We start from the raw sequence: 72,089 nt of genomic DNA on the forward strand, positions 1-72,089 counted from the left end.
GGCAAATGCTTTACCCCTACTTCTTTAAAGCGGTCAGTAAAATCAAGGTTGCTAAGATAACGATCTAGCCTTCTTTTAACATTATTTCTTTGCCAAGTAAAAGGAGGCCCCAAAAAATTTAAATCGTTTAAACCACAATTATTTATACAATTTAAAAATCTAGTAGTATCTATAGAAAGGTTAGAAGAATCCCTTGAATCCTCAAGAGAAAGAATAGAGTTGAAATCTCCTCCTAAGCACCAAGGTCCATTTGTATTTGCTACAATATCTTCAATCATCTCCCAAAGCACTCTCCTATTTGCTGTTTGTGGACTTCCATAAACAGCAGTGAAAAACCAAGGATCTTCATTTTCCCACTGTACTTCTAGGTGGACCAATTGCTTATGGGTCAGGATTGGTTTAACTTTCCAGAATGCCGATTTCCATAGGCACCAAATTCCTCCTGAGAAGCCTTCAGCTTCACTAATGCACCAGGCGTCAAAGCCAAGATTTTTAATAACATTTTCAGCCTTTTTGCCTGATATGTGGGTCTCCTGAAGAATGCAGAAGTTAGATTTATATCTAGAATTTAAATCCGAAAAAATAATGTGAAACCCCTTTGCAGAGGCCCCTCTACAATTCCAACTAATTATATTCATCATAAAAGAGATTATATAAAGAAGTTGCAGAAAGCAAGAATTCATCATGAGAGAAGAAAAACTCCCTGTTCCAAGATATAGAGGAGGCTATCAAGCTTCCATATCTTGTGCAGAGTTAACCTCTGTATCAGCTCCATTAGGAGGGTTGTCAGTTTGCATCGGCATCTCTGTGGTCATATCGATTGGCATATTGGTAGTTCCTTCTTGTTCAGGTGGTTTGTCCTTGTAGTAGCTGACTTGATCCCCTTCTGTTGCCCCGCCCATAGTCCTTGATATGAGGTAGGCTGAGTTAGAGTCCAAATTGCCATTAGTGAAGGTAACCTGTCCTTCTAGATGTCTGTTGTAATTCTCTTTGCCGGACCTTTTGAACTGCTGCCAATGGTCTTGATGATTATCATCCTTTCTTGCAATAGCAATTTGATTTTGTTGATTTGCTTCTTGGCTGATTGGTTGAAAGTATTGCTTTTCTTTATTATTGCTGCCTGTGGCGTGGCTTGTCTGGTTTTTCAAAAGCACATTCTTTCACTCTCACTTGCAAGGAATTTTACAATATTGAGCTGAAAATGCATTTACAACATCAGGTAGAATATCCAAACCATGTAACTTTTTTAAAATTATTCTTTCTGAGAATTAGCATTAATTTTCTCATGCAATATTAATTTCCCATTTCTTTCGTCTTTCATTTCCAATTATTCAATCCCCATAAGATTGGCCTCTTCGCGTTTTTGCTCCTCCATTGATGAGGTTACCATTAATCATGAGAAAGTAAATCCCTATTTAATTATTTTTTGTTGAAAAAACTGCCTTAATGACATCAGTAACCGCCATATATGACAACCTTTTGTTCCCTTCATGGGTGTTTTGATCCACCTTGTAGTAATATTGTTGGGGCTAATTTGTCCTGGTGTATTATATAATCCTTTTCCAATTTGTTTCCGGTTTCCATTTTATAGAAAAAGTGGAATATGAAAATCAACACAGAATACAAAGAAAAATTATATGGAAAGAAAAGTGAATCTAGGATTATATTATAATTTTCTATCGTGAGATTTAGCTCATGTTTATGGGGGTGGGACTTCTTTTTTAGCCCTCATCCTAATTCATTTGTGGGGTGCGGGTCTTCTCTCTTTGGAGACTCGATGAATTTTTATTTTGATCTCATGTCATGACAGATAATTCTGGTAAATACTTATTTTAGTGGGTTTTTTTTGTCATTTCTAATTAAAAAATCTCATTTTTTAGTTTCTACTCATGGTTTAAGTAGTCATAACTTATTCATATCAACGAATATTTTTCTTTGATAAAAAAAGAAAAAGATAATATTGTTGTAATAAGGATGAAAGATGAGGTGGATGACCATTCTTAATATGGGCGGTTCATTTTTATTTTTAATACTGAATGAAGTTGAGAATGCAAACTTCACACACCTATAAATAGAGAAACAATCTGAGAAATATTACACACAACAATAAAATCTTCAGTCTCTCTTTTATATTACTAATACAACTCTCTTTTTTTCTTTATTTTACAAGTATTTTTGAATACTCTTCTCTCTCACTCTTTATATATAACTAGAATGAGACCCGCGCAATGCGCGAGACGGTAAATTAATGATAGTATATAATAAATATTAAAAATTGTTATGTTTCGTAGAAATAAATTAAATATGTGTAAATTGAAGTTAAATTTAAAAGGTGTTTTATTTTAAATAATTTGTAGTATAAAATATTTGGATGTTGGAGTTATATAAAGTAACATTTTTATTTGGTGGTTTAATTTTTGCATTTGTTTTAGTTGATGGACTTAGTCATCTTATGTGGGCTCGTCCTCCTTTTTTTGTTTGTTGTTAGAGTTGCTACTTTCTTCTTTTTGTCGTAGATTCTTGTGAAGACATGTTCTTTATGAATTGTTGAGTTTGATGCACTTTCTATTGTGTTATTTGGTTTCATTTTTGTATGTATGTTCTTCTTTCGAAGATGTGTCTTGAATTTGTATGGTTTTATTTCTCCTTAATCTCTTGATGGGGTGGTGCTTCAATGTCATTATTTTTCTGAAATGTCATTAGATTTGAAGCAGTTGTGCCTAATAAATTTTTTGCGTCGCCATCAAATAGTACAAAAGTTGTTGTAACACTTTGATCTGAAACCTTTAATTGAATTCTAAAGCTAAAATAAGTATTGGGTTAGCAACTAATAATTTGACAGATGAGATTATGAAAAGTATATAGAGTTACCTTATTATTGGATATTGTGGTGTTTGATTACATGTGCCACAAATGTAGTTATTTCTTTTTTTATATGCTTTCTTCTGACACTTTTTACATTTAACATAGTTCCATCCTAATTTGTCATCAATTTCGTTTATAGTTGCTAAAATTGTGAAGATTTTTTCCTATTCCAATATTCAATTTATGTTATCATTAGGTATATGATATTTGAGTAAGTTGAATGTATGATGCATGTTGTGAATGTATGATGCATGTTGTGATTTTTTTTGTCATACCTGATCATCAGATTCTCATTGCATGGCCATTAGATTTTGGATAGTTATTTGATTTCTAATTATTCTGCTCTAAAAGAATGATGCTCTATTGAATTCTGAACCTAAAATAAGTATTGAGTTAGCAACTAATAATTTGACAGATGAGATTATGAAAAGTATATAGAGTTACCTTATTGTTGGATATTGTGGTGTTTGATTACATGTGCCACAAATATAGTTGTTTCTTTTTTTATATGCTTTCTTCTGATACTTTTTACATTTAACATAGTTCCATCCTAATTTGTCATCAGTTTCGTTTATAGTTGCTAAAATTGTGAAGATCTTTTCCTATTTCAATATTCAATTTATGTTATCATTAGGTATATGATATTTGAGTAAGTTAAATGTATGATGCATGTTGTGAATGTATGATGCATGTTGTGATTTTTTTGTCATACCTGATCATCAGATTCTCATTGCCATTAAATTTTGGATAGTTATTCGATTTCTAATTGTTCTGCTCTGAAAGAATGATGCTCTATTGAGTAAATTTGAAATGTGCAATTTGGAAATAAATTTTTTTGTGCTAAATTTGATGTTATGTGAAGGAATAGTAATAAGAAACTTATATATGTAGTTTAAATGGTATGAAATTTAAATATTTATAACGTAAAATTTATTATGATTAATAATATTATTATGACATTTGTAATATGGATATTTATTACCAGTTATTTATAAAAATTAATAAATTAATTGTTGCAGTTATAAATTTATTGTATTGTTTATAACGGTAAGATATAATAAATATAGGAATATAAATTCAATGTATTTGTAGGTTACAAATTTATTGGATTCTATTTTTTAGTTTTTTATTTGTATATTTTAATTTTTGCTGATTTAGAAATAATAGTTGATTTGGCAAGAATTGAGTGGTTGATTCTAAAATTGTGCCAAGTAAGCAATATTGCTGACATGGCATTAGTAGGAGAAAAGAAATGTCTCAAAAGTAATGTGGTGCATGCTTATGTATCTACTTTTATATATTAAGAATAGATATTAATAGATATATATAAATTATTTTTATTATATTGAGTTAATTATATTGGCTAATATTAATACTAAAGTCTTCTATTTCTTATTTTATCTTATTTATTTATTTATTTTACAACACGTTATCAGCATGAGACTCTGATCAAATTTTTAGGAAGACTCAGGTAACAAATTTTCATTACGTCGAACCCCTCTCATCTTGAATTCAATGCTCTTAATATATCTGGAAACAATTATTTATCATGGATACTAGATGTTGAAATCCATCTTGATTCAATAGATCTTGGAGATATCATTAAGGCTGAAATAATACATCCCAGAAGGATAAAACCAAAGCCATGATTTTTCTTCATCGTCATCTTGATGAAGGATTGAAAAATGAATATCTCACATTAAAAGATCCTGCAAATCTTTGAAAAGACCTTGAAGAAAGGTATAGTCATCAAAAGACGGTGATACTTCCTCAAGCCCGATATGAATGGACGCACTTGTGTCTACATGATTTTAAATCCATAAATGAATATAATTCGGCAATGTTTCGAATCACCTCACGAATGAAATTATGTGCGGAAAAGATATCTGATAATGATATGTTAGAGAAAACTTTCTCGACCTTCCATGCCTCGAATGTGCTCCTGCAGCAGCAATATCAAGAAAAATAATTTAAAAAATATTCTGAGTTAATTTCTTGACTTCTTGTTGCTGAACGCAACAATGAGTTGCTCTTAAAGAATCACGAAGCGCGTCCAATTGGCGCCACCCCATTTCCTGAAGTAAATGCGGCAAATCATTACCCCAGAAGAGGTAAATGGCAAGGTTTTGGCAACAAGAAAAATTATGAAAGGAAAAGGAATTATGTTCAAAAGAGAGGATCTCTCCAGAAGTGGGATAAAGAAAGAAATATTGGGCAAAATAAATCAATTAGAGGATAAGTGTTTCCGTTGTGGTAGAAAGGGCCATTGGTCGCGTACCTGTCGTACACCAAGGCACCTAGTCAATCTTTATCAAGCATCTTTAAAAAATGACGACAAAGGAAAGGAAATAAATTTTGTTTCAAATGATGCTAAAAATTTCACCACTCATTATGATGTATCTGATTTCTTTGAGGATCCTGAAGGAAATATTGGTCATTTGATCAATGATGGAATAGTTTAATATGTGGGATTGTTAAGTATCCATGTAAATAAATAATGTAAAGAACTTATTGTTAAGTTTTATTTTCTATGTATTTAAGTTTCAAATGTGATGTATATAAATAATAAAATATTAATGTTTATGAATTTTGAAATCATTAAATGTGTCAAGTTTTAAAATAAAATTTTAGTATATGACATTATTTTTATGTACAGTATTTCTTAGAAAAATAATTCTGATCAAGTATTCAATTTAACTGTGCATACTACTCATTTTATTATTATTATTATTATTATTTGTTTTTGAAGAAAATGGCACGGATATATAATGAAGATGTATGCCTTGTGGATAGTGCAAGTTCACATACCATTCTCAAAAGTGATATATATTTTACCCATCTTGTGCAAAAAGAAGAATATGTTAATACTATTATTGGCTTAGGCAATGTGATTAAAGGCTCCGGAAGAGCTATAATTTTGTTTACCGGAGGAACAAAATTCATAATAAATAATGCATTATTGTCTACCAAGTCTCTAAGAAACTTGTTGAGTTTCAAAGATATTCGCCGAAATGGATATCATGTTGAGACAATGAATGAGAGAAATCATGAGTATTTATATATCACAACTCATGATTCAAATAAGAAAGTTATATTAGAAAAATTACCCTCACTTTCATCTGGGTTATATTATACCAAGATTAGTACAATTGAATCACATGCCACTGTAAACCAGAAGTTTACTAGTCCAAATGAAGTCATAACTTGGCACGACTGATTGGGTCATCTGGGAACAACCATGATGCAAAAAATTATTGAAAACTCCCATAGACATTCACTAAAGAACCAGAAGATTCTTAAATCTAGTGAATTTTGTTGTGCTGCATGTTCTCAAGGGAAGTTAATTTTAAGGCCATCACCAGTAAAGATTAGATTTGAGTCCCCAAATTTCTAAAAAGGATTCAAGGCGATATATGTGAACCTATTCATTCACCAAGTGGATCTTTTAGATATTTTAAGGTCCTAATAGACGCATCTTCGAGATGGTCACATGTGTGCTTATTGTCTTCTCGCAACCTGGCGTTTGCGAGATTACTGGCTCAAATTATTCGATTAAAAGCAAAATTTCCAAAAAATCTAATCAAAGCAATTCATCTTGATAATGCTGGTGAATTTACTTTCCAAACTTTTGATGCTTATTGTATGGCTAATGGAATAAGTGTTGAACATCCAGTAGCTTATGTTCACACACAAAATGAGTTAGCAGAATCACTTATTAAACGCCTCCAATTAATTACTAGACCCTTTCTTATGAGAACAAATCTCCCAACCTCGGTTTGGGGGCATGCTATTTTACATGCCGCAGCACTTATTCGTTTGAGGCCAACGAGTTACCATGAGTTCTCTCTTATGCAATTAGCTTTTGGCCAGCAGGCAAATGTCTCCCATTTAAGAATATTTGGGTGTGCGATATATGTTCCCATTGCACCACCTAATCGCACCAAAATGGGACCCCAAAAAAAAAAAATTAAGGATATATGTTGGATATGATTCTCCCTCTATTATAAGGTATCTTGAGATAAAAACTGGGGATGTATTTAAAGCCTGATTTACGGATTGTCATTTTAATGAATCAAAATTTTCAACATTAGGGAGAGAGAATAAGCTTCCTGAAAAGGAACTTAATTAGAATGCGTTATCCTTGATGCATTTAAATCCTCGATCAGGGTAATATGAACTAGAAGTTCAAAAGATTATACATTTGCAAAGAATAGCAAATGAATTGCTGATGCATTTTCGATACAAAGAGGATAACCAAATCTTATATACCAGCAAAAAATGCCCCATTTCGAATTGATATCCGAGTCGAACAAATAGCCACTGAAGCAAATTCACGCCAGAAGCATGACAGGCCTGTCGGTTCCAAAGACAAAAATCCCTGAAAAAGAAAAGAGGTAAATACTATTCCTGTTGAAAAAGACATAGTAAAGACACCTGCAGTTGTCCAAAATTCTGATATAATTTTAACACCAGAAGACGTTCAGGTACCTGAAAATTGTGAAAATGATGAGATCTCGATAAATTATGTCTTTACAGGAGAAAAATGGGACCGAAATAAGACAATTGTCAATGAAATATTTGCATATAATGTAGCAGCGAATATCATGCATGAAAATAAGGATCTTGAGCCAAGATCAGTCGAAGAATATCGACAAAGAAATGATTGGCCAAAATGGGAAAAAACCATGAAGGCTGAATTAGATTCACTTGCAAAACGTGAAGTCTTTGGACCTATAGTCCGTACACCTGAAGATGTAAAATTTATTGGATACCGATGGGTATTTGTGAGAAAACGAAATGAGAAACGTATTCCCCTGTAGTAGATGTGATAACATTGCATTATTTGGTCAGTTTATCTGCATATCATAAACTGCATATGCATTTAATGGATGTGGTAACAACCTACTTATACGGCTCATTAGATCGGGATATCTATATGAAAGTCCTTGAAGGACTAAAGTTGTCTAAACCATCCAATGAATATTCACAGGTGTTATACTCAGTCAAATTGTAAAGATCTTTATATGGTTTAAAACAATCTGGACGAATGTGGTATAATCGTCTTACTGAGTATCTGGCTAAAAACAGATTTAAGAATGATGATATATGTCCCTGTGTTTTCATAAAGAAATCTGCATCTGGATTCATTATAATTGCTGTGTACGTTGATGATTTAAATATCATTAGAACTCCTAAAGAGATTCTAACAATTATAAAAACTCTAAAAGAAGAGTTTGAGATGAAAGATCTTGGAAGAACTAAATTTTGTCTCGGCCTGCAGATCGAGCATACTAAAAATAGGATCTTTATTTATCAAATGACATACACAGAAAAGATCTTGAAGAGATTTTATATGGATAAGTCACATCCCTTGATTACCCCAATGATTGTAAGATCTTTGGATGTGGAAAATGATCAATTCCGTCCTAAAGGAGAAAATGAAGATATCCTTGGTCCTAAAGTACCATATCTTAGTGCCATTGGAGCACTAATGTATCTTGCTAATAATACACGACCCGATATATTATTTGCTGTGAATTTACTAGCAAGATATAGTTCCTCTCCAACCAGAAGACATTGGAATGGAATCAAACAAAATTTTCGATATCTTCATAGAACGGTTGATATGAGATTGTTTTATCCATATGGATCCAAGTCATAACTAGTTGGCTATGCAGATGCTGGATACTTGTCTGATCCACATAAAGGAAGATCTCAAACAGGATAATCTGTTCACATATGGTGGTATAGCTATATCATGGAGGTCCACAAAACGGACGATACCAGCAACTTCCTCTAATCATGCTGAAATACTAACGATACATGAAGCTAGTCGTGAGTGTTTTTGGCTCAGGAGTTTGATATAATATATTCTGTCATCATGTGGACTGATTGATTATAAGATAGCTCCAACTGTTCTGTTTGAAGAAAATACAGCATGCATTGCTCAACTTAAAGGCGGATACATCAAAGGCGATATAACAAAGCATACTTCTCACAAATTCTTCTTCACTCATGATCTTCAAAATCAAGGGATAATTGATGTCCAACAAATCCGCTCAAATGACAATCTGGCAGATTTATTTACAAAGTCACTCCGAAAATCCTCCTTTGAAAGATTGGTACATGAGATTGGGATGTGCCGATTTCGAGACATTAAATGATGTCGGCAAGAGGGGGAGATTGTACTCTTTTTTCTTGGTCAGATTTTTTTTCCATTGAGTTTTTCTTGACAAGGTTTTTAATGAGGCAATCACCATCATAAAGGATTTTGTACTCTTTTCATTCACTAAAGTTTTTTTTCCATTGGGTTTTTCTTTAGTAAGGTTTTAACGAGGCATAATCCTAAATGGTCATCCAAGAGGGTGTTGTGATAAGGATGAAAGATGAGGTGGATGACCATCATTAATATGGGCAGTTGATTTTTATTTTCAATACTGAATGAAATTGAAAATGCAAACTTCACACGCCTATAAATAGAGAAGCAATCTGAGGAATATTACACACAGCAATAAAATCTTCTATCTCTCTTTTATATTACTAAGACAACTCTCTCTCTTTCTTTATTTTACAAATATTTTTGAATACTCTTCTCTCTCACTCTTTATATATAATATTAGTAGATATATATAAATTATCTTTATTATATTGAGTTAATTATATTGGCTATTATTAATAATAGAGTCTTCTATTTCTTATTTTATCTTCTTTATTTATTTATTTTACAACAAATATTGTCATAAAACTACATTTTAACAACTTAAGTTGAAAGGTTTAAATTTGTGAGATTTTTCTTTTTATTTACTTTTTGCTATTTTTTTCTCTTTGGTGATTTACCAAGAATCGAATTCTAAATTTTTCGGACATAGAACTCTCATACCATACAATGAAATTACTCATCCCAAAATCTTAAGCTAATAGGTAAAGGTAACATGAATGGTTATATCTCTAACAAATATTTTAAAAATTGATTTATACATTAATAGTATAAAAAAGTTTTATATTTTTATTTAGTTAAATGTTTAACCTTGAACCACTTTCCCTAAAAAAAAAAGATAAATACCATTTTCAGCCCTTGACCTTTTTTTCGTAAGACATAACACACCCTAATCATCCTTAAATCTCATCCAGACCCTCATCTACTAACAAAATAGACAAGATGACCCTGCAACCGGATGACAACCGGTTAACAGTTTGGCATGTTAAATTGATGCCAAGGTGTCAAAATATTAGTGCCAGAGGAACTAAAACCTCCCTCCTTAACATCTTCCTCTTCTTCTTCATCCTCCTCTATTAAGATAATAGTATGCCTAAGATCCAATCCATCATGATTGGCTCTCGTGCAAGTGGGAGATTGTTGGGAATAAATAGTATGACCACAATCCAATCAATTATGTGTCAAATAATTTATTATTATTCTTATATTAAAATGTTAATATAATAAAGTCATTAGTTAAATTTAGAGATTTATCATTGTGATAGTGATTATAATATTAAAAGATGAATCTTTTATAATTTAATCTAAATTATTCTTGGGTATAGAATTATTAAAAAGGACATTATAATCCAGAAAGATCAATATATATACAATGGTGTTCATTAGATGAAGATTAATATATCTCTTTTATTAGATTATATATATAAATGGTGCATATAGAGATATGACCCTTGAACTTATAATAATATATAAATAAGATTATTTAGTAAGATAAATATAGTAAGATAAATATGAAATATAAAAATAAATATGGAAATAATATATATATATATATATATATATATATATATATATATATATATTAAGATATAAGGGTATATAGAATACTATAAATAGAACTAAAAAAATATTTTTATTAAATTAAGAATGCCCTATGATCTTCAACCAATTATGTGCTTCAATATAATTACCGGGGGTAAGGGCTATAGCTTGTTTCCAATATTCAACGGCTTGATCAAACCAAGCCTCAGCAATTTCGGAATCTCCCTGTCGAATGGCCTGTTCTCCGCGGTCGGAATAGGTGAGTAAATTCCTTCCCTTAGAACCGTACTTGAGAATTTCCTGTCCTGCCTCATACGGCTCAGCAGTCAATTGTTCCATTTTTTTGGAATTAATTGTTTTATTTTTTTTCCTCTCATTTTATGATATCTTGATTTTATTTCGATTCTTTCTATTGCTCCTTTACTTTTTTTTATACTCACTTTGAGAATTCCTAATGGTTATAATTACCACATATTTGTCAATAGGATATTCTCAAGATGAACATGGTAATAGAGTTTCTTTTGACCTGCGACTGTCATAGTAATTAACAATGTATTTATTATACTTTGATTCATGACACCTAATACCCTAGGGTGCTAGTTGAATGGATATTTGGTATGATTTAAATACTTGTAGAATTAATTATTAGTCAATAAGGAATCCATCAACTCTCGGTAAAGAGTTTGAGCTCTATGATTATAATGACTGAGATGAATAAAACCTTGGTCAAGGGAATTGAATAAATGAAGAAATGAGTTCGTAAGTCATTCACAATTCATTATAATAATACTAACAAGTTAGAGTTTGACAATTAAACCATACTCTAAGGTTAACTAAGAGCTGGAAAGATGAAAGGAATTATATTTTGTTCTTCTCAGGTTCTTAGTAAAAATATATTACTTCATACTATCGAGATGCTAAGGAGTGTTACTAGACGCCAACCTTGATTAGTAAATTTAGTATGACTAATTTACTACCTGCTTAGTATTGAACCTATGGGTCACACACTAACGAGTGTTCTAATCTTTGTTGTAGAATTATTTAATTATTATTTTTTAATATTTAATTATTATTTTGGTCACAATAAAAAGAATAAGATGCAAACTATTTTTTGTTTGTTATATAAGTGTATATATAAAGGAGAATTTTGATTTGATAGTTTTATAAGGCTAAATATTAGTCTATTAAAAATCAAAATTTGTTTTCATTGATATTTTTTGAACACAATAATTTTAGAAATTAGTTTTTCTAATGTTCTTGATTATAAAGAGCAGCCTAACAACTAGGAGTTTTATTTTCAAGATAATAATCAGTATATACATTTGATGTATTAAGGATTTAATTTTATATTTTTATCTAGACAACTTAGGAGTATAAAATTTAATCTATGAATATTGGTAGAAATTTTCTAATAATGGAGATAAGTCCTTAAAGTTAGAAGATTGTCAAAAATAAATTTATCTCTTTTTTATAAGAAGCGACCTAGTCATATACTTTCTCTTCTGGCCTTGCCTTCTTCCGGAACGGGTAGATACTGTGTCTGGGACAGAGGTGGCGCCCTAGTAAGGAGAGGGGCTACCGCTAGCACATGAGATTCTCATATCTTTTTTCAATTGAAAGCTGGTCACCTTTTTAGGGAAGGCTTCCCTTATGCAATTAACAGAAAGGTCAGTTCCGCTAAGGGGTTCTTGCTTGATCTAGCATCTTTAGATTATTTAGCTATTAGCTATACTCAGCGCCTTCTATAATCAGGAGACTTGTACTCATGGATAAAATTTATTCATGCATATGATGATGCATAAGGAGAATTAATTTTATATTTGAATTTAGACAACTTAAGGGTATAAAATAAATTCAGTTAAATAATTGTCTGACAACCAGATAATTATTTGGAATTATAATTGTATGTGATATAATTTAATCATATTTATTTGGAATAAGAATGAGTAACAACTTGACAACTAAAATACTCATTCATGATTTTAAATAATTGTGACAAAAATATAGATTTCTTAATTTACTTTCATATTTTAGATTTTTAAATATGTTCACCTTTTGTGTGGCATACTTGAAAGTAATATATTGAATACAATTTGAGAATTGTATTTCCAAAGGATTATCATTGAAGGGTTATTTGAGAATTGTATTTTCAAAGGGTTATCATTTAGTAAAAATATATTAATTCATACTATATTGAATACTAACGAGTATTCTAATCTTTGCTTAGAATTATTTAATTATTATTTTTGATTTGATCAAATAAATAATTATATTAATTCAAATAGAATATTATTATATTCTTTGCTAGCATCAAGAATATAATAATAATATGATAATTGAGAATATTAAATAAGATTTGAGAATAATTAGTTATTATATTTCTAAATTTGAATTCTAAATTTAGATGAGATCCTAATTGATTTTGTTTCGAATTGAGTTATGATATGATTCCTAAATCTACTTAATATACTAAAACTGGGTTTTCCCCTCAACTAATAAAGGTGAGGTGTCGATCCCTCGTGACTCCATTTTTCCTCCAAAATGAATTTACTATTCTCTATTCTAAATTATTTTATAGAAATATCTTTATTATAATTATATTATAATTAATATTTAATGAATAATAGATAATTATACTAATTTAGGAACATATCTTCATTGTAATTATATCAAATCAATATTTAATACATTATTAAACTACTTATCAATTATCAATTGAAAATACTTTTAATCATTTTAATAATAATAATAATAATAATAATAATAATAATAATAATAATAATAATAATAATAATAATAATAATAATAATAATAATATATGATAATGATATGATAATTACACCGGTCTGTGATAATCATGATAAGAATATTTGATTCCAATCATAAAATGATCAAATCTTATGATATTAATAACGCACATTGATTTTAAATATTTTTAGTTATTTAAATTATATTGATTTTAAAAATATTGATATAATTCTAATTCTTATTCATTATCCAATAATAATAATAATAATAATAATAATAATAATAATAATAATAATAATCTACTTAATATACTAAAACTGGGTTTTCCCCTCAACTAATAAAGGTGAGGTGTCGATCCCTCGTGACTCCGTTTTTCCTCCAAAATGAATTCACTATTCTCTATTCTAAATTATTTTATAGAAATATCTTTATTATAATTATATTATAATTAATATTTAATGAATAATAGATAATTATACTAATTTAGGAACATATCTTCATTGTAATTATATCAAATCAATATTTAATACATTATTAAACTACTTATCAATTATCAATTGAAAATACTTTTAATCATTTTAATAATAATAATAATAATAATAATAATAATAATAATAATAATAATAATAATAATAATAATAATAATAATAATAATAATATATGATAATGATATGATAATTACACCGGTCTGTGATAATCATGATAAGAATATTTGATTCCAATCATAAAATGATCAAATCTTATGATATTAATAACGCACATTGATTTTAAATATTTTTAGTTATTTAAATTATATTGATTTTAAAAATATTGATATAATTCTAATTCTTATTCATTATCCAATAATAATAATAATAATAATAATAATAATAATAATAATAATAATAATAATAATAATAATAATAATAATAACTTGAAAAATCCGTATATAAACTATTTTAATTAATTACCCGTTTATTATTATTAAAATTCTATCTATTTATTTCTATCTACTTATAATATACTAAAACTGGGTTTTCTCTCCAGTTAATAAATGTGAGGTGTCATTTCCTCGTGAGTTTTTTTCCTCCAAAATAAATGTATTATTTTCTATTCTAAATTTATTTTATAAAAATATCTTTATTATAATTATATTACAATTAGCATTTAATAAAAAATGCATAGTTATACTAATTTAAGAAAATATCTTTATTATAATTATATAAAATCAATATAGTGTATTATTAAATTAATTATCAATCAAGAATGTTAATATTAATTATTATATTAATTGTATAATACTAATTGTCAATTATTAATATTTTTTAATTATTATTTTTAATCAAGCATAATTAGTGACGAATTGATACATACATTAATGGTGAAAAATTGATATTGATATCAATTAATAATAATAATAATAATAATAATAATAATAATAATAATAATAATAATCTATTCTATTTATCTATCTATTCTATCTATTCTATTATATAAAAATTAGGTTTTTATACTTAACGATGAAATTAACGTGACATACTTTTGATAGTGTTTCTTGATTTATTTCTTTTAACTCATTGAATTCAATTCATTACAATAAATTAATTATATCAACTAATTAATTTGATTAGATATTTAAATATTACACAATTTATTATAATTTATATCAATCAATTATTATCAATTACTTTAATTCGTTACTTTAATTATAAGACACATAACAAAATAGATAATTTATTATTTATTCTAATTGAATGTAATAAAATAATAAATACATATTAATTTAGTTAAAAAATTACTTTCTCCTGTATAATTTATTATAGATGTTTTTATATAAAATTAATAATTAAAAATATTAAATATTATTAAATTATCAACTGTATGTCAGTTTTCGATCATCTTACTACATATACATAATTAATAACCATGATATTTAGTAGCAAAAAAAAACATATTATAATTATATTAATAAAAAATAAAAAAATATTCAAAGACAAAATATTTATGATATTATATGGATATAAGAGATTAATTTGTATAATATATATATATATTAAAATATAAATATATATATTAAAAATAAGTTAATCAATATATATAAATATATATATATAATGATTAATTTAGTGTTGTAAATATAATATTTTGAAATATCATAATTATCTAAAAATTCATACTTATATTTGACTTTCGTAAATAATAATAGAAAGAAAAGAATAATAAATGTAATTTAATAGAATAAATTATTATACGAGAATCATGGTAAGAGATTATAATTATAATGTGAATAATAAATTACTGTGATGGGCTTCTTATTTTCGAACATATAAATACCTAAAGCCTCTTGACGGTGGTTCTTCATATTTTTTCAAAGGTGGTTTTTCGTTTTACTTTTTTTATTTTTGTCTTAAATAATTTCACAAACTATAATAATAGCTGCATACGAAGTTGTTTATTTTACTCTTCAATTCTTATCACCATCTTCTCTTCTTCTTCCTTTTTTTCTTTGGTTTCAGGCTTATTATTATTAACGTTGTTGTTTCGGCAGCACTCTAATAGAAAAGAGGTCCTTTCTTACGATTTTCAATTGCTTATCTAACACGTAACGATATTTACAAATTAATGTTGTGCGATAAATCAATTTTTGGTCAAGTCAATCATCCTATTGTATTTGTGACCAATAATATATATGTATGTGCTGATGAATATCTTTCTCTCTTTCATTTTTTCCCTCAACAAAATTTTTTTCTTTAATTATTTGTATTTTAATCTCTGTCTCGTGTGCTCTATTGTTACCTGCAAAAATGATGAGCATTTTATTTATTAGCAAATAATATAACGAAGATGCAAAAAAATGCAACATTATAATTTTAGATTGATTCAACTGAACGATTGTCTTTTAGTCTTTTTATGGTGTTATCTTTTTTTTGCCGTTGCCTCATTCTGTTCCTTTTCCTTTTCCTTCTTTGCTTTTGACAACACATCACAACGCATATATACTCATGTATGTTTTACTTTGCTACACATTATTTCATCAGATTTATTAAATGCTACATATATATATATATATATATATATATATATATATATATATATATATATATATTAACAATGATTCAAGCACAACTATTCACTTTCACTTAATATACTAAAACTGAGTTTTCTTTCGACTAATGGAAGTGAGGTGTCAATTCCTTATGAATTCATTTTTCCGCCAAAATGAATGCACTATTTTCTCTTCTAAATTTATTTTAGAAAAGCTATCTTTATTATAATTATATTATAATTAGCATTTAAATAATAATGCATAATTACACTAATTTAGGAAAATATCTTTATTATAGTTATATAAAATCAATATTTAATGCATTATTAAACTACTTATCAATTATCAATTGAAAATATTTATAATAATAATAATAGTAATAATAATACGATATGATAATTATATGATAATAGCACCAGTTATTAATAACTAATTTATACTTCTCTAAATAATTTATTTTAAAAAATATTTTTATTATAATTATATTATAATATACAATTAGTATTTAATGAATAATACAAAATTATATTAACTTAGAAAAATATTTTTATTATAATTATATTAAATTAATATTTAATACATTCTTTAATATATTTATGTTTGTTATTTACCAATTTCTTTTATTTTTATTTCTCACATTTGTTAAATATTTCTTTTCAATTATTGTTATTTAATTTACTTATTTTAGATATTAATTATTAATAAGTCTCCACAATTATTTTTTAACTATTAGTATTATTGGTATATTAGTGTATTTTTAAAAATATTGGAGATGAGATATTAATTTTTTATGAATTTTTTTAAATAAAAGCACTACTTTCAATATATTTAATTATATTTACTCTCTTCTCAATCTATTTTAAGAAAATATCCTTTTTATAATTATATAAAAATTAATATTTAATATATTATTATGCTAATTGTCAATCATTACATATCTTTAATCATTCTAATTATTATATTAATTTATAGAATTCTAATTCTCAATCATTATGCAAGTTAATACATACATTAATACAAATTGATACTAATTATCAATCATTAATATTTTTTAATTATTATTTTTTAATTGTTATTTTTAATCAAGCATAATTAGTGGAAAATTAATACATACATTAATGGTGATAAATTGATATTGATATTGATATCAATTAATAATAATAATAATAATAATAATAATAATAATAATAATAATAATAATAATAATAGAAAAGGTCTAAACAGCGCACACGTTATATTTTAAAAAAGTAAAACAAATTTTTAAAAGGATTAAGATATCAATAATTAAAAATAAAAAATAAACATAAATTTATAATTTTAATTACCATAAATATGATACTAACGTTAATAGTGTTAAATTGATATTGTTATCAATAATTAATTTCTATAATTATTTTTGTACTACTAAAGGCTATATATAGTATTTCTTTTGCGACTCGTGAGTTTAAATCTAAGAGTCAAAGCATTCTTTTTTTCTAATTTGTTATTCTTCTTTGATTGAGCAATTGTTTCCAAGTTTAGTTTATAAATAGAGTTTATTTTTGATGCACTGACAGTGTAAAGCATTTTACACAATCGTGCAATTACATCCGTTCTTTTGGATGATCATTCACGCGGTCAATGTGAAAAATAATTATTTTTAGTATATGTCATTACGTAATTGGATGCACGTGTAAAACTACTTTACACTGTTAGTGCATCAAAATTAAATTCTTATAAATCTTTGTAATTCGTATTTTAAGTTAATTTTATAATAAGTACTCCATTCCACATGTCAAACACAATTCTTTTTAATAACTCTATAGATGCTAATAGCTTTTATATTTAATTTGTTTTGCATTACAATAAAATTCATTGTTCAATCAAGAATTATTTGATAAAAATATTTGAAAATAAATTGGTAGAAAGGAAGGTCTATTTCTTCTCAAATTTTAAGATTGAGGAATCAAGTGGAATATATCTTCCGACTGCACACATGTGCAAAATATCTTTTAAGAATGAGTCATGTATAGTACATACGATCGACGATCATAAAATTCCGGATAATCATTTTAATTCGCTTGCCCATGCTGATGTACTGAAACAAACAAATAAACGATTCTACTTATTTGGTACGTAGTTAATTTATATTAACCCACACAAAACTGTTTTTCTTTTAATTTTAAGTTTCGTCAAGAAATTGTATAATAGCATCATTTTATTGATAACAAAAATTTTAACTGTATATTTATAAAAATATTTGAAATTGTATTATGACTTTTTTTTAAAAGTATATCCTTTTATTAATATACTACTATTAGTTTTATCGTTTAACATAAAACAAATGAGTAATTTCTCTTTATTTTATATAGATACAAAGTTATAATTTCTTATATTATTTACCCATTTGTTCTTAATTTGGTACTTTTAATGCATTTTTTTATTCAATTAGATATTATTAGACTCTTGGCTAGAAAAGAAAAATTTATATCATGGTTAAAAATAGAGAGAAATGACTAATACATTGTGATTGATCTTCATGATTTGTAGTATATAAAATTTTAATATTTAATATAAAAAAATATCTTTTGGTAATAATTATGTGTTGTGATGCAAAATCTTTTTTTTTATGTATTACTACTTATTTCTTTTAATTCTCGCTTTCATTCAAAAATGAGAAAAAAAAAAGATGCACGCTGTCAATTTATAATCTAATTACTTGATTATCTATGTGATCACCAAACAACCGAATACATAATTATTCTCTAATTTACAAAATTTAACAAAAACATTGGTAAACATATTGATTTAGCATTTATTTATATATTTTATTTATTTATGTTATATTTAATTTATAATCATATTATATCTATTTTTATCAATATATTTTAAAAAAAAATGCCATTAATGTTAGTACATGGGGTAATAAATAAATTGAATGATAGAAAAACATAATTATATTTTTTTTTCAGTCAAGATTTAGTAAGATACTGTAATTTAGACTTGCAATATTAGTATATTAGTAGTGAAATGGAGAAAAAAAATATAATATCATATAAAAAAATTTTAAAATCATAATTGTAATTTATAATGGAAATCATAATTTAAATATTTTAAATGTGATAATTACATTTAATAGCTATATTCAAGTTAATACACTTAATACCATATTAAAAAAATGAACAATGCACATCATATTATTTATTTATTAATTAAATTATTATAATTTAGATTAATTTTAATAGATTAATTTAAAACTATCATTTCAATCTTATCACGTACATGGCACGGGTTATTATACTTGTTTGATATATATATCTGTGTGTGTGTGTGTGTGTCTGTGTGCGCGCGCGAAGAGTAGAGGAAGAACAGATGAGAATAAAAAAGGAGTTTTAATCCTTTATCTCTACACACATAAACGGTATGTGAACTTAATTCTTGGAGAAGAGCTTTATGGCTTGCAAAGAGTTGCAAAAGGTATCTCAATTTAGATCAGATGTCCATTGGTCAAGTAATTGATAGCAAAGGTTGGTTTCGGTGTGGATACACATAGCGTCTTCGTATCATCAAAGGAGAAAGTGATTTTTACTAATGTACACAGGTATTTAGATCTGATCTATATTACTCGAATAAAATTTAACCACAAAATAGATCTTTAGGATTACTTCATTTTCTTCCGCTGCGTGTTATGAACACATGGTAATCCTTCATCCTCCTCCTTTTCTCCTCTATTTTCTTCCTCTTCTTCTTCTCCCTTCTCTTCACATCTCTGTCATCATCTCAGATCATCGAGCTTCACCTTCACCACTACCATTGTAGTTCTCTCTTCTTCCTCCTTTTCTCCTTCTCGTCCTAAACCACCAGAGAGAGAGAGAGAGAGAGAGAGAGAGAGAGAGAGAGAGAGAGAGAGAGAGAGAGAGAGAGAGAGAGAGAGAGAGAGAGACTGACTTATAGATGATGATGACAAGAGACTCAGCAGCGACAGTGACGGAAGACGGGCTTAGTAGCAACAGCGACCGGCGACAGGCTCAGCAACGAAGTCGAAGGACTTAATTAAGGAGAAAGCAAGACACAAATGCAGTTAGAGAAAACAAGCACATTGCAGTGATGGTGAGGGGCTGAGCAACGACCTGCGAGGGGCAGAGCGACGGCGACCAAAGTTGGGCTGCGAAGAAGAATGAGACTTTGGTTCTAGGCATGGACTGAGGGGAGGCTATGATATGTGATGGATGAGTTAAACCCTAATCCCTAAAAGTTATAATATACATATTTTGAGCAGGTACACCCTAAACCCAATCCCGCTCCGCCCTGCTCGAACACGCGCCCTGAACAGAACCTGTCCCTTACCAGGTCGGGTTATTACCTATCCCGACCGGATAGGGGTAGACAGGTACCCGCTAGTTCGGGTTCTCCTGCCAACCCAAGTTATTATCCTTTTTGTAACGTATTTTTTGGAATCCGAGAGAATACTTAATCATCAAATCGGTTTCTTACAACTTCTTATACTCTTGAACTCGGTTATTAGTATTGGATTTATAGAAATATTCCAGAACAGACCCACAAATTCGGTATGTCTTTCTTTCGAGAAAAATTTTTCGAATTTCAGATCCTAACTCAAGCATCTCATCCTTTAGGCTGTGTTTGTTTACAGAAACAGGACACTGAGACAGGGACACAGAGATATAAAATCGTGTTTAACAGATGAGACATGGACAGAAACAATGTGTCCAGAGACACTGAATTAGTGTATTTTGTGTCCATCCTGACATGAAGGACACAGAGACACTAACAAGAGACACAACTTATTTTTTATTTTTTCTTTTATTATTCTTGTTAATTTTTCATAATTATATTTTTTATTATTATATTTTTCATCTCAAATTTTTTTGAATGAAAAAAATGAGAATAAATTGGATTTTCATAATTTGTTCTAGTTTATCACCAAACATAATACAAGAACACAAAATTTTGTGTCTCTGTTCATCACTGTCTTGTCCTGTCCTGTTCTTAGTGTCTTGTCCCGTCCTATTCTCATAAACAAACGTAGCCTTAAGGTTGAACTTTTTATTTTGCTTACTTTTCTTATAAAGTTTGAACTTTTTATGAGTTTGGAAGTTAAACCTTTTTTTCAAAGTTTGCATATTGTAATTCTAAGATCAAGAATAGATGTTCTCATTCCTTGAATGTTAGATTGATTTGTTTTTTTTTTTTTTCATTTTTCAATTTTTTTTCAGTTTCATAGACTTTCTGTGATGGGTACTCTCAACCCGTAACTTGTAAGCTTGAGCGTCCGAGTTTTTGAGATTTCGATGAAGACATATAAAAACAAATTTAAGTTGTAAGAATAAATAATTATTAAATTTACTATGCATAAAATAATAATTCAATCATGAAAATGTTGAGTTTAAAATAAATAATTATTTCTTTTAAAATAATTGTATAATGAAATTTTTTTTATTTAAACACAATCTATCTAAATGAAAACCTCTTCCGATCTAAAGTAATTGGTTGGATAATTGAATGATAAATTTTTTTAATTTAGATTAATTGACTCATTAATTTTTTTCAATAAACAATTATTCAAAGATTATTCCTTTATTTCTATCACATATTATGCTCTAAAAAATTTAAATAAAATAAATCATACCTTTATGTGTTTAAGGATGAATATGGTTTGTCTTTAAAGATTTTAATTAGAATTTTCAATATCTTTTTTCTTTAATAGAAAACAAGTTTTCGTCTTCTGGTTTTGTAAACTTCGATCTCTAGATGTCAAATAGTATTTTTCGATCATGGTAAATTTGCAATTTTTTTTCATTTTTTTTTTCTGATTTCTTGCCTCACAACTTTAAATCGTTACTAAACCTCTAAATCATTGATCATTTAATTGATCTAGCAATTATAAGCTTTTGAAGCGTATAATAATAGATCACAAATTAAAATTTGTAAATATTTTTCTTTTTTTTAGTATTTTTGTACTATGTGCTTTAATGCTGGTCCTTTATGATCATGCATGTTTTGTTTTGTTTTGATTTTTTTTTTAATATTGTTCATTTTGTGAATATGTGTTGTACTAAACTCATATTAGGATAGAACTTAAAATGAAGAGAATATGACAAGTGATTCGTCCTTAGATGGAACTATTATTCAGAAGTGTTTTTGCTCTTTTAAATTTAAAAGTTATCTAAACAAAATTATAAAAAATAGGTTGGAGATACGATATTGCCATTATCCTCCTATATATTCCAAGTTCTTAATATCCTGAAAGAGAAAAAAATTAATTAACCTCTAACTAACTTGGAAAGTCCATACAAAATTATAAACACTTCTGAACCAAAAAAAAGACAGAGACTTAATTAAATCTAACTATCTTACTAATTATAGAAACAGTTTAACTAATCATAACTACTACTCTTTCACATGTGAAATTGAGTTGGAAAAGAAAATACTGTACAGACATATATGTTTATCAGTGCACCCCTTAACCATATATAACTCTGCATCTCTATAGTCTATTAATATATAAACAACGAGTTTTTCTCCCAACAATAATAACGACGATCAACGAATTATTATCACCAAATCACTTGAAGCCTTTGAAATACGGTGCAATTGCCATCCGATACTACGACGCCTCACCACCCTGGCAGGGTCATCATCATTCAAAACATTGACGCTGAGCTTCCGCAAAATTAAAGTAGAGCGGATCAAATGGGAGCATACATCAAATTGGCCGCGTGTTCCTTTAAACCCATTCACTTCCACTTCCCTGAGGCTTCTTTGGAAGCAAATCGGCACTATGAACCTTTTCCAGGATTCATCGGTATAATAACGGGCTTCATATTGCTGTTAACACAAGAAAAAAACCATTATTATTATTATTATTATTATTATTCAAACTTCAATAATACGCACTTAATTAAAAGTCTTGTAACATGCCTCCTAAATACATATTTTGATAATATGATAAAAGATATTAAAAATTTTGAAAAAATAAAATTTTTTATATTTTTATTAAATATACTTAAAATTTAAAATTTAAAATTTTTTTATTATTATAATTTTTAAAATATGAAATTAAAACACAAAATAGTTAAATTCTATAATTAAATGAAAAGAAGTTGAATTGACTGACGGGAAAGATATTGTCGTATTCCAGGTCTATTGTGAGTTTGGTCAACCATGGACAACTGTTGAGAAACCAAAGGAATCCATGTCGTTCTTGGATATGCAATTGGATTTTCATCTTCAAGTGTGTAACCCACATAAATGGATTTTGCCTCACCCGTTCATCTCCCGAATGAATCACCTTTTAATTCATTAACAAATAAATAAAACCATATAAAAACTAAAAAGTTTTAGTAATTATGTATAGAATTTAATTTTCATATTAACGATATGATTGATCTTAACCGGCGAGGAGAAATACCTGAAGAATGACGCTGCAAACCGTAAGAACATTGACAGCAAAGAAATCTCGAATAAATTTCCGAAGTTCGTTGCCACATGCAAAGAACTCATCCATGGGGCTTAAATCAAGATCTGCCTCCTCTATGGTACCAGCTACCACCTTCACTTCAGACTCCGGCGGCAATCCGCAGTACTTGAAAACCTTCAGATTTGGCGCCTCAAAACGAATATAATTCCAACCAAATAGGCACTCATGAACCACCAACTTCTTCAGATTCAATTTATCTATATCAAAGGATTCAAGATCCCAACAGTACTTCAGGCTCAGACTCTCCATCCAAGGGCAAGTCGATAGCAGCGTCTTAACCGATTCCATTGTCAACTGAATCGAAGAAAGAGTCACATCATTCAGTGCCTCAAACTTGGTCAAGTTTCCAGGCGCCAAACTGCACGAGTAAAGTTCCAAACTCTCCAGTTTTTGGTGCAGTTTCTTGTTCTCGTAAACGCTTCTCGGAAATTCAACCGAGGCATGACCGTAGCACTCTTCAGTATGTTCCAAGAAATCGAGTTCCAAATCTTTGACGCCGTCCAGTACGGCGAAATCGACGCCGGCTCCGACAATGTCGCCGCAGTTAGGAGGAGGAAAAACCTTGAGGGTGAATTTGTGGTGGAGATGGTGGTGCTTCTGCAATGTGATCCAGATCTTGAAGAAGTTCTTGAAAGCCTTCCTTTGCGCTACTTCAACGGCTCCACAAGCTTCTTCATTCTTCCATTCAAGTTCGTCGTTGTTGACTGTGTTGGTAGATTGCCACAGCTTCAGCCACTTCTTGGAGAGGATACATGTTTTCGCTGCTTCTTTGAAAGGAAGCGAGGAAAGAATGTAGAGAAGAATGTCTTCGGGCAATGAAGAAAGTTTGTCAGTTTCTTTTTCCGCCATTTTTCTAGTTCTTGCAATGGCTATGGATTGAATGATGGAGCTATGAAGAATTACTACTTATATTTACAGCGAGATTTCGAACATTTTATCTAATTTATATTCATATCACCCCACCCATTTTATCTAATTTCCTACATGCTGAAACTATATATTATCACTCTTATCCAACCATTTAAGGAAAATTATTTCTATTACTTGGCCAAGTTTTAATAAAGTTTTATTTGTATGCGCACCTTGATTATGTGTACCAATTATTCACGTGTTTTTTATTATTAAAATTTTTTAAGAGTTTAACAAAGATTAAATTATAGATACATCTTTTGTCATAAAAACTTTAATAATATATTATAAAATAAATTTAAAAAATTAAACTAATAAAAAAAACACATGAATAATTTTATATATTAAAAAAATTAAAATTATTAAACCACATAAATTTGACTAAACAATAAAACTGTATTAGAGAATATTTTCATTTTTAGTCATACTATTTTACTTAAGAAAAAGTATAAGGGAAAGTATGAGGAGCCAATGAAATATTTATACAATGCATACAATGGAAGTTTATGAAGTATTAGAGATATAATTATTCGATCCTTGGTGGACCTAAAAATTAAACTAATTTTTCAAAAAGATATTTATTATCCCTTGTACTCGGATGGGCCATTGTACACATTGTACAAATAGTCTCCCTAGCGGGATCCAAAGTATAATTACACAACAGCTGTCAATTTATTATAAATAAATATGTTTTCGCTCCATCTTATCAAATACATGCTCAATGATGAGTTTTTGAATTTAATGTATTGTCAGTATTTTACTATTTTATACTGTCATATACTTACGTTTATATTTTTGGATGATTATTCATATATTTAATAAAGATAATAATTTTTTTTAAAGATAAATATTATTAATTAGATGTATGTATAAAATTATTTTATATTGATAATAGATTAACATTAAATTTTGTTTAATACCAAATATAATTAAGTTGCATTCTTAAATACTTCCTCTCTCAAATAGTGTTTGCACCTTCGAAAAAACATCAAGATCAAGTAATTTTGTGAAACTAACTATTCAATAATAATGTTGTATTACTAATCAAACTGTTGTAAAATAAAAAAATAAAAAATAAATATAAAATAAAAAATATAAATAAATAAATCTATTATTAATATTTATCATAATTAATATTTTAATATAATAAAAATGATTCATATATATATTACTAATATATGTAGTAACGTATATATAAAAGAGAGAGAAAAGTATTTATATATTATTGTAGCATATAAAAAAAAGAAGAGTATTTTATTATTGTTGTGTGTCATATGTTTGAGACTTTACTATTATTTATACATGTATGAAATATTCATTTTCCAAACTTCATAAAGTTTAGTCTTTCTCGAGAACTAAATTTTTCTATTGAAAAAGTTAGCCGTCCAACATTGTGAAGAAAGTTATAATGTATAAAATGGACATTCATTTATGTTTATCACAACACTCTCCTTTGAATGTCCATTTAACATTATGCCTCATTAAAACTTTATTAAAGAAAAATCCAATGAAAAAAAAATTAATGAAAAAAAAAGAGTATAATATCCTTTGTGATGGAGACTACCTCGTTAAAAACCTTATAAAAAAATCCAATAGAGAGAAAAATTTGACCAAGAAAAAAAGAGTACAGTCTTTCCCTTTTGCTAACATTATTTCATATATCTCGAAATTGGCGCATCCTAATATGATATATTAATTTTTTAAAGGAGGATTTTAGAAGTGACTTTGTAAATAAATCTGTCAGATTATCGCTTGAGCGGATCTATTGTACATCAATTGTTCCTTGATTTTGAAGATCATGAGTGAAAAAAATTACTTTGATTGAATTTTCTGGGTATTTGCTTTTAATCGAATAATTTGAGCAAGTAATCTCGCAAACGGTAGGTTGCGAGAAGACAATAAGCACACATGTGACCATCTCGAAGATGCGTCTATTAAAACCATAAAATATCTAAAAGATCCATACGGTGGATGAATAGGTCTACATATATTGCCTTGAATCCTTTCTAAAAATTTAAGAGACTCAAATCCAAACTTTACTGATGATAACCTTAAAATTAGCTTTCCTTGAGAACATGCAATACAACAAAATTCGTTAGATTTAAGAATTTTCTACTTCTTTAGTGAATGTCCATGGAAGTTTTCAATAATTCTCCGCATTATGGTTGTTCCCGGATGACTCCATCGATCATGCCAAATTATAAATTCATTTGGGTTAGTAAACTTTTGGTTTACAATGGCATGTGATTCAATTGCACAAATTTTAGTATAATATAACCCAGATGAAAGTAAGGGTAACTTTTCTAATATAACCTTTTTATTTGAATAATAAGTTGTGATATATAAGTACTCATGATTTCTCTCATTCATTGTTTCAATATGATATCCATTTCAGCGAATATCTTTAAAACTCAACAAGTTCCTTAGAGATTTGGTAGAAAATAGTGCATTATTTATTATGAATTTTGTTCCTCGAAAAAACAAAATTATAAATCCTCCGAACAGTGACGGATCCAGAAAATTTTGTTAATGGAGGCAATGCATATATAATATGATAATAATTTTTATAATTATATTTTATTATGGTAAAATATAATTAATTTTTAAATTGTCTAACAAATAAATTTAAACACTAAAATAATAAGTTAAATAGGTTTTATATTTTCTTTCAATTGTCAATACAATCAAATATTTTTCTTTTTATATATGTTATATATTGAACAATCATTTAAAAATTTATCTCTCATATGATTACGAAATCAACTTTTTATAATATTTATAACCGAAGAGGTATTTTCAACTAATATTGTTGTTAATGGGCTACTAGCAAACCTAAAACTAATTTTAAAAAAATAAAAAAAATAATATTTTTTTAGGTCTATGTAAATTTTTTAAGTCATTTAATTTCAGACAATATTTTTTTATATTTTATTTTCAATCTTTTTTTTAGTCTTTCATTTATTAGATTTTAAAATTTTGCTACAAATTTTGATATAGGCAATTTATAAGAAATTCTTTGGTAACAAAAATCTAAAATTATTTTTAAGTATTCAAATAATTTAGATATTAATTTTTTATTAATATTAAACGAGCTAAATATATTTTTTATGGATAAATTTTTAATCTTTTATAATAAAAAAATATTTAATGAAGTCAAATTTTGGCTCTTCATTATATTTATTTAATTTTTTTAATTTATTAACATTAAATTAACAAATAAAAAATAATTTTATTTTAATATTGTCTGTAGTGTATCAACTTTTAATAATAATAAATTTATTTACTAAAATTAAATTGATGTGCTTCATATTAGTGTTTTTATATATTTATTATTGATTAATGTTTATGTTTTGTGTCTTTTTTTTTTCTATTTTTATACACTGAAAAGTGTGTGAACTAACAAAAAAAATTTAGTGGGGTCAAATTTATTTTTTGAGTGGGGGCAAATATATTTTTTATGTATTCTACATGAAGTTTTATGAAAATTCAATGAGGCACTTGCCCCCACATGATTGAAGGTAGATCCGTCCCTGCCTCCGGAACCTTCTATTACATTGTCTGAGTCAATAATAGAATTAACATATTCTTCTTTTGCTACAAGATGTATAAAATATATATTACTTTTGAGAATGGTATGCGAACTTTCACTATCATCCGCAAGACAAACATCTTCATTATATGTTTTTGTCATTTTTTTCAAAGACAAATAATAATAATAAAATGATGAGTAAATAAAAATATATGTGCAGTAAAATTATTATTTTAGTAATTTTAAAATTCATAAACATAAACATTAATATTTTATTAAACATTATTTATATACATCATACTTGAAATCCAAAACACAGAAAATAAAACTTAACAAGAAGTTTCTTAAATTATTTATTTACATGAGTACTTAACAAACTCACATGTTAAACTTTTCCATCATTAATCAAATGACCAATATTTTCTTCAAGATTCTCAAAAAAATTAGATACTTCATAATGAGTGGTATAATTTTCAACATCTTTTGAAATAAAATTTGTTTCCTTTTTTTGTCATCCATTTTCAAAGATGTTTGATAAAGATCAACTAAGTGTCTTGGGGTACCACAGGTACGTGACTAATAACCCATTACACTACAACGGAAATATTTATCCTCTATTGATTTATTTTACCCATTATTTCTTTCTTTATCCCATTTTTGGTGAGATCTTTTCTTGTGAATATAATTTTTCTTCCTTTCATAGTTTTTTTTTTCCAAAACCTTGTCATTTACCTCTTATAGGGTAATGATTTATTGCATTTACTTCAAGAAATGGGGCGGCGCCAGCTGGACGCGCTTCATAATTTTTTAAAAGCAACTCATTGTTGTGTTCAACAACAAGAAGACAAGAAATTAGCTTAGAATATTTTTTAAATTCTTTTTCTCGATACTGCTGCTGCAGGAACACATTCGAGGCATGAAAGGTCGAAAAAATTTTCTCTAACATGTCATTATCAGTTATCTTTTCCCTACATAATTTCATTTGTGAAGTAATTCGGAACATTGCTGAATTGTATTCATTTATGGATTTAAAATTCTGTAGATGTAAGTGCGTCCCCTCATATCGGATTTGAGGAAGTATCACTGTTTTTTTATGATTATACATTTCTTCAAGGTTTTTCACAGATTTGCAAGATCTTTTAGTGTGAGATATTCATTTTTCAATCATTCGTCAAGGTGATGACGAAGGAAGATCATGGCTTTGGCTTTATCCTTCTGAGATGCATTATTTTCAGATTTAATGGTATCTCCAAGATCCATTGAATCAAGATGGATTTCGACATCTAGTATCCATGATAAATAGTTGTTTCTAGATATATCAAGAATATTAAATTCAAGATAAGAAAGTTTTGACATAATAAAAATTTATTACCTGAATTTTTCTAAATTTTGATTAGAATCTAGTGCTGATAACATATTGTAAAATAAATAAATAAATAAGAAAGAAAAAATAAATATAAAATAAAAAAATATAAATAAATAAATCTAATATTAATATTCATCACAGTTAATATCTCAATATAATAAAAATGATTCATATATATGCTACTAATATATATAGTAGTAATGTATATATATAAAAGAGAAAGAAGACTATTAAAAAAAAAAGTGTTTTGTTTTTGTTGTGTGCTGACTTTACTACTTTTTATACGTCTACAAAATATTATTTTTTAAGCTTCATAAAATATAGGCTTTTTTAAAAAACTAAATATTTTTATTGAAAAAGTTAACTGACCAACATAGTAAAAAAAAGTCACAAAATATTAAACGGACACCCATTTATATTTATCACAACACAAACTACTAAATATTATATTAAAAAATATTATTATATTTATAAAACGTGCTTTTCAAAATTGCTAAATCCTATAATTAAAATGGAAAACTTGAATTGACTCACGGAAAGGATATTGCAGCGGTCAATGTCTATTGTAACTTTGGTCAATCTAGGACAACTGTTGTGAAACCAAAAGAATCCGCAAAATTCTTGGGGATGCATTTGGATTTTCATCTTCAAGTGTCTCACCCTCAAACCCCCTGCCAGCCTCACCGGTTCATCTCCCCAAGAAATCACCTTTCATTCATTAACAAATTAATAAAATCACATAAAACGTTTTAATTAGTTACTATATAAAATTTAATTTCGTATTAACAATATCACATTACATGTAAAAAAATTTATTCACCAAACCAATTATTAATATAAAATATATACTAAAATATAAAATATACACTAAAATTAAATTAAATAATATATATTTATATATAATTATATAATAACTTATTTATTAATTTATTTTTAACATATACGAAATATATATTTTTAAATAATATTAATACATCAGTAAAACAAACTAATTCTTAAATTTCTTATTTAACCTCCTGTATGACTTACTTAATTATGAGTCTATGTATTTAAACTTATATATAAAAATATTATTTATATATTAAAATTAATTATTATATATTTTTATATAAATATATATTATTTAATTTATTTTTAACATGTATTTTGTATTTTAATATATCTTTTATATAGTAATATACATCTAGCATATCATTAAACATAAATATATTGATTCATTTATCTATATTAGTACTAGTATATATACTTAAATATAAAGCTAGAAATCTAGTAATGAAATATAGTCTTACACAGTCTACCATATCCAACTATTACTATTCCCAAAACCAAAGAAACCATTGCAATAACACACATATACGAAGTACCTGAAGAATGACGCTGCAAACCGTAAGAACATTGACAGCAAAAAAATCTCGAATAAATTTCCGAAGTTCGTTGCCACATGCAAAGAACTCATCCATGGGGCTTAAATCAAGATCTGCCTCCTCTATGATACCAGCTACCACCTTCACTTCAGACCCCGGCGGCTCCGAACCACAGTACTTGAAAACCTTCAAATTTGGCGCCTCAAAACCAATATAATCCGTTCCAATTATGCACCTATCAATCACCAACTTCTTCAGTTCCAATTTCTTTATATCAAAGGATTCAATATCCCAACAGTTCTTCAGGCTCAAACTCTCCATCCACTCGCACGTCGATAACAGCGTCCTAATCGATTCCAATTTCAACGGAATCCAAGCAAGAGTCACATCTTTCAGTGCCACAAACTTGGCGAAAATTTCCAGGCGCCAAACTGCACGAGTAAAGTTCCAAACTCTCCAGTTTCTGGTGCAGATTCTTGTTCTCGTAAACGCGTCTCGGAAATTCAACCGAGCCATCATCGGAGCTATTCTCTTCAGGATGTTCCAAGAAATCGAGTTCCAGATCTTTGACGCCGTCCAGTACGGACGCAGGCTCCGATAATGTCGCTGCAGTTAGGAGGAGGAAATACCTTGAGGGTGAATTTGTGGTGGAGATGGTGGTGCTTGTGCAATGTGATCCAGATCTTGATGAAGTTCTTAAAAGCCTTCCTTTGCGCTACTTGAACGGCTCCACAAGCTTCATCGTTCTTCCATTCAAGTTCGTAGTTGTTGACTGTGTTGATAGATTGCCACATCTTCAGCCACTTCTTGGAGAGGATACATGTTTTCGCGGCTTCTTTGAAAGGAAGCGAGGAAAGAATGTAGAGAAGAATGTCTTTTTTCGGGCAATGAAAAAAGTTTGTCAGCTTCTTTTCCCGCCATTTTTCTAGTTCTTGCAATGGTTGTGGATTGAATGAAGAATTACTATTTGGTGACTTCTCTGGTGGCACAGTATAAAGTGGTTTATTATAGCCAAGTTTTGACCAACAAATAATGTCTTTACACATAACATAAAAAAAGTGGTATGCTAATGTGAAAGTAACTTACACTTCTTGATGCAATAGTATTTTAGAAAATTTACCATTTAATAATTATAGTTTGTAACATAGATTTAGGTTTTGGTTTGAGAAAAAAAAAAAGAATAAAACAAAAACTTTAGATTGTCCAAAAAAAATTACACAGATTTTTTTAACAATTACTATAAATTAAAATTCTTAACAAAATGATAAATTAAAATTTGGTTAAATACATTTGAGTTAATTAAAAAGATAAAAATTAGTTAGCTAAAATGATATAGTTCGGTAATATGATGAGTAAAAAATTCACTTAAAATTAAACATACTAATTCTATTAATCATTTATAAACTTTTGTTCCTTTAATTTATCTATCTTGTATAACTATTGAAAAAAAATTAATTATTTAAATAAATATTTAAAAAAAATTATACCTAAAATTGTAGAAAAGTCGTTAATAACTATCAACGACAACGAGCCGCTAATATTATTTAAAATTAATGCTTATAATGTGTTCTAATTTTTTTGAAATGTAATATGCCAATATTTTAATATCTGTTAAATTAAATTTAAATTTTAATTTGTAGTCCAACATTTTTTATCACGTCTATTTAATTTGAAAAATATAACTCAAATTCTAAGAGTTTTAAATTAATAAAGGCTATAATTAACTAATCCATTAATATGTTAATTATGAATTGCGTTTGTTGTATTTTTTTTTAACTTAACCTTGTCATTATTTTTTAATCAAACTTAAATAAACCTTATACGTTAATTAAATTTACACCTGCTTCATTTTGATATTATTGAGTTTTATATAAAAAAGCCTGATGTAAATATTTTTGGACAATCTAAAGTTTTTGTTTTATTCTTTTTTTTTTTCATACCAAAACGTAAACCCATGTTACAAACAATAATTATTAAATGGCAAATTTCTTAAAATACCATTGCATCAAGAAGTGTAAGTTATCCCCTTTCACATTAACATACCACTTTTTTTATACTACGGGTGAATGATTTGGTGGTCCTCACTTGTTTTTTCACTAATTGTGGTGAAAACTTAAATCAACGGTTAGATCATTATTAAATTTGATCTAACGTGAGTTATATTTTGTCAATTATAATAAAAAAATTTTTTATTTGCAATTAATGATATATGAACTACGGCCCAATAAAATTTGTTATTTCCATAAAAATTTTTGCTGAATCCTAAATTTCACCCACACACAAAATTGAATTTTATAATTTTCAACTAGTTAAACACACAATTGTCTCCCTTCATCAACATCAACATCATCATCTTCTTCACTCTAATATTAATTCTGTTGATGTTCAACTATACATCTCCTAAGTTTCATATTTTACACCCTTACAAGCTTATTTCTTTATCAAATTTACGGGCGTATATCTTATCTTTCAATCTTTGCGAGGAAGCAATCTGAATCCCAATGTCTAATGAGGTAGGTTTTTCATCAATCTGAAACCCTAAGTCACACTTTTAGGATTAATTTTGATAGATTTCTTGCATCATGCCATCAAATACCTAGTCTAAATTAATTTGTTCATGTAGGATTGTGTAGATGACACCAATAATGTTGACGAGTTTCACGGGAATTTGGAGAATCCCTTGAGAAACGATGATGAGCTCCTGGACGACGATATCTTCATGGATGCTAACTTGGCAAATGCAGAAGTTGGTGCTTCTGAACCCAATGAAGGTGCCCATTTTGATCAATTGGATGAATCTTATAAGATTGACGGGTGGAAGGACATAAGAAAGACTGAGTTCTTGAATATTGTAGATGTTGATATAAAAAGATATCATTTCAGTGATCTAGGAGTGGCTTTTGATTTCTACAATGCATTTGCCAAGTCAAGGGAATTTAGTGGTCGAAAAAGTAAGACGCGAAAGCACAATGGGATAATCAATCGACAGAATTTTGTTTGTTGTCGCGAGGGCTTCCGACGAAAAAAGGCAGATAATACGCAGACCAGAAAACAAGAGCCTAGAGCTAAAACTAGGTGTGGCTGTATGGCAAAGGTTCAGGTGTCATTTGATGTTGTTAGTGGTCGCTGGATTGTTTCAAAATTTTCTGATTTGCATAATCACGACCTTCTTCCTCCAATTTTTATTGCAATGCTTCCTGGTCACAGAAAAATACCTGCTGCAGACATTGAGCAAATAAATATAATGAGGAAAGGTGGATTAGGCACTGCACATATTTTTGCAGCACTCTCAAGCCAATCTGGTGGTCACCACAATGTTCCCTTTTTGCCCAGGGACTTGTACAATCAAGTCGCACAGCAACGTCGACGATTGAAGGGTGATGCTAGTGCAGCTCTTCAATTTTTGAGGAAGAGGAAGTCCATTGATCCTGTCATGGTTATAAGATATGAGGTTGATAGGCTTCACTCGATAAAGAATTTATTTTGGTGTGATGGAATAAGCCAAATGGATTATCAATTGTTTGGTGATGTATTGGCTTTTGACGCTACTTACAAGAAGAACAAATATCATTGTCCGCTTGTCATTTTTTCGGGTGTTAATAACCATAATCGCACAGTTGTCTTTGCGGCCGCTCTTGTGTGTGATGAGTCGGAGCAAACATATATTTGGTTGTTAAAAAATTTGCTAGAAGCAATGAAAGGGAAGGCCCCAATTTCAGTTATCACAGATGGTGCCCTTTCAATGAAAAATGCAATCGAAAAAGTTTTTCCTAATGCACATCATCGCCTATGTGCTTGGCACCTTATTCGCAATGCCACGAGTAATGTAGGTAATCCTAGGTTCACATCGCAGTTTAGGAAGTGCATGCTGGGTGATTACGAGGTTGGTGTATTTCGTAGTAAGTGGGATCGGATGGTTGAAGAGTTTGATGTGCAGGACAAGCAATGGATAATTGACATGTATGATAACCGTCATAGTTGGGCAACGGCACATATCCGTGGGAAGTTCTTTGCTGGATTTAGGACCACTTCTCGATGTGAGGGGTTGCACTCAGTTATTGCAAAGTATGTCAAATCTAGGTATAATTTAAGAGATTTTGTAGAGCACTTTGATAGATGTGTTGCCTACATTCGTTTCAAAGATAGTCTAGCAGACTTTGAATGTGCATATGGAGTACCCGTGATGCAAACTCATTTATTGACATTGGAGAAGTCCGCAGCTAATTTATATACAAGAGAGGTATTTTTTCTATTTCGCCCTATTATTATAAGGTCTGGTTCAATGAAAGTGTTAGATTGCATTGATGTTGGTTCTTATATGTTATACACGGTGGTTAAGTATGGTAGTCCTAACGATACATGGCAAGTATCTTTTTGTGATTTACCAATGGAGTTTACTTGCTCCTGTATGAGGATGGAGTCATTTGGCATTCCTTGCGAACATATTCTATCTGTTTTAGTTACACTTGACATTTGTGAATTGCCAAAATGTTTATTTCTAGATAGGTGGACCAAAAATGTGAAACAACAAATACAAGATACAAGGGGGTTCACTTGGGATTGCTTAAAGTCTACCCAATACTAGTGTTTGATGGACTGGTTTAGATTGGTGGCTACACTATCAGCAGGTAAAGATGATAGGTTCAGGAGCATGAGGGATTGGGCGATAAACACAGTGGATAAAATGAAAGCTGATAATATTGCTAGTGCAATTACTTCTAGTAGTACAATTTCTGCCACTTATACAGATCCTCGTGACCCCCCAATTCGTAGAAGAGCCAAGGATCGTGCCGGACAATGATGTAGTATATGCCGCGAGCTTGGACATAACAAAACTACATGTCCAGATCGGAGTAAGTATGATGGGGGTTCACATGAAATGCATAGTCTACTTACAGATGATGATGCATATGAGGCTATGTGGAATGAGGAAGAAGACTTCATTTATGAGGAAGATGAAGGTGAATGTGCGATAAATTCTAGTTCTGAATCTAGCAGAGATCAAGTGAGACATTTCTCAACTTTGATATTTCATTTACTGGCTACTTCGGGGTTTTTCACGTGCTGCTCATAAATTTTGTGTTATTTCAGGATATGGAGATAGATGACTCTAATTATGAATTTGGAAATGAGGACGATGGAGCCAATTAAATTAATTAGTCCTATATTATTTTTGTTTCATTTAATTTGTAATGTGTATTACGTATTATTTAGTTGTTCCAGCTCAAATTATCTTTGATTTAACCTTTAGTTTTTTTTGTCTTTTTGAAATATGGATATCTTCTATTTAAATACATCACAAATGTGGGAAACTAATCCTGTCTAATTTGTTGTATGTTGGGTTTAAGTTCTAACTTTTAATTATGTCTAATTGATTTTTTGTAGTTACTGATTATCAATTTTAGGCTACATTGATGAAAGATGAAAGATGAAAGTTGGGAATAAATATGGTGTTTATGTTAAAATTTGAGGGGTTTTTTCATCTTGTCTTTTGTTTTGGGTATTAGTGTTTCACAAGTCTGAATGCTTGGATCTTATATTACTCTTCATATAATACTAAGGATATTCAAATTCATGCACTAGTAATGTTATGTAAGTTAGTTGGTGGTAGATCATACAATGGCAAAACTCAATCCTTTTAACTTCAATTCATTCATTAGTTATGCTATACAGGTTAGTTAGTGATAGATCATACAAAGACAACAATGGACTCTTTTAAATTCATTATTCTAAGTTGTCTGCTATTTTGTGATTATATTTCTATTTTAAAGTACTACTTTTTCACTAGTATAAGACACAAGAGACTTACAAAAATGCATACTGTTAGTAAAAAATAGTCACTCAATTTTTTTAATTCATCTCAATAGAGGGAGAAATTGGGATGAGTTAATTATTTTATCACACATTGAAGTCTCCAAAAATAGAAGAAAATAATGTAAAATAGTCCTTTGTTATCCTCTATCATCATCTCTGTGACTATTCTATGACAGGTTTCTTTTTATGTTAATAACATAGTGTTTTAAACTATGTGCTCTCATTTCATTGTTCTTTAATGATGAGAAGATTTTTAGTTATTAGTTCAATTCTAATTTTTTTGCACCTTGCAGCAAGATTGCTATGTGCATCGGTTTAATTCAATGTGAAAAATGAGTAAAAAATAAATTAAATATGATTAAAATAGTTTAAATCATAAGCATGGATAATTATCTTATCCATAAGCAAAATAAACATTTTGGAACTTAAATTCAAATACCTAAGTTAATAACCATATAATAGAAGTATTTTTGCATTCAAATTTAAATATCTAGTTAATTTTTTGCCACAACCATATTCCACCATCGATCTGTGCTTATTTGAACGTCTCGCTTCCTTTCGTTGCTCTCATATAATACAAGCTTCAAGGTGCTACTCATGCGGACCTTCTCATCCTTGAGCTACATATTCACCAAATTGACACTTTAATAATACAATGATTATAAATAGAGCTGAGACAACTCAAGGTATGTACCCTTACCACTCCAAGGACAGATGGGGTGAAGTGAGATTCCATATTCAGCCATTGCATAACCCAATAAGCAGAATTTTTACTGTGTCAGATTGTTAAAGTTTGATTAAAACCTCAATGAAAGGATGTGCATTGACAAGAGAAGCAAAAACATACTAATAAATGGTCTACTTTGATTCCAGTTGCGGTAATCCATATCCTCTAAGTATATCCCATTTTTCAAAATGGTCCTTACCTGGCATTCCATGTTTGACATAATCCTCTGATAATATTATTTGAACAAGCACTTGTTCCTGTAACCATGGCTTTATGAGACACAATGTACCTTGTTTTAGCATATCATGTCACTTGCTATATTGAGATACTTACTATTACTTTCATGTCCTGGAGCCTTTGTTCCTCGTCATGTTTTGGTGATAACACATCGAAATAATAGGTTACCTTGTCTACGATGCTAAAGACTATAAGATACTAATGACCAACCTTCTCCTTAACTGGTATATATACCTAAAATTTGAAAATTTGTTTGATTTAAATATCGTGTACACAACAAATGATATATATACCTAAATTAGTTTTGTCCTCTAATTTTAAATACTTTAATTAGTTAAGGTCAGTGGATATACCCACTTAATATTCTTGTTGGGTTGCATAAAATCTTTTCCATAGACTCTGAGCAAGTCATCCAATGTTTTATCTCTAAAGATGTTCTCCTGGAATTTGATAAATAATGTATAGCATAACACACAAAATATGAGACTAGTCAATTTAAATTGTATTAAATTCAGTTAATCATTTACACAATTGTACAAGTTTCTCGACATAACACTCATATTAGACTTACTATATGTTACATTGTTACACATATTTAGAATTATTATACTTAATAATTGAGATTACCGCAAACGATGGTGGTAAGCTCCATAAGATCCTTTTGTTACTCTGTTCATGTGTTGTTCTAATAGCCATCAGTGTAAACACCTGCAATTTTAAGGTAATTTATATTATAGTAGTGCTACGTTATCAACTTTTTATCTGCCAAAATCTGCCAACTTGAGTTGGGCTGGACATGAAGCCCATCCACTCAATAAAGCCACATCTAGATTAACCATGGTTTAATCCTAATTTACCACGTTAACCTAAATTACCATAGCCCTAAATTGACTGACGGTGGACCATCTCTCCCAACCTTCCTTATCCGCATCCAGGGCCAAATAAAATTCTTTGTTGCCGTCTCCGCCGGTCTCCGCCGTCAAGGAAAAGTCAACTCCGGCGGACCACCAGACCATCACGTCTAGCCTATGGTCCGATATTCGCTGCGAAGCTATTTGGTCTGTTACGTGTGCTCATCAGAGGAGCCTTGAAGACGCATCTGGGTGTCCGGCCTTGTACAAGGCGCAACAACCCAACGCTTCTCTCCTCAGGCAGCGGCAGAATTCGTAGGCCTGTGTGAGTTCGCTAGAAACCCCGTGGCTTTCTTGAGTCGCTACTGCCACCAAGAGCCACTCGTTCATCGGCAGAGGAGCCCGAGAAGAAGCGTGTCTTCCTTAGGGCACCACTGCGACATTACGAAGTTAGTGGGTATTTGAGATTTAAATTAAGTGCTTGTATATATGTGTAAATCTGAGTATTACATTTTTTGAATTGAGAAGGATTAAACATGTGTCTGTGTCTCTTGGCTGTGAATGAACTTGGGTGTTGGTGTATTGAAGTGTTTTTTTGGTGATCTTGTTACTATACAAAGAAGGTTGCTTATACTGTGTTGTATCAGTTCTTTGACAAAAATGGTGTGATCAGTTATTCAAATTTTTTTTTCATCGTGGTTATTTGTAGTTTATTCCGTATGTCTATGTTGTGTTATTTGGAGACAGAAAAACATTGATTAGTGTAGTGTCGCTGTGGTCACCCTCGTTGACGAAGTTGTTATCGTTGTCAGATTATTTAGTACCTTTTCATCAGTTTTGAGATTTTAAATTGTTGCAGGCACTTTATTGATATAATTTATGTATGATAGAAGCATGTTATAATATAATTTATTAAGTGTAACATATTTTAGTAATATGATTTATTCAGATGTGTCTTTAATAAATTTTGAGATTATTTTGTGGGTATGTTTACCTTTTTGACGTGTGTATTTTCGTACTCAAGTTGGTAATGTTATTTTACAATTAGGCTAAATAATTGATGTACTGGTTGTTTGTGTTTAAAAGTGAAATGAGATCCAATTTTTTTTATTTTAAATAGTTTGTCATTTCTTGATCCATTTAGTTACAGTGGTGCAAATTGTTTATGTGATTGGTGTGGTCTGTTTTAACATGTTGCTCTTATGGAAGAAAAAGTTTATATAACCCTTTTGTTTCAAAATTGATGTTGTATTTTTTGGGTTTATCAATTTTCATTTGAGAGTACAAGAAGTTAACCTCAAATGTGTCTTGTTTATTTTTCCCTTTTTTTTTCAACTTAATTTGCTTAATGTGACTTTTTCATAGTGACTTAATGTGTTTTGTAGTGAATTTTCTTGTGATAAACATAGGAATAAATTCAGTTGCGAATGACAATATATTTTGAGCAATGCATTCAGATCCATGTATTTTGTATTAGATATTTGCGGTTTTAGGAATGGTTAAATGAGCTTTATAATTTTTGGCTCTATAATTTTTATTTGGGAGTACACCAACTTATCCTTGCATGTCTCTTGTTCATTTTAGATCATTCACTCGTATTTTTTTTCTCAGTTTAATATGCTTAATGTGTGTTGTTCATGATAGGTTAATGTGTCTTTTGGTAAATTTTCTTGTGATACATGGAGCCATATATTTAAGTTGAGGATGAGTGTATATTTTAAGCATACATAGTCTTTCTTGTTTATTTTTAGGAATACTCTTTTTTTTTCAACTTAATTTGCTTAATTTGACTTTTTCATAGTGACTTAATGTGTCTTGTAGTGACTTTTTTTTGTGATATATATAGATACAAATTCAGTTGAGAATGACAATATATTTTGAGCAATGTATTGAGATCCATTTTTTTATTAGATATTTGCAGTTTTAGGAATGGTTAAATGAGCTTTATATTAGCAAATTGGATTTGTATTTTTTGGCTCTATAATTTTTATTTGGGAGTACACCAATTTATCATTGCATGTGTCTTGTTCATTTTAGATCATTCACTCAATTTTTTTTCCTCAGTTTAATTTGCTTAATGTGTGTTGTTCATGATAGGTTAATGTGTCTTTTGGAGAATTTTCTTGTGATACATGGAGTCATATATTTAAGTTGAGAATGAGTGTATATTTTAAGCATACATATTCTTTCTTGTTTATTTTTAGCAATACTCTGTGTTTTTTTTTTCAACTTAATTTGTTTAATGTGACTTTTTCATAGTGACTTAATGTGTCTTGTAGTGAATTTTCTTGTGATAAATATAGAAATAAATTCAATTGAGAATGACAATATATTTTGAGCAGTGCATTCAGATCCATGTGTTTTTTATTAGATATTTGCAGTTTTAAGAATGGTTAAATGAGTTTTATATTAGCAAATTGAATTTGTATTTTTTGGCTCTATAATTTTTATTTCGGAGTACACCAACTTATCCTTGCATGTGTCTTGTTCATTTTAGTATCATTTACTCCTAATTTTTTTCTCAGTTTAATTTGCTTAATGTGTGTTGTGCATGGTAGGTTAATCTGTCTTCTGGTGAATTTTTCTGTGATACATGGAGCCACATATTTAAGTTGAGAATGAGTATATATTTTAAGCATACATTCTCTTTTTTGTTTATTTTTAGCAATACTCTGTGTTTTTTTCCAACTTAATTTGCTTAATTTGACTTTTTCATATTGACTGAATGTGTCTTGTAGTGAGTTTTTTTGTGATACACATAGCTACAAAATTTTTTTCCTTACTGAAATTGGGCATATGATTATACAAATACGTTGACAAGATGCTATAATTTTTTTTTTACGAAATCTGTTGTGATCAACAAGTATTTCTGTACATCTTTGGTTACTTCATGATTCACTATGCAACAGAGCAATGGCCCACAATGATTTTACAATGGTTGAGGCTTCTTTTAACACATAGCTAATTTTTTTAAATATTTCTAGGAGTTTTTTGTTAGCAAATTTAGAATATAATTGGTGTGTATATTAGATGTGTCTTGTATATTAGATTAGTGTACCATGATTATGAGTAGGTTAAATAAATGCTTTTCTCATTATTAATTTCTGTAATGTTACAGTAGTTGACTTTGGATAACACAAGTGAAGATTATAATTGGAATCAATCTCTGCTATTTACGCAAAGACCAACTTATATACATGGGGAAGCCGGTAACAACTTATACACAATTTTCTGTTATTGTTATAGTTCATATAAATTTTTTTTTATTCTGACAGTCTCGTCGTATGTTTTCTAGAAATTACTAGAGACTAGATGCTCACCATGTTACATCACCGACTTGTTCAAAGAACTGGAAACCAATCAGGATCAAGCAAAGCTTGATGAGATTGAAGAAATTGGTTTTGGTTTCCTGAAGCTTGTTTCGAAGTGGCAAGTGAGGCAAGGCATAATGGTGATGTTGGCCAAAGCCTATGACATTGAAACGAGCACCCTCAAGCTAGAAAATGGGAACATTCGCATTGTGCCGGAGCTCTTTCAGCGTCTTTTTGGTATCACTCCCGGGAGTGAGTATACATTTACTTATTACATACCACTGAATTGGTTAGTGTTGTTTCGGTCTTCATGTTCATTGCTATTATCTACGTATGACAATATCCATCTTGCCCTATCTTTTACATATCCATGGTGCAGTTGATGACTTCCCACCGTTCGACAATAGCAATGCTACTCATGTGTCAATTAAAACAAGGTATCATCGATTGAAAACTGTGCAGCTGAGGCATTTTGTCAGGCATTGTCCAATGGATACCGAAGATGACAGGATGGAGTTCAGGAGACACTTCATTCTACTGGTGCTGAAAATGTTTTTGTGCCCGACCGTGCAACATGTAATCTCCCCGTGGCACATCGACACAGTCCTTGATGTATCTGATCCGACGAGATATCGTTGGCCATTGCATATTTTTAATTCTCTAGAACAGGCAATTAAGAAGTACCAACATAAAAAGAACAAATCCTGTGAGGGCTGCATGCTTGGGTTGCTGGTAATGCTGTTAATTTAAAATTTAATGTAATATGACTAAGATGTGCATCTCTGAAGCTGACATCTTCTTACAATATCTCCAGGTGTTGTACTTTCAGAAGCTAAAGCACGGTGAACTCAAGGGTTGTCAAGAACCCGAGCCATGGCTTTCCACATGGACTGCCAAGGAACTTAGTGCTATGGCAGAAACTATTCAACCGAGGTAATCAATTTGTTGCTTATGTGTTAAAATAGTCAATTTTTAACTCATAGCTTGATGTATGATGCGATTGACTGCAAAATGGATTTTTTGAGTGAATGAATATCATGGCTTTGGATTTTATTATTAAGCAATGGAAGATGTCGCTAACGGTTGTGTCGTTTATTATGTCCGTATTTGATAAATGCTGCGGTAGATGTATGTGTCTTCTTACTAGTTAATGGCCAACAACAGGATTGCGGTGAACTTGGCCGGAATAAAGATGATGGCAAGGAGGATGCTGTTATAGAGGAAACTAGTGACCCAAGCCCTGAACAAGTAGACGTGGACCACAGAAAAGTGAGTTAGGATTAACATTTGCTTAGTATTTTTTTCGTGGTTAAACGTAAACTGTCAGGCCTATGTTTACCTTTCATTTACGTTGGAGTTGTGTTGTTGATGTGATTTAAAGAATCTTCTCGCCTGGATGGAGTTAGAGAGGTTTCCAATGACCCGGATACACATGCAGTTGCGTCAGACGGTGATGACAATGACAATGAGCCAATAGCAAAGAGATTGCGCTGGAGATCTGTATCAAGGATGAAACCTCAATCATTTATGAGGGCTGAAGATGCAGGAACGACTAATAAGACAAAGGAAAAAGAGGACCATAAGGTGAGCAAGATGTTCCTTGTTAGTATTTGTTACTTGCAGCTATGCAGTTTGGAACATCTGCAATGGTTAAAGTTATTGTTAAACTAGTTATTGGTTGTGCCATTATTTAATAAAACTTAGTGTAATGCTCTGTCATTTAGCATTGGGTTCTGTGTATACTATGAAACCACTTTGAGGAGTTTGTGAAAAATTTGTTTGATATTGTGGTTTCAGGGATCCACCCTGAAGGGGGGATTTAGCAGGGCATCATTGCGCACAACCCATCAAACAGGGACTTCAGAAGATGATGACGACGATGACCAGCCCATTGGCATCAGAATCCACATCAAGACTCTTCAAAGGAGGACACCTCAGCGTGGTATGGTAAAAGGGAAAATCATCACAAGCATGCAGTCGCAATCAACTAATCAACCAACTGAGACAGTTGCTCCTGAACCAAAAACACCATCAACAGAATTGGTTGAGTTTTCAGGGGTTGAGGAATATTCTTCTAAATTCTTTGACAGGCAAGTTATTACTACATAACATTGTTTTTGGTAGTAGTATAAATTTTTTTTTTGTTCAAATAGCCTCCCAAACAATTCCTATGGTTGACCACTGCAGTTATTTTTAATTCTAAATAGGCATCCTGCCATCTTATCTCAGTGGGATCCGGAGTACGAAATGATTTGGGAAAATATAGAAAAAGGCATTTACCCATCGAGACCCGTTAGCATAGACCCATCCAGACAATCATTCCTAGAGGTTCTTCCTACCGCACTCCAAGTCCACAACGCCCTTCTTTCTCTCTTGGTCTGACGCAACTATTTAAATCACCCTCACCCTCTCCTCCCGACTTATTCATCTATTACTTCGGGGTCGAAAAATCACCAAGCGGGAAGAACAAAGAATCAGAGGATGGGCTGTGAACATTTCTCTTGATAGCCACGAAATGTTGGCGTCATATGAGGGTAGACCACTCCTAGTGCTATCAAGGGAGGATGTGTGCACACTGAGACCACGTGCATGGCTAAATAACAAGGTATGTAACGAAAAATTATGTTTATGTAGTTTGTTTGTTGCTCACGCGTTGTCGATATTGATTAGTTTACAAATTGGTTATGTAGGTTGTACACTGGATGTGTTGCGCATTCAATGATTCAGGTCTTAAAAGATTTATGCGTGACTTTTATTGCGTGTGTCCGGGTATTCTGGTAAAGAAACGTCAATATTAATCATTTATTTACAGTACAGTTTATGAACTTTTGATAATTCGTACTTGTACAGGAAATGATTTTGGTCCCAAAGAATCTGGAAAACTATCATGATGGACCGAATCCAACGTATGTCGGATTGGGTCAAAACTTTGGTGCTGATACTAGCTGTTTCGACAAGGAAATCGCTGCAAATAGAAATTGGGTACGTATGTTTGCGGTGCAATAACTTACTATACTCGTAGCACTATCACAAAAGATATTTGTTTTTCTTTGTAAATGCAAGTAATATACCTAGTTACAATGGTTGGTTGTGCAGTGGTTTTTCCCTGTATGTATCACCCGTCTCTGGTGGGTGTATGCATTTGATGTATCCGGCAAAAGGCTGTTTGTACTGGATAGCATATACAGTAAACCTGATACAGCACGGAGCAGGCTAGATTCATATGCGGTACCTCACCAGCCCATCCCTATTAAGCTATATTTAACCGTTCTTCTAGTATTTCGTTTAAGTTTAGTTGTTTGTGTCTTAGGCGAGGATCATTGAAGATATTGCACAGGTGGCCATCCCAACTTATAGGCTGACAAAAAAAGGCATGCCTTGCACTTATGCCTCTATGCCAATTCAACCAAATGGGTGAGTCTTCCCTCCAAAATCTCGTAATGTATTAATTGTTTAGTTACATTGGGTTGTTCCACTAACAAAATTGCATTTTTTTCGTTCACTTAGATTTGACTATGGTGTGTATACAATAAAATACATGGAGTACTAGACCGAAGACAAGAAACTAAATGACTGGGAATATGTGAGCTCGCTAACCTATATACGTTATTACCATATTTTGTATTCACATGTCAACGTCTGTACCGATAAGCATTTCTTTAACATTGATTTTTATATGCAGGATGTGGTCAAGTTATACAGGCTAGAAATAATATTGGACATCATCCTATATCACAAGAATATGTCCATTGGAGCTGCCTTGAATGCCCTTGACAGCCGTGCTCAACCTCCTGTGCACCGCAACTAACCAAGGAACAAACGTATGGATGTTAGAACTCCATTCACAGCTCCTGATACAAAGAGCATACTTTGGCGGGTTGGAGGAAAGCCGAAGAAAAAGTCCACCAAAAGGATCTAACATATGGGAAGATGAAGGCTCCAGATAACTCCTTGTTTACATGTGGAGGGAATATCCTCACATCCTATGCTATATTTTGTTAGGACTAGACAAATTACTTTCCCTACACAATGGGACTATTTATTTTGAATTGTTAGGTTATTTATAGGTAGTTGCACTATAGACCTTGACAAACTTTGTTGGGATAATTTTGTGCACAGGCTCGACAACTAATGCATTCTTTAAGTGTAATTGTTGTCAATGAATACACCTGTTGAGGTTCCTACATGTCTCTGGATGTCTCTACTTATCTTAGTCATGCATTGTTACTCACATTTTGCACGCAGGTGACTGAAAATAGAACTCTGTTCTGGTAGAGGTGTAAATTCTAATTTATGTGTCTGTTTTAACCGTAGATTCTTACAGGTGGCTTTCCACAGATCTGTCACCCAGTACATGTGTGTTTTACCAATAGTTTGGTTTGGATGTTGTTTAAATTCAGATGTGTCTTTTCTGGGAGAGGTGTTTTTTGCTGTGACGTGTTGCTAGTGGCTAGATATGGATGGGTCTTTTTCAAGAAGTGTCCTCTAGCAGTGACTTTTTATGAGGTGTAATTATAGGGATGTGTCTTTTTCCAAGAAGTGTCTTTAGAGGTGAGGTTCTATGATATGTATTCGTAGGGATGTGTCTTCTACGTGATGTGTCTTTTACGAATGTGTCTTCATAGGGATGTGTCTTGTTCCAGGAACTGTCTTCTAGATGTAAATTTTTAGGAAATCTCTCCATAAGGATGTGTCTTTTACGAGATGTGTCTTTTACGAGATGTGTCTGTAGTATACTCTGCTAGATCTGTCTTCTGCGATGATGACTTTATATTAGGTATATTCATATGGATGTGTCTTATTCGAGATGTTTCTTACGTGTTCGTTAATCAATATCACATAACCTTCAATGCTTAGCAAATTTTAAAGTTAACAAACTCATCAGGAGTTAACAATATTAATCAATGAACATAAACTCAATAAATAATGATATATCGTTGTTAACCATGTTTATTTATTTAACAACCTGAATAAATTGAAAATGATTAGAGTAAAAAGGTTACTCTTAATAAAGGGATATCTCCATACAAATCTATAATAAAAAAATTTTTAAGTAGGCCGAAATGAGTTTAACAATGACAAGAACCCGCCATGTTCCTGTGATCCATTCGCTCTCTTAGCAGATCAACCCACTACATCTTGATTCAATGCTTGATCAACATCCTAAAGATAACAAATATGCATAGATAAAAAGTGAATAACACTAACAACTTTATCCATTTAGTCAAGTTATCAAGTGGTTTGAAACTATGGGAAAAGGAAACGCATACCAGCGGTGGATTCTTCTTCTTTCTTCGCATAGAGTTCTTGATTGAGGCATTGAGTTCAGATCCAAGCCTCTTCATTCTTGGCCGACCCTTCGTTGAAACCTTTGAAAGACCTTGGATGTCAGATTCACCAAGATGGGGGTCTTCCTGTGTAACCGTGCTATTTTGTGAACTTGGAACACGCCTGGACACCAAGTTCGCACAACAATCAAGCAACTTTGACCTTAACTGATCAAGACCCAAATGTAACATGGCCGCTTCTTCTTCACATGTCACAAAATCTTGTGCTACATTGTAGAAGTGTGAACACAATCGTCTAAATAAGTTGTGGCTTTCGTCCGATCGCTTCTCGTCATGGCTGCTCTTGATGAAAGTGTGTTGTCACTGTACATTCTTGCTCTATCGAGGGATAACATAGCAAGATGGCACTGTGTCTACTCCGTAATAAAACAACACAGCAAGACAGTGGCAACAAATAATACCTCTTGAGCCAAACATGTTACATTCGCACCAAATCTTGTGTGTCTTGGGGTCAAGCTCAACACTGTACTTCCAAGATCTAGGCTCTCCATACAATAGGTATTGCTCGTTCACGGTCACCCGAAACAAATCACCCTCTTGAGTGACCCCACGGACTAAACAATCCCCTCTTTTACTGAATTGATGTTGGACTTCTCTAAACTTAGAGGTTGTATACTCACGCTGAAATTGTCTTTTAATTGTAGAGCTCGATGAACATGGGACAACTCCTTTAGAGTCTGCAGCATCATCCTCCAGTTCTTTTTGCTCTTTGTTCCCAAGCACATTGTCATACTCATGCACGAACTGAACCAGTCCACTTTTACAATGCAGGTAACCATCGAAAAAGGCGTGCATACTCTCACTCCGTTGGGTACTTTTCATACTAGCCCAAAATTCACCTTGGAAATATATTGGAACCCACATTCGACGATTTTCTTAAAGGTCTACAAAACCAAAACATACATATCAAATCGGGAATCATCATCATGAATAAATGGCTACATCACAGTACACCACTAAAGACTTAATGAACCAACTATACATCTACGTCTTAAATAAAAATATTCCGTAAAAGTATCCAAATTGGTAACCAATCATCCGATGACAACGGGGGCTGAATTCTAGTAAAGTAAAGATCGAACCTTCCAAGCATACCTACCATCCAAAAATAATACAAGAGCATTATAAAGCACAAACCTGATAGCTATTTATTTTTGTGTAGGTTAAACTCATTAACAAATGCACACCAATCTTTCTCAAAAGACTCTTCAGAACAGGCATTCCAAACAGTGCCATGCATTTTATCATCTATTTCCCTGTATTTAGCATATCCTCCGAGCTTATGTGGTATCTTCTTCATTATGTGCCATATACACCATCGCTGTCTAGTATTTGGGAAGACAATTTTAATTGCGCCAAATATGGATTTGTACTGGTCCGTGATGATGGCCTGTGGGGGATTTCCCATGCAATTTAACCAGTTTTTAAAGACCCACTCAAAGCTAGGAATTTTCTCATTACCCAACAAAACACATCCGAGTAGTGTGGACTTGCCGTGATGGTTAACACCAACGAAAGATGCAAACGGAAGTCCATGCCTGCAATAAAGATAGCCAAAAATTACTAAATCACAATATTGTTGAAAAAATGTAAACCCTTATAATGGAGACAAAAACACAAACATACTTGTTCCTTCTGTACGTTGTATCAAACGATACCACATCTCCAAAATATTCATACGATGCCCTGCATCTTGCATCTACCCATATCGCACTCTTAAACTTGTTATTTTCGTCCATATCAACTGCATAAAAGAAATTCGGGTTTATATCTCTCATTCGCATGAAATATCTAATCATTTCCTTCACATCTTCGTTTACGTCAGCACAGCGCAAATTCCTCGTTATAAAATTTCTAACATCCTTTTCTGAGTAACCCAACTTTGATGACCCACCAACCTCGTTCGCCAGTGTGAGATAAGTCTTGTTAGACTGTATGCCAGCCTCATCGTTGTTCTGAATCACACACTTGGCATGCATGGTCAGTTTTCTATACTCACTGTAATGCATAGCTTGCTCGGCAGAACACGCGTGGGTGTGCTTCAATTCTAATTTGGTCACCAACCAATTATTATTATTCCTATCAAGCATCACGTACATCCTTGCTTTGCACCCAGCTGTTGTTATTCTCTTTACCCGCATTGCTGCCTTCACTCGAGACTCCCGATAACCTTCACGACTGCAGTGTATCGATTGATTAATAGGTACCTTTAATTACTTCCTGGTCTTGTCAAAGTTTGTATTCCTAATCCTCGTCACAAACCCAACTTTCTTCGTATAATTAGAATAGAACTCTTGTGCCCATTGTAACGAATCAAATCTCAATCCTACGTACGGGATTTCCGCCATTGGAATTCCAATGTGATCCGAGACCTGCAAATCCATACAGAAAATGCATCATTCAACACAAACCACATCAATCTAAACAATTTCCAATATGTCACTAATTTTGCGAGAAGAATAAAATATATTTCACACCTCATTATTGCTTACCGTAGCATCATCCTTTTCCTGAAAAGCATCTTCAGATTCTTTCTCCTAAAATCGATAAACGAGGACATATCACCAAACAAGATACACATCGACCATTCAACACTAATAAAAACTTTGCCAACAAACAGAAAATACCTACTAATTGACAACCCAAACTAAACTGGTATAAAAAATTACTATCGATGATTAAAGCCATAAAAAAAATAAAAAAAAATAAAAAAAACTCAAAGCTGGAAACATCATCTCCACATGCTAAACTAAGAAATTGTAAAACACAATTCATGCAACAAAGTGTATCCCTGCTAACTTTTGATAATACCTACTAATGGACAAACCAAACTAAACTGGTATAAAAAATTACTATGTTTTTCTTGTAATAAACATATTAACCTACCATGAACAACACACATTAAGCAAATTAAACTGAGAAAAAAAATAGGAGTGAATGATACTAAAATGAACAAGACGCATGCAAGGATAAGTTGGTGTACTCCCAAATAAAAATTATAGATCCAAAAAATACAAATTGAATTTGCTAATATAAAGCTCATTTAACCATTCCTAAAACCGCAAATATCTAATAAATAACACATGGATCTCAATGCATTGCTCAAAATATATTGTCATTCTCAACTGAATTTATTGCTATGTGTATCACAAGAAAATTCACTACAAGACACATTAAGTCACTATGAAAAAGTCACATTAAACAAATTAAGTTGAAAAAAAAAACATAGAGTATTGCTACAAATAAACAAGAAAGACTATGTATGCTTAAAATATACACTCATTCTCAATTTAAATATATGGCTCCATGTATCACAGAAAAATTCACTAAAAGACACATTAACCTATCATGAACAACACACATTAAGCAAATTAAACTGAGAAAAAAAATATGAGTGAATGATCTAAAATGAACAAAACACATGCAAGAATAAGTTGGTGTACTCCCAAATAAAAATTATAGAGCCAAAAAATACAAATTCAATTTGCTAATATAAAGCTCATTTAACCATTCCTAAAACCGTAAATATCTAATAAAAAATACATGGATCTCAATGCATTGTCTGTTGTTCAAAATATATTGTCATTCTCAACTGAATTTATTGCTATGTATATCACAAGAAAACTCACTACAAGACACATTAAGTCACTATGAAAAAGTCACATTAAGCAAATTAAGTTGGAAAAAAAACATAGAAAAAATAAACAAGACACATCTGAATCCCTGTTAATAACCCATAATTTAAAACATTAAAAAATGGTTGCTGGAAGGCCTAATCAAAGACGCTACTAAAGGAAGAATTACTTGTTCTACATGTGGTGTGTCATCTTCACTCAAAGACGAAACATTAATGTCGGTGGAATTAGAATTCTCCCTCACGTCATACGCATTGCCGTACAATGCTTCTTCAAAAATTGGTGTATCCATTGACATATTGTGATGCACTCGCCTTCAACACAGACACATACACCGGAAATCGGTACTCGAGGAAGGGTTTGTGTCACAAATGGAAAGGCTATTGCAGATTCTTACTGATGTTACTAAAATCAGGACGGAGATATTACCTGATATAGTTCACGGCACAACGGTTTCACGACACCACCATGGACGTACGTCGCATCTATCTTCCATGAGGCTGTTGGTGTATCTAATTGGAATCGGGGGGAGAGATGGTCACTGGCGAACTGGGCACGGCGGCGTCCCGGTGACTGAAAATTTTGGCCAATTGTACGAGAGAGACGTTCGGCGATGGTTTCTTAGAAAAGTGGTTGCGTGAAAGGGTTGGGATATTGGGTTTCTCTAGTTTGAGGTTAACCTGATCCACGTTTACCATTTCCTTATTTTTTCAAAATGTTTTTCATGGACCCCACATTAAGCCTAATTTAGCCATATAAATTTATTTTAATTTTTTTAATTTGTGTTGGTAATAGTTGGCAGACTCTCTCTTGGTAACGTATACTTTTCCTTTATATTATTGTTTCGATGTGTAAATCACTGAAGAATTAATGAGTTAGTGTTGTTAATTTTTATGGAATTTTAATTCTTAAATGCAAACCTCTTCTGAAATCTCATGCCCTGGGCACATGCATGTTAGCTGCGCTCTAGAGATTCTGCAGTCCCCATGCTTAATGATCTCCTCTCTGCAATAGAGTTCAGTGAATTGGATAAACAAATTTTAGTTCAATGTCATTTTCATGTAAGGTTTCTCATGGAGACACTTAAAAAGCAACAACTTACTCCCCATCAAGTGATGAACAAAAGATATATGCTTCGATTTTCTCATGTTCTTTTCTTAAATTCATCACAGGGACTGGTTTGAAAGTAAATGATAACCCCACTAACGATGCAACATCATGCTTGACTTTTTTCCCTGATAGGATTTTTCCTCTTGGTGCAGCAGCTTGGAGATGCAGTCGCGTACTTAGTGTTTCAACGAGGGTGCTGCGATGGTTATTCTTTGGTGGGACAGTGCTTGAGGCATTTCCATTTGACAGCATATGCTACGCTTTCCCCATGCATCAACATTAGTAACGGAACCATATCACAAGATAAAAAATGATATTACAAATCGGAAAATTCATAAGATGCAAAGTGTTACTGGTGTTTGAAATCTTGCCGTGCTACCTATTGCCACTAAATTTCCCTTAGAATTGGTGCCAGAGGGAGCTTTTTGGGTTGGCTTAATCATATGCGGTGGCTGAGACATGGTTGTAATCACGTGACTCCTTGGATTTACCACCCTGTTAATGGATTTTGGAGGTGGCATATCAACTGTATTGACTTCAAAAACTTCCTTTGGGTCCTCATCGACATCACTAAGCAAGGTAATCAGGTCCGTTTCTTTATCCGCAAGCTTAAAATTTTTTTCCTGTGCATTGAGTTTGGTAGTAGTTGCTGATTTTAGTTATTGTTGGACCCTCTCAGTGGCACCTTCATTGAACACACCTGGATGAGGTGACCTCATTCTCTGTTTCTTCCTCCGCCCTCATTTAATCCCACTTGAGTCACCGTTGGTAAGAAGGATAGACTCGACGCGAGCCAGGGCGTTTATCTGCGTATCAATTTTTTTTTCAATGTCGTCAACCTTTTCCCAGAGTAGTCGTATCTCAGACAGCAGAATATCCATCAATGTGTTATTCCCCTCCATATTGAAAATGGCTGAATCGATGATCCTTGCATTTTATTGCGTATGCATTCTTTTGTGGGGGTGATTTGCTATTGAGGAGTGTATGTATATTTTTTACTTCAGCCACCTTTTTTTGCTTACACATGGCTACACAAATTTGCCAAATTAGAAAAGCACTTGTGTAGACACTAATGTCCTACCACTGCCAATGAGTGTGACATAATTTTGTCTCTTTTGTGAGCCTTAACAAATAGTACTGCATGCTCTCTTTTTTTAAAGTGTGTTTGTTGAGGTTGTACCTGTATACCAGTCGCCCAGGCTGTATTGGCAAAGTTGTGGACATATATGTGGTCTGGTTTGTCCTTGACATGAGCTTTTGGGTGGTGATGATATGAATTTTTTATTAAAAACCATGCCTTTTCTTAGAAATTTATTCTAATAACTGTGGGTAGTAGTGAAATTAAAGAATTTAAATGACCTAAAAAAAGCTTATGTGAAAGTGTATAAACTAAGGTATCGTTAGCTTAATTAATAGTAAGTTTAGACATTAGATGAAATTACATTAAAAATAAGACATAATAAAATTAGATTAATTAATAGTTAACAATTTGGCAAGAGGTGAACCCTTTCAAAAATATTAAATGACAATCAAAATTTAGCATTTTAAACAAATATTTAACCAATTACAAATCTTATATACTAAATTTTAAATTATAAACTTATAAATAAATTCTTGTATGATATTATTTTATTAATAAGAAAGATTTAGCAAACTCTTTCTATATTACCTTATTTGATCTTCATTTAATACTCCCTCAATTAAAGACAGGATCAGATGTGTGGGATACTGGTATCACATAGGCTGTATAGTAATCCGATAGTAAGTAACTATTATAATCAAACAATAGGCTATTATCATTATGTAATCATATACTATGACAACCATAACTCATGCGACCATCTCTCGCATTTGTCCTCCCAACTGCATTGCTCGATATTCGTACATGATCGTGCCTTGTCCAGAAATTTTCTGCACAACCATATTTTGGCGCCAATATGAGTCCATACAACTTCCTATATCCCATATTATTCCCTATATAACATATGTTTCACAATTCACTATTATACACAGAAGGAAAACCAGGCACAGAAAAAACTCTTCAATGGAATTCCTGAACTTGGAGGCATTTGACATCACCGGCTCTGTTTCACAAGTTTACGGCAGGTAACAACATTAAGATTGCAACTTCAGTGTGTATTTTAATAAGTTTTCATTTTTTGGGTCTAGGTATACTAACTTACCTAACTATATTGTTCACCATATGCTTGTAGTGATGCTTTTACCAAGGCTGAAAGCAACCATGACCATGCTGTCCCGAAAAAATGGTGGACGTTGGACAAGTTGACAAAACCAATGGAACAGAGTCTCTGCGTGGAGAGTCTAAAGAAGGGACACATGCAAACTTCAATTCTAATGGAGTTTCGATTGAGACCCCGCATGATGCACAACAATTGAATGAAGTAGTTGGAGGTGGACAAAACATGCTCTTCGTAGGCTCGCAACAGTTGGATCCTTCCCAACACGGCTTTCAGATGTTTAAGGAGAGTTTGGCCACTGGGACGTGCCAACAAGTGGACATGGAGACAAGGCAATTCATGCGACAGCTGATAAGACTCTTTGAGGTAAAAAATTCAAAATAAGATTATTATTATTATTATTATTATTATTATTATTATTATTATTATTATTATTATTATTATTATTTAATGGCCTGTCATTCACAATGCTCTTTGAAGTTTTTTAAATATTTATATCAAGCCAAATGCTTCATTGTCTTGTAGGAGCAACAAGTTCAAATTAAAGAGCTGAAGGGCTCAGTTGAGAAATTACAGGCTGAGAAAGAACCAAAAAATGATCTTACTAAGAAGCCTGCAGAGGATTTAATATATATTGATTCTGATGACAATTTGGTTTACACAAACAAGGAAGAGAAAACCCCAACTAACTTGGTTCCTTCTGGAATTCATAACATCTCTCCTATAGCTCCCGATACTGAAGAGAATTTAGTGCAAGCTCCAGCTTATACCAATATCATAAGGAATAGGTTGTTCAGAACCCCTTTTACTAGAAAACCAAAAAAGGAGAAGGAAACAGATTTACCTACAGTTAACAGTGTGGGTAATTAGGGGCCAACCAGGAAAAGCCCTCCGTTGAAGAGGCGTTGTGTAGGCCAAGGCTCTCGTCGGACCAATGCTACCACAAAGGTACCTTGTTTAAGTTTGTGCTAAACTCAATCACAATCAATAATATAGTTGCATTACTTTGTCTCCATAACTTGTATTAAATTTATTTTTTGTGCAGAGCGGGAGAAACAAGTTCAAGGTAACACCTGCAATGGACTTCAATGATGTGCAAGCCAGGATATTTGTTTACATCTTCAACAGCGGAGTGTATCAAGAGTAAAAATCTGAACTTTATGTATTTGAAATATCATAAAAAAGACAATAACCACGTAGTCAAATTATAATTATTGATTAATCCATGTGTTCTTGTTGACTCTACAAAGGGAGTATTGATAAACGAAATTTAGCATGCCGAATTAGAATTCAAAGATGAATATGATCGTGAGTATAGTCTAATCGACACTTAAATCTCGTACCAAACAATCCTACAATCTATATCCGAGAGTACTAGTCTCCCGAGTCGTCCTCCCTTGGAATTGCCAAAGTGTGCATCTTATTGATTAGTAAGCCTTGTTGGATTTCTTTGAAGGTTTTAGCAAAGTAATGAGAAACAAACAATCAATCATTAAAAGACTTGGCTTAAGGTTGGCATTAGAAATTCTATCCTTATAGTTCATTCAATGATGATAACAATTAGGCCTTGCTTCATTTAGTTATCCCCTAGGTATAGAGGAAAGTCAAATGAAAATAATCAACTTGAGTCACAAGTCCTAGCTTCACCTCATGGGAATCTAGCTTTAGTGCACTCCAAGCTAATTAGCAATCCCTAATTCCAAATCAACAATTGACACAACTATTCAACTTCTTCTAATAACCAAACCCTATGCCAAGTGAGAAATTTCTACTCCATAACTAGTGTTGACATTTTATCAAACATGTGATGAGCAAGAAAGAAAGTCATAGTAAAATGAGAAGAAAAGTAGAATTAAAAGTATTGCAACACAAGGATCTAATAACAAGTATCAAAGAGCAACAATGAAAATCAAATTCTCAAAGTATTGACGAAGTCCAAAATTACAAAGTTGAATTCTAGATCTATGAGAATTGATCAATTACAACTACTACTTGAAATTGGAGAAGAAAATCTATGATATGAACAAAGTGGAGTGAGAAGTGTAATGGATCTCACCAAAAAGTGATTGAAAATTCAGAAATTGGATGAGGATGAACCCTAGTGAAAAGCTTGGAATCTCCCTCTCCTTCTCCCAAAAGTGTAACTAACTATCCCCCAAAATATCTAAAATCTAGAAAAATGAACTAAGTGTGTTTAACCCTTGCTCCTTTGGTCTTCTTAAGCTTTTCCCGCCAAGGCATTTCCCAAAAGTGGGATTCTCAACTACCTCCACGCCTAAGTCACGTGACTTCTTAAAAAAATCATATTCGCACATCGGCGCGCACGCGCAAGGTACGCGTGCGCGCCACCAAGGCATCTTGTAATGTGCGCGGAGGCGTGATGTACGCGTGCGCGCCTATGAAGATCATGGCTTAGCCGCTACTCAAGCCGGCTCGTGGCTTGGCTCTTGGCTTCGGCTTCAAGTTGCTCTATCCACGCGGACGCGCCAAGTGCGCACACGCGCCCATGCTGAGATTTCCAAAGCTCAATTCTCATGCTTCCTTCCTTTGCACCCGTCTTCCTTCTCTCTTCCGGTCCATTCCTGCTCTATATTCTGAAACCACTTAACACACAGGTCATGGTATCGAATGGCATCGAAAGAAGATTAGAAATGTATCTATTTTAGTGCAAAATGAGCATGTTTTCATTCATGGGGCAAAACTAGGAAAGGAACACAAAATCTCTTATTTTCATATAGAAAGTGTGTGGAATCATTGATAAAACCCCTGAAATCAGCACAAGATAAACCCTCAAAATGAGGTTTATCAATCTCCCCACACTTAAATCCTAGCATGTCCTCATGCTTAGAGAAGTGCAAAAGAAACTCAGAAGACCGAGGGATCACAAGAATATAAGACTCATGAAATGCAACCTACTTATATGAATGCAACTATGACTAGTGCTATTATCTACTTGGTTAGGAACAAATCAGCTTTCTTATGACATATGCGAGCACGTGGGACACGATGGTGGTCAATGTATAGGACTTGCCAAATTTTTTTTTTTTAAGCATCAAATGCAATATATGCAACTTTGCGTGAGGAATGCTTGTGAGAGCCGGGAATCAAGGGATTGAGCATCGAACCCTCACCGGAAGTGTTTGTACTCTAGTCGCTCGGTGTTTGGGGTTGATTCACTCAATTCTCTCCTAATCATGCTTTCCAAGATTTGTTTTTCTTCTAACAATCGACAATTATTCAATGCATGCATATAATTATCATGAGGTCTTTTCCTTGGGTTGTAATGGGGCTAGGGTTAAGGTAGGAGGCATATTTGGTCAAATGGGCTTTGCGATTTGAATCTTTGATAGGTTTAGACTCCCCATCTAACCTATGACATCCTATACAAATAGGTTCTAACCTAACTACCCATTATTCACCTTCCCACATACTCATGCATTCCCTTTTCATTTTACAACACATATGCATTGACTTTTATTTGCTCATTACCTTGGGGCACTTTGTCCCCTTTTTTTCTATTTTTCTCTCTCTTCTTTTTTTCTTTCTTTCTTTTCTATATTATTATAATTTTTTTTCTTTCCCATATTGTTTTTCTTCTTTCTTTTCTTTTTCTTTTGTTTCCCCTTTTTTTTCCTATATACAAGAGCATCAATGCATAAGGTTTTACAATTGATCAATACATGAGCATGTACCCAATTTCCAATAATTGCAATAAAAATACAAAACTACCCTTTGATTCACCCAATGTCCCAAGGTTCCCACACTTGAATGGTACTCACACACACTAGCCTAAGCTAATCAAAGATCCAAATCGAGGACATTCATTGTTTTTCGCTTCACGGCTTGTAATGTGCTAAATTAAGAACAAAGTGGGTTGATCGCAGGCTCAAATTTGGCTAACAAAGGAAGATCAAAGGCAGGGCCATTTGGGTAAGTGGCTAATGAAATGATGGCCTCAATCATATAAATGCATGAATACACAAAATAATGGACATAAAGAATCAAACAAATCAAGGATTACAATCATAGAAAGAGAATAATGCACACAAGAAGGATGATACGTGGTTATAAGATGTAACCACGCAATTAGGCTCAAAACTCACTAGCTTGTGTTCTTAACTCAAAATCCCTGTTCCAAAATATAATTCTTCATGCAAATTTGGCATCAAAGTATTTAAAATTGGCAATGCCACGGTTGCCCCAAAGCTTTGGTTTCCTAAGAAAGAATTTCATTGTTCCAACCAAGTAAACTTATCATGCGAATGGTGTCAACTAAAACCTAATCATGCAACCTATCCTAATTACAAAGAAGTTCAAGGAACAAAAATTTATTCAGATGTTACCTACGGAGATCGGTCGGCCGACCTCTCCACACTTAAAACTTAGCACGGTCCTCCGTGCTATAGGTTAGGCGCAATGGGTGGTCGAGTCCCGAGTGTCCCTCATCTCCAATGTCATCGCTATCTCCGCTTGAAGTTGCGGTGGATGTGGAGATATCTGGCTCCTCCATAGGTGGGGTGACTATGCGTAGAATTTTCTTCACATGAGCATATCGGCGTTGGTTACGCCTCTCATAACGGTCCAATTTCTTGTGAAGGTCTTCAAGGCGTTGGGTGGCCGATTTTTGTGATGTAGATGAAGTGGTATTGTTGCGAGTTGGTGTGGGTAGTCCAATGTCCTTGGTGACTTCCGGAGGCTTGAGGCACCTCTTGGTCAGAATAACATCGCCTTCGACCGGAATTGAGGTTCTCCTATCCTTAGCCTCTCGGTTGACGCCGGCCTTTGCGACTAATTCGGTCACCATGGCGGGGAACGGCAGATTTTTCTTGGCATGAATGCGCCCCATGGATTGGCGAATGGCATGCGAAATGTCGACCGGTTTCTCGGTTAAGATGCACCATATCAATAAGGCAAGCTCGGCAGTAATGGATGACCCATGTGTGCTTGGGAGCACGTAGTGAGCTAGAATTTGGGCCCATGCCGTGGCTTCTTGAGTGAGGTGGCGGACATCTAAACCCTTTGGTCTTTGCTTTATGGTCCCCCGAATTCAATATGCGTCGGGTAAAGCAATGACGCGGAGGATCGCGCTCCAATCGAATGCATGGTCATCGCATGTAGCCAAGACTTCTTGGTAGGCATCATATGCATCCGTCGACGTTCCAATCCCAAGGACTTCTCGGATGGTTTCCACTGTGACCGACACTTGCTTTCGGCGCACAAATATTGATGTGAGAAAGGGTGAGTGGTAGTTGGAGTAGAATTCTACCACCCATGAGAGATTGGCCTCCTTTGGTTGCCTCAAGAGGAACCTCCATTGCCTCCGGTCAATATGTGGCATCACAATCGGATTGAGGTGAGCCGGTAGGACTAGGAGGGGCTCCGAATTGTAATTCCTTTCAATCATTCTTGAGTAAACAAGTTCGCAGTAACGGTTGGGAAACCTATTTGAGTCTTTAGGAGGGTTGTCCTTCTCTAGAACATCAACGGGGCCCTTAGTCTTCTTTAAGAGGGGCTTGGCCGTTAGTTCTTGGCGTGCTTTATTGGAAGCTGGCTTCTTGGGGGCTTTCCCTTTGTTCTTTTTGATAACCATCCTGTGAAAGCAAGGAAAAGGAATAACATCAAACCCAAAGAGGTGTAATGAAATACGATTATGCAATGAAAAGTTATGCCATAGAATATGGGTATCATTGTTACATGACAGCTGCAACATGTAACTAAGATAACATGTGAAGAGCAAGGCAAATCATTTTCATGTGGTATAAGGGTGGTTTAAGCATGCAAGTGAGAAGCATGAGAAGCATATGCCCTTAAAGACCACAAATGGGAAGCAAGTTAAGAAAATGTGAGTGAATGTATTTGAGAAAGAGGGGATGTACCCAAAAGTGATTGGTTGAGAGGCAAGTTAGTCACAATGAGCCCAAAACTCAAGTATGCCTTTTGTCGAACACTTGGCGTGCATCCTCTTAGTAGTATGTGATTATGTGAAAATGAGAGCAATGTAACATTCCCCAATCCATTATTAACGACTACAGTGCACAGTGATTGTAAGAAAAGCAAGCAACACATCTCATTTACTAATGCAAGAGAAGTTGAGACCCAAATGCCAATGAATAGTTAAATTGAAAAAGAGAGAAAGAAAGAAAAAAGAAGAACTAAATGAAACTAAAGAAGTAACTAAAAAGGGAAGGAGGAAAGGGAAGAAGCTACCTAAGAGAAAAGGAAACTAAATGATTAAGAATCAAAAGAGATAGGTAGAGTAAGAGGGTAGCTTAGTGAAGTACCTTGAGAGATGAAAAAGATATGGAAGAAGAAGTTGTAGAGTGGAGTGATAGAGAGTGGAATGTTAAAGTGGGGCCACCGGAGGTAGTGGTAGAAGGTGGTGGAGAAGAAGAGATGGGAGTGTGTGGATGGGTAGTAGAAGGAATGAGAAGGAGAGGGAAAAGGGGAAGAAGAAAGAAGGGGGTAAGTATGCCCCTTCTTAAGTTGGCGTCGAACACCTGCGCGTGCGCGCACGGTGCGCGCTTGCGCAAGTGAGCGAGGTGGAGTGGGGGCGCGCGCGCGTACGCTGCACGTACGCGCCCATGCGCTTGGGCTGGTAGCACAGTGGTGGCATAGGGGTGGCGCAACTCTCTGGACGAGGTACCAGAAGTTGGCTGTACGGCTGTTGGTGCGCGCGCGCACGCGTCAACGTGGTTATGCCCCAGGCATGAGATGGGCCTGGGGTGGGCCTAACTCTCTGTGGAGTGGCCTAGAGGAGGGTGCAGCACCAGGGGCGTGTGCGCGATCTAGGCGCGCGCGCGCACCTTGCGTTGGTAGTGTATGGACGCGTGCGCGCACCCTGCGCGCACGCAGCAGAGAGTGCTGGGCCAGTGGCTTAGCGTGGGCCCGAGAGTGGCTTAACTCTCTGGAATATGTACCAGGAGTGCAACAAGGTGATCGACGCGGACGCGCACAGTACGCGTGCGCGTCGATCAGCAGTTTTTGCCCCAGTGCGCGTATGCGCCATGTGCGCGCGCGCGCGAGTGGCCTATGCTTCAGGCATGGTGCTGGCATGGTGGGGGCGTAACTCTCGGGTAAATGTATGGAGGGGTGTTTTCCGCAACCCACGCGTCCGTGCACGGTGCGCGTCCGCGTGGATGGTCGCCGAATGCTTCAAGGGCGCGCACGCGCCAGGTGCGCGCACGCGCAGAAGGGTGCCTTTTTTAAAATTTTCATATTTTTGCAACACTTATAACATTCCAACCCCCCCAAGCAGTCATTTAAACAATATAGCAGGGCGTTTGAACTTGTTAAACCACCAATCAACTCAACAAATAAGAGATAATTGAAATTGAAATCTAGCTAACAAACATGAATTCAAGTGTTAAGCAAGTGTCAATCAAAGAATGATGCAATGGCTATGTACAAAGGAAGATCTTACCATGGTGGGGTGTCTCCCACCGAGCACTTTTGTTTACCGTCCTTAAGTTGGACTTTTCCTAGCTCAAAGTTCTTGTTCAAGAGGTGCATCCCTCAAGAGGAACACTTCAAATTCCTTGGAGTTCTTTCTTTGCTCACCATGGTACAATTTGAGTCGGTGTCCATTTACCTTGAAAATGTCCGGACTTGATGGGTGGCGCAAGTGGTAGACCCCGTAAGGTTCTACTTTCTCCACTTGGTAGGGTCCATCCCACCTTGATCTAAGCTTTCCGAGTAGTAATCTCAACCTTGAGTTGTAGAGAAGGACTAGTTCACCGGGTCGGAATTCTCTTCTCCTAATGTTCTTGTCATGGATGGCTTTCATCTTTTCCTTGTAAAGTCTAGAGTTGTCATAAGCCTCTAATCTCAAGCATTCCAATTCCGCTAATTGAAGCTTTCTCTCTACTCCGGCTCCGTCCACACTCATATTGCATTCCTTTACGGCCCAATAAGCTTTGTGTTCAATTTCCACCGGTAAGTGGCATGTTTTACCATATACAAGCCTAAAGGGGCTCATGCTAATGGGTGTCTTGTAAGCCGTTCGATAGGCCCAAAGTGCATCGGAGAGTTTAGTGCTCCAATCCTTCCTATTCGGCTTCACAATCTTTTCTAAAACATACTTGATTTCCCGGTTAGAAACTTCGGCTTGGCCGTTTGTCTGAGGGTGATAGGCCGTGGCGATTTTGTGTATGATGCCATATTTTCTCATGAGACCGTCCATTTTTTTGTTGCAAAAGTGGGATCCTTGGTCACTTATGATTGCTCTTGGGGAGCCAAAGCGACAAATGATATTGTTCCTCACAAAAGAATAAACAACATGAGCGTCATCTGTTCGGGTGGGGATTGCCTCCACCCACTTTGACACATAATCGACGGCTAGTAAGATGTAGAGAAAGCCATTGGAATTTGGAAATGGTCCCATGAAGTCGATTCCTCATACGTCAAAGATTTCACAAAAAAGCATATTTTGTTGGGGAATTTCGTCCTTCTTGGAAATATTTCCAAACCGAATGCATTGGGGACAAGTTTTGCAATAGAGAGAAGCATCTTTGAGAAGGGTTGGCCACCAAAATCCGCAATCGAGGACCTTTCTTGCCGTTCTTTGGGGGCCGTAGTGGCCACCTCCTTCGGAAGCATGGCAAGCGTCCAAGATTGCTTGGAATTCGGTTTGAGGTATGCACCGTCGCACTATTTGGTCCGCTCCACACCTCCACAAATAAGGATCGTCCCAAATATAGTATTTGGATTCACTTTTCAGCTTATCCTTTTTGTGTTTGTTGAGATTGGGAGGGAAGGTGCATGAAACCAAGTAGTTTGCTATTGGGGCATACCAAGGAACTACTTCCGAGATTGCGTGCAAAGCATCTAAAGGAAAGGAGTCATTGATAGGAGTGGTGTCGCCTTTTGTGTGTTCGAGGCGACTTAGATGGTCCGCCACTAGGTTTTGGGAACCACTCCTATCCTTGATCTCCAAGTCAAATTCTTGTAACAAAAGCACCCAACGAATTAATCTCGGTTTTGATTCCTTTTTGGCCAACAAGTACTTTAGTGCCGCGTGATCCGAGTACACTACAACCTTGGAACCAAGAAGATAGGCTCGGAACTTGTCCAAAGCAAAAACAATAGCTAGGAGTTCCTTTTCGGTAGTAGTGTAGTTGGATTGGGCTCCGTCTAGTGTTTTGGAAGCATAAGCTATGACATAGGGGATCTTACCCTCGCGTTGTGCTAACGCGGCTCCTATCGCATAATTCGAAGCATCACACATGATTTCAAAGGGTTGAGTCCAATTTGGTCCTCGCACAATAGGAGCTTGTGTCAATGCTACTTTAAGTTTGTCATATGCTTCCATACATTCCTTGCTTAGCTCAAATTCAGTGTCCTTTTGTAGTAGTTGAGAAAGAGGTAAGGCCACCTTGCTAAAGTCTTTGATGAATATCCGGTAGAATCCTGCATGTCCAAGAAAAGAGCGGACTTCCCTCTCGGAGGAGGGGTAAGGTAAACTAGATATGACATTTATTTTTGCTGGATCTACGGAGATGCCTTCTTTTGAGACTATGTGTCCCAAAACAATACCTTGTTTGACCATGAAATGACATTTTTCAAAATTTAAGACAAGGTTTGTTTTGGTGCATCTCTCTAAGACTTTTTCAAGGTTACCCAAGCAATGCTCAAATGAATCACCGTACACACTAAAGTCGTCCATGAAAACTTCCATCGATTGCTCTAGAAAGTCCGCAAATAAGCTCATCATGCATCTTTGAAACGTTGCCGGTGCATTGCATAGGCCAAACGGCATACGCTTGTAAGCATACGTTCCAAAGGGGCAAGTAAATGTGGTTTTTTCTTGGTCCTCTAGAGCAATATGAATTTGGAAGTATCCGGAGTAACCATCAAGAAAACAATAATATGATTTACCGGCTAATCGATCAAGCATTTGATCAATGAATAGTAGTGGAAAGTGATCTTTTCTTGTGGCCGCATTCAACCTTCGGTAGTCTATGCATACTCTCCAAGAATTTTGCACTCTTGTTGCTATAAGTTCACCACTTTCGTTTTTTATCGTTGTCACTCAAGACTTCTTTGGCACTACTTGGACCGGGCTTACCCATTCGCTATCCGAGATAGGATAGATGATGTCCGCTTCAAGTAGCTTAGTGACTTCTTTCTTTACTACCTCAAGAATGGTTGGATTAAGTCTCCTTTGAGGTTGTCGGACCGGTCTTGCTCCTTCTTCAAGAAATATACGGTGCTCGCATACTTGGGGGCTTATTCCCACTAGATCCGCCAAACTCCACCCAATTTCCCTTTTGTTTTTCCTCAATGCATTTAGCAATTTTTCTTCTTGTTGAGGAGTTAACTCTTTAGCAATTATAACGGGGAGCTTTTGGGCTTCATCAAGATATGAGTACCTCAAGTGAGGTGGTAGTGGCTTCAATTCCATCTTTTTGTCATCCTTTGAAGTTTGAGTTTCCGGATGGTTTGTATGGTGTGTGGTGTTTAGTTCGCTTGGATCTTCATTTGCTTCTTCAATCATGTACTTCTCATCTAACCTTGCAAGATGCACTTCAGCCACTATGTTATCAATTGGGTCACACCGAAATAGAGAGTGATTCTCCGGTGGATGCTTCATTGCTTCTTCTAGGCTAAAGTTTACAATTCTCCCATCTATTTCAAATGAGTAGGTCCCCGAGTAGGCATCTAGCTTAAATCTAGAAGTTCTCAAAAATGGTCTTCCAAGTAGGATAGATGATGCTCTCTCGGTTTCGCTTGATGGCATTTCAAGGACATAAAAGTCAATCGGAAATACCAACCCTTTTATATTCACCAATACATCTTCTGCAACACCCGTCACGGTTATTATGCTTTTATCCGCTAGGACAAATCTTGCCGTCGACCTTTTTAGTGATGGCAACTTCAATAACCGGTAGACGGAGAGCGGCATGATGCTAACGCATGCTCCGAGGTCACACATACAATCTCTAAATTGAACTCCATTGACGGTGCAAGTGACCATACAAGGGCCCGGGTCATCACACTTCTCGGGCAATGCTCCTATTAAAGCGAAAATAGAACTCCCCAATGGGATGGTTTCCAATTCAAGAATTCTATCCTTGTTTATGCATAGATCTTTGAGGAATTTGGCATATCTAGGAACTTGATGGATAGCATCAAAGAGGGGGATGGTTACCTCAACTTTCTTGAACATTTCTACCATTTTAGGGTCGAGTTCTATGCGCTTTCTAGCTTTCTTTGCAAGTGTTGGAAATGGAAGTGGTTGAGCAATTTCTTCTTCCAAGGTTCTTTTGGCCTTGGTTGTCTCCTTTGTTGGTTGGGCTTCATCCTCAACTATGACTTGTGGTGTCTCCTCTTCCACTACCTCTTCTATATCTATTCTCTCCTCCTCTTGGGCGGTTGTGATAGGATTTGAGTCCTTTGCTTCCTTCTCTTTTAGTTGTGTTCCGGATCTAAGGGTGATGGCATTGATGCCCCCCTTTGGATTTGGTTGAGGTTGAGAGGGAATGACACTTTGGATTGGGGGTTGAGGAGTGGGAGTTGATGGTGTATCCATGCGTGCAAGAAGAGCTTGTAGTGTAGAGGTGAGGCCGGTGAGACCGGAAGCAAGTATGTTTTGTAGTTCCTTTTGGCCTTGGATAATGGTCCGGAGTGTTTCGTCTTGGTTGGAGGGGGTGGTTGCATATGTGAGTTGAGGAGTTTGTGATTGGTTGGGTGGTGGTCTTTGATGTGGTGGTTGGTATGTTTGGTAGTTTCTTTGTGGGTTTTGTTGGTTGTATGGTTGATTTTGTGAGTTGTATGGTCGGTTTTGTGAGAAATTTTGTGAGTTGTTGCTCCATCTTTGACCTCCTCCATTGTTGTTGTTGTCCCTATTCCCTTGTTGATGATTATCTCTCCAATTTTGATTGTGGTATCCATTCCCTTGGTTGTAGCCTCCTCCTTGATAAGGGTGCCCTTGGTTAGGATTACCGCCTTGGTAGTACCCTTGATTTGGCCGGTCATAGAAATTATGGGTAGCCGCCAAGGTGTTATCTTCTTGAAGGCTTGGGCACTCATCCGTGTAGTGGGAGTAGCAAGAACAAATGCCACATACTTTTTGAGGGACCAATTGTTGGTTGTGTTGTTGAGGTGGTGGAGGGTGTTGTTGGTATGATTGAGGTTGTTGTGGTTGTTGTTGGCTCAATTGGAGTTGCCTCAAGATGGATGTCATCTCGCTCAAGGATTGAGTTAGAGTGGTGGTTTCACTACTAGTTGATACCTCATTCACGGTTCTTGGGCGGTTGACTCTTCGTCTCATATGTTGATTGGATTCGGCTAAGTCAATGATAAGTTGCCATGCCTCCTCCGCTGTTTTATATTTGGACAAAGAACCATTGCTAGAGGTGTCCAAGAGGGTTCTATCTTGCTCTCGCATCCCTTGACATATGTATCCAAGCAATACTTGAGTGTCAATCATGTGATTAGGGCATGCATCTAGTAGCTTGCGAAACCGTTCCCAATACTCGTATAGTGGTTCCGTCTCACCTTGCACAATACAAGACATTTCCTTCCTTAGCCTATCCATCTTTTTCGAGGGCAAGAATTTATCCAAGAATCCTCTTCTAAGTAGGTCCCAATCGGAGGTGACTTCACTAGATAGGGTGTAGAACATTCTTTAGCCTTGTCCTCAAGAGAGAAAGGGAAAGCAAACAACCATATAGCAACTTCATCGGATCCTTCCCGTCTAGTAGTTGAGCATATGCGATGAAAGTCCTTGAGATGTCGAATAGGGTCTTGTGCGGGAAGCCCGTGAAACTTAGGTAGGAGGTTGATCAAAGCAGTCTTCAATTCAAAGTTTGCATTCAAGTTGGGGTGAGTTACGTGAAGGGGTTGAAGGACATAATCCGGTGCACCCGCTTCCTTGATGGTAACTCTCCTCGGAGCATCCATGGTATTAGTACCTAAAACAAAAGAAGAATTATTAGTGAGATTGATGGAAGTATGATTAATGCCTTCTTTGAGTGACGGTTCAATGTTCACTTTTAGTAAGGTGGTTGAGGTGGTGAAAACCTCTTCACCTTTCCCAAACTTTAGCCGCCTCCGAGCTTGTCTAATATGAAACAAAGTTCGTTCTATTTCCGGATCAAAAGAGACTAAGCTCGGATTTGGTTGTGAACGCGTCATGCAATGAAGGAGAAATAAAATTCATGGTAACGATGAGGGGTTAGTCACTTGAACAATTTACAATGAAATGTAACTATGTACATATATACACGCTTAATCTAAACAATAACATGGCACACTAAGCAAGATCCCCGGCAACGGCGCCATTTTGATAAACGAAATTTAGCATGCCGAATTAGAATTCAAAGATGAATATGATCGTGAGTATAGTCTAATCGACACTTAAATCTCGTACCAAACAATCCTACAATCTATATCCGAGAGTACTAGTCTCCCGAGTCGTCCTCCCTTGGAATTGCCAAAGTGTGCATCTTATTGATTAGTAAGCCTTGTTGGATTTCTTTGAAGGTTTTAGCAAAGTAATGAGAAACAAACAATCAATCATTAAAAGACTTGGCTTAGGGTTGGCATTAGAAATTCTATCCTTATAGTTCATTCAATGATGATAACAATTAGGCCTTGCTTCATTTAGTTATCCCCTAGGTATAGAGGAAAGTCAAATGAAAATAATCAACTTGAGTCACAAGTCCTAGCTTCACCTCATGGGAATCTAGCTTTAGTGCACTCCAAGCCAATTAGCAATCCCTAATTCCAAATCAACAATTGACACAACTATTCAACTTCTTCTAATGACCAAACCCTATGCCAAGTGAGAAATTTCTACTCCATAACTAGTGTTGACATTTTATCAAACATGTGATGAGCAAGAAAGAAAGTCATAGTAAAATGAGAAGAAAAGTAGAATTAAAAGTATTGCAACACAAGGATCTAACAACAAGTATCAAAGAGCAACAATGAAAATCAAATTCTCAAAGTATTGACGAAGTCCAAAATTACAAAGTTGAATTCTAGATCTATGAGAATTGATCAATTACAACTACTACTTGAAATTGGAGAAGAAAATCTATGATATGAACAAAGTGGAGTAAGAAGTGTAATGGATCTCACCAAAAAGTGATTGAAAATTCAGAAATTGGATGAGGATGAACCCTAGTGAAAAGCTTGGAATCTCCCTCTCCTTCTCCCAAAAGTGTAACTAACTATCCCCCAAAATATCTAAAATCTAGAAAAATGAACTAAGTGTGTTTAACCCTTGCTCCTTTGGTCTTCTTAAGCTTTTCCCGCCAAGGCATTTCCCAAAAGTGGGATTCTCAACTACCTCCACGCCTAAGTCACGTGACTTCTTAAAAAAATCATATTCGCACATCGGCGCGCACGCGCAAGGTACGCGTGCGCGCCACCAAGGCATCTTGTAATGTGCGCGGAGGCGTGATGTACGCGTGCGCGCCCATGAAGATCATGGCTTAGCCGCTACTCAAGCCGGCTCGTGGCTTGGCTCTTGGCTTCGGCTTCAAGTTGCTCTATCCACGCGGACGCGCCAAGTGCGCGCACGCGCCATGCTGAGATTTTCAAAGCTCAATTCTCATGCTTCCTTCCTTTGCACCCGTCTTCCTTCTCTCTTCCGGTCCATTCCTGCTCTATATTCTGAAACCACTTAACACACAGGTCATGGTATCGAATGGCATCGAGAGAAGATTAGAAATGTATATATTTTAGTGCAAAATGAGCATGTTTTCATTCATGGGGCAAAACTACGAAAAGAACACAAAATCTCTTATTTTCATATAGAAAGTGTGTGGAATCATTGATAAAACCCCTGAAATCAGCACAAGATAAACCCTCAAAATGGGGTTTATCAAGTATCTGGTGAAGATGGGCGAAATGACAGCTACAAGAAAAATCATTCATAGCCTTCTTCCTGAAAATGATATAGACGAATTGGTCGTGCAAATGCTATGCAAAAATGTGACACTCGCTCAATTTGCTTACCCTGACCCCTACATTTGGTGTCTTCCCCCCACTTTTGCGGTTAGTTAGTCCAATTGCATGAAATATTATGAATATTGTGATCATAACATAGCATATTTTAATAGAGTTTATCAACTATACTCCAATAATTTATTTAACATGAGTTTTGATTGATAGGAGGATGTGCATGAGAAAAAGAGTCACAGTATTGTTTATTGTTACCTTAAAGGTCCTTTGTATTAAGAGTAATTGTGATATGTGAATATCCTATATGCTATCTAATTAATCCAAATTTCAAGATCTATGTGCCAATTGAGGATCTCGGTGCCAATTGGTTTGCGATGGTAATTGGAATGCACCAAGAGGCTTTATATTACCTTGACTCTAATCCACAACCGTACTTGGTTAAAGATAGAAAGGCTCGGATGCGCGATATTGTAAGGCTTCTTTTCATAAGATCAAAAATTACAAATTAGGTGCTTGCTATCAAATAATTTAACCACTCAAAAATTCTTGGTAATTTGTAGGCCAAAATGTTGTTCAAAATAACAAGTGAATGCTTTGATACGGATGAGAAATTTCTACCCCATGGCTTACCGGATTGGCCAATTATAGATGGAAAGGGCATACCAAATTGTCGCAGCGGGTAGTTGTTAAGCCACAAAAAATATTTAGACCGATAGTATAATTAATAACATTGTATAGTAATTGTTTGTTGTTACTGCAGCACTAATTCTGCTAGCTGGGTTATTTCATGGATCAACATGGAAAATCGGTTTGATTATAATCTCCCAGGCATGGTGAGCTACCTGGCTTTGATTACTAATTCTTATCACTATATTAATCAAGGCGATTTCTTTTATTATTTTATTTGAAAAGATAATTGAGTGTCTCGTGTAAAGAAAAACATTATTCATTGGATTGCAATGGGGAGGACATTAAGAATGTTAGAAATTATCCTATCATTTATCCAATCAAATATATATACTAATAGATAACCAAACTCTAACAAAATATAAATTTCATGAAACAGTTGGAACACAACTTGCTTCGTGCTAAGTTAGCGGTGGACTTGGTTACTAGTCCCTTCAATCAGTTGAAGAATGAGATTCTTAAAGATGCAATTGAGTGGGAGAAGCACCAGGTAGGAGCATGAAGGACCAATACCTAAGCATTTTCTTAGTGGCATATGTAGCCCGTATTATGTAGTTCGCTTTAGTTATAAACTGTTTTATTTTCAAGCTTTAATTATCATCTAATTTTATTTTAGTTGTGCCAGTTTAGATATTATGGGTGTACTTACAAAGACTTTAACTTTAATTATTATCTATATTATGGATGAATCACTTATTTATATTTCTCCTTTATTTTATGGCAATCAAAATATTGGCTGGTCAACATTCATTATCCTTAGGAGTTCTTTCATAAAAATGTTATTAAATGCATGCTTTTAATTTTGTAGTTTTATTATATGAAATTTCTCCAAATTTATATCTATTTACTGACTGAAAGACTTATATTTGAAGTTATGACACTATTTGTTTTTAGAGTTCATGAACATACTTTTACAAACTAAACATGTATTGATTGCCAACTATTTATGTTACTCAGTGACACAATCATATAATTATAAAAGTATCAAGCATTAATTTATGCACAATAGTACATAACATGACATTACATCACAATCCAAGAGTATTAGCAACATGAAATTGTGGCCTTAAGTTGGACAAAATGAAAGATACTAATTATTGAGTCTTAATTGGCTGTATAACAATGTCAGTTACACAGAATTATGAAATTAAATTAAATAGCATAACATAACTAATCAAGCTCTAATTAATGGTCCTTTGTTTTGAGACTCATAACTAGTAGAAGAAATGGATATTATCTACATTAGTGATCCAAAATTCCAAACTGTGCAACCTGGGAAAGAAGATAAAGAAAAATATTTTAGAAACATAAATCTAAGTCACAAAGAACAATGTAACAGTTTCAAATCAGATGTTATATAACTTCAGTGTTGATAATCTATATTATAGCATTAAGAAAAAGATAATATTTATTTAAATTGATTTATTTATATTAAAAGGAAGCTCGTTTAAGCTTTACATATTATGCAATTCAGAAGAATTATACCAAAGCCTTTCAATTTGTTTTTAACACAATGAATGATAAGTATTATGAGCAAAATTTACTTCGTCAACTCACTAAAAACTCAGAATAATTTACCTTAAAAAAAGAATGTATTAATTAATGTAAAGTACTTCAGCGAAGCTAATAGTTATATACACAAGGAGATTTGAAGCCAACCCCTCCTCAGAATTTGTATAAGTTCAAAAACAATTGAAGATATATATGAATGCATAATGTATTCTTAGTTAGGTTTTTCGATAAAGTGGAACTAATTTTCAATTTGCAGCATAATAAGCAACACACAATCTTTATCCTTTTTAACACATTATTGCATAAGTTAAGTTGCAGTAGTTACTTTAAAATCAAAACCAGTTTCAATTGAAGTCACAATTACAAATAGAATAATCAATAAAAATCATAAGTTAAACATATAATAACAAAATGAAAAATACAAAGAACAGGGTTAGTGTTATCTCATAGAGGTGAAGCTTTTTTTGGTCTACTGCTAAGTCATGGAGATAGAGAAGCTTGCTAGATTTGGTCCACCACTGCAATATAGAAAAATTATCTTCTCGTCCACCACAACAAAAACTACAAAATTAGAAAATTTTGTGCTAAAACCAAACAGGGGACAATTCAGATAATGGGAACGGGTAGTGCAAAAGAGAGCATTTCTAGAACAATCGATGAGTCAATAATACTCGTCGCCACTATCGTCCCCATATAAGTGACTGTCT

General features: G+C 33.3%; 3 protein-coding genes across 3 annotated transcripts; 1 reads left to right on the top strand and 2 right to left on the bottom strand.

Moving 5' to 3' along the window:
* Positions 1–22,937: 22,937 nt before the first annotated feature.
* On the bottom strand, positions 22,938–24,768 carry LOC130950074 (putative F-box/LRR-repeat protein At5g54820). Its single transcript, XM_057878633.1, has 2 exons — positions 23,806–24,768; positions 22,938–23,222 (listed from the first exon to the last, which is right to left on the bottom strand). Exons 1-2 carry the CDS (start codon positions 24,721–24,723, stop codon positions 22,938–22,940), a joined length of 1,203 nt encoding a protein of 400 aa, XP_057734616.1. The 5' UTR covers positions 24,724–24,768.
* Positions 24,769–33,543: 8,775 nt separating this feature from the next.
* Positions 33,544–35,843, top strand: LOC130950075 (protein FAR1-RELATED SEQUENCE 5-like). The gene is made up of 3 exons (XM_057878634.1): positions 33,544–33,555; positions 33,666–35,380; positions 35,648–35,843. The coding sequence occupies exons 1-3, from the start codon at positions 33,544–33,546 to the stop codon at positions 35,841–35,843; spliced, it is 1,923 nt and encodes a 640-aa protein (XP_057734617.1).
* Positions 35,844–47,106: 11,263 nt separating this feature from the next.
* On the bottom strand, positions 47,107–51,257 carry LOC130950076 (protein FAR1-RELATED SEQUENCE 5-like). The gene is made up of 10 exons (XM_057878635.1): positions 51,135–51,257; positions 49,808–49,867; positions 49,593–49,702; positions 48,957–49,508; positions 48,518–48,868; positions 48,413–48,425; positions 48,170–48,214; positions 47,732–48,074; positions 47,253–47,536; positions 47,107–47,145 (listed from the first exon to the last, which is right to left on the bottom strand). Exons 1-10 carry the CDS (start codon positions 51,255–51,257, stop codon positions 47,107–47,109), a joined length of 1,920 nt encoding a protein of 639 aa, XP_057734618.1.
* Between the last annotated feature and the right edge of the window lie 20,832 nt (positions 51,258–72,089).

Source organism: Arachis stenosperma, chromosome 9 (assembly GCF_014773155.1).
Source record: "Arachis stenosperma cultivar V10309 chromosome 9, arast.V10309.gnm1.PFL2, whole genome shotgun sequence".
NCBI lineage: Eukaryota > Viridiplantae > Streptophyta > Magnoliopsida > Fabales > Fabaceae > Arachis > Arachis stenosperma.

What these genes read in the sequence shown, in the direction of transcription:
- LOC130950076 (XM_057878635.1), bottom strand. Translation starts at nt 51,257, where the DNA reads ATGGATACACCAATTTTTGAAGAAGCATTGTACGGCAATGCGTATGAC. An exon ending in ACAACGTACAGAAGGAACAA is followed by an intron (nt 48,869 to 48,956) that starts GTATGTTTGTGT and finishes TCTTTATTGCAG; the next exon opens with GCATGGACTTCCGTTTGCAT. An exon ending in GGTTCCAATATATTTCCAAG is followed by an intron (nt 48,075 to 48,169) that starts GTGAATTTTGGG and finishes GGACTGGTTCAG; the next exon opens with TTCGTGCATGAGTATGACAA.
- LOC130950074 (XM_057878633.1), bottom strand. Translation starts at nt 24,723, where the DNA reads ATGGCGGAAAAAGAAACTGACAAACTTTCTTCATTGCCCGAAGACATT. An exon ending in TTTGCAGCGTCATTCTTCAG is followed by an intron (nt 23,223 to 23,805) that starts GTATTTCTCCTC and finishes TTGTGTTAACAG; the next exon opens with CAATATGAAGCCCGTTATTA.
- LOC130950075 (XM_057878634.1), top strand. An exon ending in ATGTTATACACGGTGGTTAA is followed by an intron (nt 35,381 to 35,647) that starts GTATGGTAGTCC and finishes GGACTGGTTTAG; the next exon opens with ATTGGTGGCTACACTATCAG.